This window comes from Tauraco erythrolophus, chromosome 7, assembly GCF_009769465.1.
Source record: "Tauraco erythrolophus isolate bTauEry1 chromosome 7, bTauEry1.pri, whole genome shotgun sequence".
In the NCBI taxonomy this organism is placed as follows: domain Eukaryota; kingdom Metazoa; phylum Chordata; class Aves; order Musophagiformes; family Musophagidae; genus Tauraco; species Tauraco erythrolophus.
Window position 1 is genome coordinate 41470592 of NC_141471.1, and position 71849 is coordinate 41542440.

A 71849-nucleotide genomic window follows, 5' to 3' on the forward strand; every position below is an offset into this window, starting at 1 on the left:
GCCGGGGAGGAAAGTAGAAACCTAACCAGCATGAAAAAAATGCAAGCTAAGAGTTCTTAGGTGGCTGTTACCACACAGCGGCTATTTGTTATTTTAAAACATGATTCAGTCACTTAAAAAAAAAAAAAAAAAAATCATTCTCTCTTCAATTGAAGAGAAACAGGATTACTTCCCCGCTCCCCACCCCCCTCCCCCCCCCCCCCCCCCTTTTAATTTGCTGCAAAGCTCGGAGCAGCCACTACCAAGGGCACTGGTTTGTCCACCTTAACAGTCTGTCTTAAAGCACAGAGGATGGCAGCAGCCATCTTACGGGTCGCTGTCACAGCTGCTGGGAAGCCCTAAACCAGCCCCAGCCTCCGCTGTGGGCTCCCCAGGGCGAGGGGACTCCGGCCCTGGGGAGCCCACTGCGGAAGCTGGGGGTCAGGTCCCGTTCCCCCTCCCCTCCTCCATCAACCCCCTGTCGATTTTAAAACCTCATCCCCCAAAAAACCCCAAACAAACCCAAACCTCCTTTTCCCTGAAAATACTAGAGTGTTTTATTCCATTCTTTTCTCCTATACTCGCCGTATAACCTTATGATTGAGCACATTCCCAAGAGCTGAGAAGGTGGAGGGAGACCACAAGGAAAGTATTTTCCCACACCACCACTCCAAATACTACTCCTAACTTTGCAGAAGTCTGAAATTATGTTTGCTTGTCCAACATAAGGTGCCAAGGCCCTATGTCTGCGGGAGCTCTTTATACGCCAGTTTCCCTTCCAAACTAATATTACTGCTTCAGGTTTATACATCAAAGAGCCGTAAGATCCCACGCAAACTCCCAACCTCAATCCCAACCTTTTAAACCGTGGTGCCGTACTATAGAATTGCCATTTGTGGTTTCTTGCAGCTCGACCACATTTTTTGCATACGCGCGGCGGAGCGTAACCGCCTCAAAATCGAAGCACTTGCTTCTGCGCGTAAAGCGGAGTTTCTGTGGTGGGACCATTTACTTGATTTTAGCTTTCGATTAAAAGGTAATCCCTTTAAGACGTAAGTTGACCTGCTGTCAACACTTCTTCCTGGCCAAAAAAATAAAAAGCCTCAAAACCATGATGCGAGGAACTGAGCAGAGAGTTTTTGAATTCTCCTCTATTTAAAACTGACTGTTATTTATACATGGAATTAGAAATCATCTGGGAAAAAAAATGAACCCCTTAAAAGCGGCTTCACAGTGCATCGTGCGGACCCGCAACGGTGAAGTCAAACAAAGTAGCGGCACCACCGAGGGGGAACCGAGGCTGCGGCGGTTCCGGAGCGCGGCCGCTCCGCGCGGCCCCCGCCGGCGGCCCGGGCTCCGCGCCGTGCGCGCAGCCGGCGATGCCGCCTCTTTGTCGGGCAACTTTCCCCGCCGCCCCCCGGCGGGCCGGGATAGCTCCGTAGCGGCTTCCCGCACGCAGCGGGCGCCGCCGCCATCCTTTCCGCGGAGGCGCAGGGCACCGCCCGCCCCCGCGCAGGGACGCGGGCGCTCCCCCCCCGGCGCGCAGCGGCGGGAGGCGGGTGCCGGCCCCCCCGCCCGGCGGGGCAGGAGCCGCCCGCGGAGCGGCGGGTCCCTCCTCCCGCCCCCCCCGGGGAGCAGCCGGCGGCGGCGCGGCGAAGGGGAGGGTCTAGGGCCGGGCGCACCGCACCGCACCGCGCCGGCCGGCCGGACGGGCGGCTGCCGCCGCGCCGCGGGCATGGCGGAGCCTGGCGGCGCCGGGGCCGGGGCGGCGGGCGGCGGCGGGCCGCAGCAGGGCTCCCCGGCCGCCGGGGGGGTGGCCGCCGGGGGCCCGGCCCGCAGCGCCGCCGAGAGCCCCGGGGGGCCCGGCTCGGCGCGCACCGCGGGGAAGAAGGCGCAGCTGCGCGCCGCGCCGCGGGCCAAGAAGCTGGAGAAGCTGGGCGTCTACTCCGCTTGCAAGGTACCCGGCCGCCCGGCCGCGGGCGCCCACCCGCCCACGGAGGGTGGAGATTGACGGGAGGGAGGGAGGGGAAGAGGAGGGAGGCGGTGGGGAAGGGCCGTGCCGGGAAGGGGGAGGCGGCCCGGCTGCAGCCCGGCGCTCCCCGCGGAAGTGGCGGCTGCGGCCGTGTCGGTGGATCCTGCTCCTCCCGGAGCTTTCCGGCCGGCGGTCGCAAAAATAAACGCCAAACGCGCCGAAGACGGGATCAGCGGCGGCGGCGCCGTCCTCCTGCCCGAGCCGGGCGGCAGCGGAGGTGCCCGGCCCCGGCGTCCGTCTGTCCGTCCCTCCGCGGGAGGCGGCGGGCGGGGCGGCTCCTGGTGCCGGCCGTAGGTGCTGGGTTCACAGCGCTGCCGCAGCTGTCTGTCCGCCGCGTAAACAGCCCGGCGGGGAGCGGGGACCTCCGCCTGGCCGGGGGGGCGCGGCCTCCCCGGCCCCGCTCCGGGAGAGCGCACCCCCGGCCCGGAGCGGGGGCTGCCTCGCCGCGCAGAGCTGTTGACATCGCAAAAGCCGCTGCCCCGAGCTGGCACCGTCGCCAGCCTCTTTGGCAGAGAGGCGGAGGGGCGCGGCCGGCCTCCGGCCTGGCGAAAGTTGTGTCCCGTACCGCCGTCCCGGTGTCCGGTGCCCCGGCCGGCAGCGGGCACCGCCTGCCTGCACCCTGCCCCAGCGGCGATCTCTTCCCCAGCGCCTGCCCGGCGCTCGCCTCTCCTATGCCGTAGAGCTGCCCTGGATTTCCCTCCACAAGCGCTTTCCCTCCACCTGCAGTTTTCTTCGTGGTGGGAGAAGCGGGACGTGCCCGTTTGTCGGAGGGAGCCCGGTCAGAGCTTTGGGAGGTCCGTGGCATCGGCATCATCACCTCGGCCTGTGCCCGTGCGGCGCGCAGAGAGCCCAGGTGCCCGGAGCGCCGGCCTCTGGCTGCGCCGCTGCTGTCAGGGCCGTTCCTGGATGGGTCTGACAAGTTCAGATGGGCAGGGCTGATGTCAGACCCTCTAGTCATGCTTTTGGCGTTGAAAATAGCTATTTGTGAGAAACATGCATCTTCTTCTCTCTGTTCCCTTACTCTGGAGCCTCAAAAGGGCAAACGTTAAGTGAAAGGCCAATCTACATTGTAATGTATGTGAGGAAAACTCATAGTATGACTTCCTAGTCCTGTCCGGTGGTGTGAGGAGGTGTGTGTGCTGAAGGCATGGTGCAATGCCGTCATGTGAGGGCAAATTAAGGAAGCTCCACACAGTTCAATTTCTTAGCTGTTTCCAAACACACAGGCACATCCGCTTCGGCTTTGGCGCCTACGTGGGGCATTGCACGATTGCACTGATGTTAGTGAGTTAAAAGAGCTGCTGGTGTCCTCGAAACTTGCAGCCCTCACTGCCGGCTGGAGGACATGGTTTGAAGCTTTCCCAGTGGTGAGTCGCCTTTGCGCCCCCATGTTTTAATGTTACCAGAACTTGCTAGGAAATGAAGCTGCTTGTGGGGTGGGTAAGAGTTTCACGGGCCGTTAGGAGCACGCATGTGTGTGAATTGCTTTTTTCTTCCATGGTCAGTTTCTTCCTGTGATGTACCTCCAGATGATCTAAGTGAGGGCAGAAGCCTTCTCCTGAGGTGCTTTGCCTCACAGAGGTAGCAGTGCTGTGAAGAAGTGCGGGCAGCCTTGTCTCCTCCCAAACCCTTTGCTTTTTTCAGGGACTTGCCAGCCCCTCACGTGCACTGCCACGGGTGCTTTGTCGGAAGGAAGACGAGTGCTGTTTGGGAGGGGAGGAGGGCCAGCTGCAGCCTGCGGCCAGCCCTTCTTTCCCTCTCACAGGGCTCCGGTGGTCGGTACAGTGCGGTGACAGCTTGTGCTGCTGGTGCTGTGCTGGGGTGTCCTTGCTGGCCTTCTTCTCTGAGAAGTCCTGGGTGCGTGCCCCACTGGTGCTCCAGTGATGGATGGAGTGGGACCCATGGCCAGGGGCACCCCAGAGCCTCTTCCTCCAAGCAGGATCTAGGCACAGCCACAGCACTAAGTGCTGCTCTGCAGTAATTCACTGGCAGGCAGCTTTCCTTCAGGCCTCAAAACAGAAGCAAGCAGGCAGACGGGAAACTCCTTGTAAACTAATCAAGCGACTTCTGTATGGGATAGAGGGGAAGGATGGAGCGGGGTGGAAGAGCGTGGTGCTTTCCTTCCTGAACACCTGGCAAGTGCTCCAAAACTACACTGCTTGGCTCATAAGAGTGGTTGGCAAGAAGCTGTAGCACTGCAGAATATAACTTTGAACTTTCTCTCACTTTGGGTTGCAGCTTCTGTTCCATTTATTTTGCATTTCTGTGCATAAGTGAGAGAAGGCAAATGCCATCTCCGAAGGGGACGTCTACGTTCATTCAAGTAGTGGCCATACATGAATCTTCTGTAAATGTAGATAGAGCTGTGCAAGCTGGAGTGCAGAAAAATCTGTGATGGCGTCCTTAGCATCAGTCACCTTCTCCCATGTAAAATTCGTCACAAAATACTGCTGCTTCAGCATGCAGAATTTATCAGGAGCTTAACCTCGGTGATGCTGGGAGTAGCAAAGGCAGGGAGCATGTGTTTGGCAGGGATGAAGAGCAGCAACATGAGAAGACGGAGAGGTCAGTGGCTGTGTAGAGGATGAGTCTCACTGGTGACAGCAGAAATGCCAAGCAGAGAAGGCTGGAAGGCTCCGCTCTGAGGTGGGCTGCTCGTTCCCCAAGAGGGACCTCCCGGTCCTTCTTCAGCCATCCCTTTGCTTCATGGGAAACATAAACAAAGACTGCTGGCAAAGACATCTCCAGTGGGCATATATTCTGAGCAGAACAACACGAAGGAGCTGCTGCCCAGGCTAGAGAAACTTGGGGTTTATTTCTTTTTCCTGTTAAAGGGTTGGGACAGGAGAGTTGTAGCTGTTGAGCTGCTTTGCTTGACTTTTTCCTCTGTGAGGAGAGGTCGGGGTGGAAGGGAGAGTACAGGCTCTTCTGTGTTAAAAAAAGACCACCTTCTTAAATGCACGAGTTTGGAGGGGGGTGGGGAGGGGAAGAAAGCACGTTCTGAAGAATAAGATATATATTAGGAGTTGGCACAGTTTTCGCGACTTTGGGAGTGCACAGTAGTGCTGTTTGCTGTGCGGGGTTTTGTATTTGGCACTTGCTATATCTATCTGTGCACGTATGAATGGCTGCATACATCGTTTTGGTTTTGTCCAGTGTGAAATTGAGCATTAGGTATGCGAGCTTGCAGTGCTTTTATATAAAAGCAGCACTGTGTGACTTACATAAATATATTTAATGAAGATGTAGGAGGAAGTCTCCTTGGCTTTTTCTTCCCTACTGATTTATAGTATGTGAAAATACAACTCTCTCCAGTCCCACTGGGAGTTTTTCTTATAAACAAGTGGAAATATGCACTATTTCAGTACACTAAGTTTTCTGTAAAATTGGTTATTCCTCATTATATATATCTTACCGTAATGCCTGGGTGCGTATAAATATAATTACAGCCTGGTAGCCTAAGGCGTTTGCACGAGTAGAAGGGAATAATAGGTCCTTGAAGAAAGACCTTGTGCTTTAGATAAAGAAAATAGAGAGTGAGAAGAGTTAGGACGAGGTGACTTGGCCGAGGCCCTGCAGCAGATGAGTGAGTGGCAGAGGTTGAAGTAAAATCTGAGTCCCAGGCTTCAGACCAGGTGCTGATCCTTGGTAGAGGCACTTCTTCCCACTCCTCATCCTAGAATGACCTCTATGGCGTTTTCCTGCTCCTAAGCATAAAAAAGAGTTCATAGGGTAAATGTGTACCACCGTTTCCATAATTAAGTATTTTTTTCCCTGACTTTTATGAAGCATATTAAGATGAGGCAGACTTGGCCAAATTTCTGCTGGACTCTGTATAGTGCGAGTACAGCTCCTTGAAGCTCAACTGGAAATGTATTAAAGTTGTTTTCTGCAGAAGTGTATAGGAGACATATAAGGCATCTAAAGCTTTCTGGTGATCATCTTCATAGTGGAGTGAATCTGTTTTACAATGTCTTACAGGCCCAGTTAAAGCATCTTCCTTTAAATTAAATTGAATATCTACCATTGGCTTTACAAGGTGGGAATTGGGCCCCTATTATTAATAAAAGCATCATATGGTAACCTATATCTCTTCTGTAAATGAAACTGGAAAAATCAGGGAATAAAATACTTGGATTTATCATAAATGAAGAATATCTCCATAGACCTCAAGATTGAACTGATTATTTTGTATTGTTAAAGATAAATGGGTCAGCTAATTTCCTAGTACGTATGAGTCGCTCTCCAAGCAGTGTGTAACCCTGTGGTTGCTGGGTACTGGACATCTGAGTAGGGAAAATATGTCTTGTAAATTCATCAATGTATTTGCTATGGTTTGTATGATGTTCTTTGTTAAAAGCATCAGTTTGAGAGTATGACTTGCAGGAAAAAAACTTACAGGGTATTTTACACGGCTTTTGTGTTGGGAGGAAGAATATTTTTTCTAGAGTAATTATACTTGCCGGAAATAGAAAGATCTTTAATGTTGTGTATATATAATCTGTTGAGTCTGCTTTGCGTCTCAGTTACCAGGCAGGGCAACCTGTGTGATTTTGAGTTGGAAATAGCGGTTGTGAAACTCGATTTTAAGACTGTTGGGGTCTTTTACTTTGTAGTTAAGTTACCTTGAAGTTTGCACATTCCTATGGTCATTTCACTATCCGAAAAGGGGAGGGTGTTTTACTCCATAAGTTACTGAAACATTCTTCGTTTATGCATTATTATTTAGACACTTGAAACTCACTTTAGAAGGGCCAAGATGTGCAATGTTGTAGCTTTCAGGTTCTTCCTTTTTAAATAAAAATACTAACGACATGTGTTAAAGTATATTGCATTTTTCCACTGTCCGTTTTTGACCTGCTATCAGCATATTCAATATTCTAAAGGAAACAGTAAATTTAATTTGTCCAGAATTGTGGTTTTCACTGCCCAGAGCTAGCGGGCAGTTTGATTTCCCACATTATAATGGTTCACCTAACATGGAAGGGGCCAAAAAAAAAGATTGAAATTATATTGTACAGTGCAAAATGTACATAATTCCTGCACTGTTGTTTTTTTTAGTGTTTTTGGGGGAGGAGGATGGGGCAGACAGCAGCATGTATTTGTTGTTTTTTATGATACTGCACTTCTCTAATTTTATTAAAAGCCACCAATGAAGATGCAGTGCTCATAATCCCAGGGCCTGCAAACACGACAGTCATTACTTTGCAGGCTTCAGTAAGGCAGGAGTCCCCAGCTTTCTCCAGTGGCTTTATCGAAGCTCTGCAGATGTCCCAGAAAACAAGACTCTAAGGACTGGATGTACTAGTTCAAATGCTTCTTTTCCTTCCTCCCCTCAAAACTGTTTTGCTCTTAAATTAAGTTTTTGCGGAGGTGAAGTCATACTTCATTTTCTAATGAAAAGCAGATGAGTGACATTCTAAAAAAAAGGAGGAAAGAAAGGAAAAAGCTGAAGATAGTCAAAGAAAGGACTGAATGAACAAAACGCTGTGGAAGACTTAGAACAACTCAGCAATTTAAGCCACTGAGGAATGCACATTGCGTATTCACTGCAAAATACTTGCACTGTCAACATCTACAATGAAAGCTTAGTTTTAAAGAGGACCTTTTCGGGTTGTGTTTCCCCATGGTTAACAGAACACTGATACTGATTCTGGTGTTTTATAGAGAGATTAACGAAAAAAAACCACCGTAGCAGTTGTTTGAGAAAGGTCTCTGGAATAATTTGAACAATACAAATTAACATCTGCTTCAGAAAGATCTGGCGAGGAAATACTATGGAGGACAGAAAAAAATCTGCCGTTGAACACGCTGGTTTTATTCTTCTGTGGGCTGGTTGATATTTATTGTTGGCAGTTTAACTGGGCTGTTATCACGGCAAGTACATCTGTTTGTTTGCATTTTTGCTGTTAATTATTGTGTGACACTAAAGTTTGTGTAGTTACTCACTGTTTATAGTTTTTAGACTTGATAGTAAACATTGTGTGGTGAGCTTCTGCGAAATACCGCTTCCACTTGGAGAAAAAATTCTCAAAAAGCTTGTGCCTAGTGTGAGGGGATTTTTTGTACATGATTTATTGTGGTATCATTTAAGGCAATTAATAATAAGCATGATATTATGTCAGTAATTTACAGTGTTGAACGTTTGTCCGGACAGGTGCATGGGAAGGATCAAATCTTACTTCCCTAAAACAATATTAAATAAATTTTTGTTTAAGAACTTCTTTACGATTGTCTCTTGAGTTTTCTTTGGCAGTAATCTCATTTTCTGACAGTGTTTTCTGTGACAGTTTCTCCATCCTTGTCTTAAGTGCAAAAAATTTCATGGCAATGTTGCCTCTTCCACGGAGTGAATGTAGATAGCTTTTTTGGCATTGGTTTTGTCTAGCCTGAGATGCTAACAGAAAGTGTGGTTTTACGTTATCTCATGGATTTCCAAAGTCCCCACACCAGGGCAATCATTGGTTCGCCAGTGTCACTCAATCACCAATCTCTCTTTCTAGCCATTAAACTTTAAGAGATCCTGTAGGTCCTAATAACAAACAAAGTAAAACTGGCTCAGTGTCTGTGGCACTGTAAGAGGCGGTTTCTGCTGTAAAATAGCATCACACCTTCTTTACTTCTCTGCCAATCATATTAGTCATAGAAAACAGAATAGAAAATAACATAAAATTCACTGTAAATCCATCCAGATTGCATTTTATGAGACTTTACAGAAAAATAAATGGATTTATTCTTTCCTGCATTTCATACTGAAACCTCCTGATACCATCTTGTAAATACATGAGGTCCAGGCAGTCCGCACCCGTGCAGTGAGTTTGGAGAGTCCGGGAGCTCAGGTGACACAGGTTGTTGCCTTTCCTACGTGGACGTGGTTTTACTGGGTGCTTGCAGGTGGATTTCTGAGTCATCCTGGTGGCTCCGGCTGCTGGGAACGCCACTCACAGCCCATGCTACCTGCCAGACTGCCCTGGGCGCCAGCAGCGGCCGTGGCACACGGGGCTGGGAGCCCAGCTGGATAAAGACTTTAGCTTTAGAGATGGTAAAAACATTGTGTGGTGCTCAGAAAAACACAGGCCGCGGTTTTCTTGGTGCTCAGGTTGCTGAATATTGAAATTAGATTGGAAGAGCAATTTACTGTCCATCTACAAAGCTGTCAGTTTTAGGAGCTGTCATGCTGTGATCCTTTCTGCTTCTCCTGGGTGCTTCTTCCCTAGGTAAGATGGGATTTGGAAACATAAAAGGAAAATGAAATAGATTCCTGAAATAGAATGCATTAAATAGATCCAGAATCGGTTTTGAAAAATGACACGTTAGTGCTGGATATATTAACATCGCCGTTTTTCCTACTAAGGTTGTTTCAGTCGTAAATATTATGCAGCAGTTGGCGTACTTTCCTCACTGAGGTCTTGGCACTACAAATTCATAAGTATCTTGTTACAACTCAGGGCACAGATACCTCTGAACAGTAGGAAAAACACACTTTTCTTCTAATTAGATCTTCAAATAGGAGTATGAGTGGTATGAGAAGTACTTTCCCTTCAAAAAAACTAGTATCTTTTAGAGATGCAGAAGAAAATCCCCTCCTATAAAGCTACTCTTTGGCTAACTAGAATCAGTACTTTGAACTTCTGAATGATTTGAAACACGATTACCCAAGTTACAACACCATCTCTCCCCCCATGGGCATCTGTTTTAGCTGCAGTCTGTTGGTGGTGGTTCGCAGTCAGTGAACGTAAATAAACTTTCCGAAGTAAGCCACAGGTTTCATCCGTAGCATCACTGTCTTTGGCATCCGTTGCTTTTGATGACGTGGCCAAGCCTTGCTTTGGACAGCTTTCTCCAATACTGCAGTTACTGCTTGCTTATTTCAGTAGTTCGTTAACCCTGCTTGGGTTGTCATGGACTTGTTTTTAGTTGCATGATTTCTCATATAGCTGATAAGGCACTGGAACACGTTGCCCAGAGAAGTTGTTGATGCCCCATCCTTGGAAGTGTTCAAGGCCAGGTTGGATGAGGCTTTGAGCAACCTGGTGTAGTGGAGGGTGTCCCGGCCCATGGCAGGGGGGTTGGAACTAGATGATCTTTGAGATCTCTTCCAACCCTGACCATTCTATGATTCTATGGTTAACGTGTCCCCTTTTAGAGAACCTGTTTGTGTTTAAATCATTGAAACTGCCTCAGTGACAGGATCTGTACATGTTGATATACCAGTAAATGTTTGAATACTTCTTTCATACGGGAGCTAGAACGAGGGCTTTCTGTAAAGGAATTAGCCAGGGTTTGTGTATGTACTTTTCTGAGCACAATTTGCTTACCAGAACAATGCTAATCTCTCTTTGAGGTACTATTCTATTTCTGATTATAGAAAATAAAGTCCAGTTGTGTGGTAGATAAAAAAATCAAAACCAAACAAAGCAACAGCAACAAAACACCCTGAAATTCCCCCCCAAACATCAAAACAACAAAAAAACCAACTTGAAATTAATAATGTTACTTTTTATTGCTTTTGAAATAACACCATTTTGGCAAGTTCCTGTGTGTTTTTACGCTATTGACTGATACTTTGATTTCAGGCTGAGGAGTCCTGTAAATGCAATGGCTGGAAGAACCCCAACCCGCCTCCCACGCCGCCACGGGCAGAGCTGCAGCAGGCGGTTGTCAGCCTCGCCGAGCCCTGCCGCAGCTGCAGCCACGCGCTGGGTAAGCTTTTGTCTTTCTCCTGCGATCCGCGGGCTTATACCCAGAAGTCTCCACTCTTGGGAGACGAAAGTCGAGATACCATGCCAAGACCTAGAAATGGGAGTTACAATTGGACATGAATATCAATTAACTTAGATTAAAATACGTTGGAAATAGCCTACAATGTGTTTTGAAGAAATTGACCTAAGGTACAACTTCTAACAACCCGGATATCTTAAGCGGTTGTCCTGGTTTTCCTGGGATAAGATCATAGAATCAATTTTTCTGTTGAGAAAAGCAACATTTCTAAAGTAAGCTGCATTTTTGAGAAGACTGCAGCACCCTAATAGGTGAGAACAAAGTTGGTAAGACACTTTGTTTTAGTTTGTAGCCAGCCATGGTGTGCAGGTATCCGTAGGGATCAAGGGGTCTGCAGTTTGTATTTGCTAACGGCTCAGATGCACAGGAACTTGAGGGGAGCAAGGCCGGGGCAACTGACACCTGAATTGGCAAATGGGTATTCCATACCGTGTAAACAGCATGTTCACTCTAAATTGGACAGTTGCTTGGGGATGTGCTCTCTTCCTCGATGGTCACTGTCCCTGGAGGGTCTCGCCCCTCATTCTGCTCTCGAGACCTACTCTCTGTCTGCTGAGATTGCAGTTTTGGGATGTTCCTGCTCTGGGATCACTAGCTGGGAACGGGCTATATACTGGTCAAGGGGTGGTGAGCCATTGCACCATAGATCGCTTGTCTGTATATATTATTATTATTATTATTATTGTTAATATTTTCCATTTGATTTTATTTCAATTATTAAATAGTTGTTATTTCAATGCATGGGTCCTCCTTTTTCCCGATTCCGTTCCCCTCCTTGAGTGGGGAGGGGTCATGGGGTAGAACAGCTGGCTGTTGTTTATCTCCAGATATAGGCTATATGTAGACAGTTGTTAAAATGCAAAAGCACTGTTAAGCTACCTGTACAATTTTAATACTTTGTGTAACATGTGCATTAACTTCATGTTGTTTTATCTACCATCTGCCTTAGACACAGGCAAGTGAATGACTCTCTCCTGTAGGCTGTATTACGTTTTCTTACTGTAGAATAAACTATAAAATGTTCTTGAACAATGCTAAAGCAGGTACTCTTATCTACAAAAAGAACTGTGCCTTTTCCATGTCACAGAAAATAATACTGGGGTTGTGCATGTTAGCATTTTCTAAGTTATTGTGCAGACAGCTTGCATATTGTGGGAGCAACTGCTCAAATCCATTGTTGAATACTGTTGAGGGGTTTGGTTTTGTTTTGTTTTGTTTTCAGGCTAATAGTAAATAATGATTTGTTATGCACATAGCCTGAAAAAGAGTGGTGAATCACTGTATTATTTGTTTAAGAAATTGTGCTTATCCAAAATAAATTCCAAGGACTTTTTCTGTATACATTAGCAAACACTGAATAAAAATTGAGCTAAAATAAAATTCAGAACTAGTTGAAAAGAAGCAGTTACTATTTAATTTTTGTTGATGTCCAAAACTTAGGACAGTGAAATAGTAAAAGGGAAATCTAAAACCTTCACAATGGATCATTTATTTTTTTACTTTTGAAAAATAACATTATACTTTGTGTGGAATGCTTTTTTATTTTTTTTAATTGGGATTTATTTCTATTTCTACTCTCTTTTCTTTTTATGCTCTCACTACATTTGATCCATTTCTGGCCTTTTCAGCAGATAAATGATTCTATGATAAATGATTTCGCAATATCCCAAATCTCTGGTTTTGCTTGCAAGAGAAGTTTAACAAATGCGCACAGTATCACAGAAAGTTCAATTGCTTAGCCAAGTTATTTTCAACCTTTCATCATGCAGCTTCTCTGTTGCTTTTGGTTATGCAGTTAGCTTCTGTTACCCATCCCTTTCATTGTGGCCTTTGAAGAAAGAGGTATTTACTTTTTAATTTTTTTCTTTTTTTAAATCTTACGAGATGTTGTGTCTGCCAGTTCCCTGTTCATCAGCAGAATTTATTTATGTATGCTATGTATTTTGTAGAAAAACTCAACTCTTCTAAAGGCTGAGACTGTTTATCGTCTATTGAAAAATCTGGAATCACTCATTAACTAGGCAACTAGGGAAACCCAGTATTGTAAAACCAGTGCCAGTGAAACGTACCTTATGAAACAAACTGTGGTTTTAGTTATTGCTGTTTTTAGGAAAGGTAAGTTTTTTAGATTCTACTGAGTGGAGTTAATGAGGATGATGTTTCATTTGAAATAACTGAAATGAGTTGCTGTCTGCTTCATCATACTACTGGCAAAAATGTGTATTTCAGCAGTGTTTGCCAAGATAATTTTCCTGTTCATCTCCTCTAAATTACCGTATTCCTGCCGAATGCCTTTAAAACCAGACTGACCACAGGTGTGCAGGCTTCAGATTTTCATCTACGTTGCCTTTTCTCTTCCTCAGAGAGACGCTGAAATAGCGATGAAGAAATTCCTGTACTGGTTAAAACAATACCTGATGTAAAATGTAGCATGTTCAGAGGGTTTTTTTTCCTTTTTTTTTTTTAATTGATTATTTTTTTCCAAAGGTAATCTTAGGCATTATTCTTGCTTGAGACATCTCTTTTTGAGGGTATGATTCGATCTTCAAGGCAGTGCGGTTTTTGGTGTATAAGTCTTTTTGCTGGTGCATATTAGCTTACCCAGCCTATTTCTGTTGACTTACCTACAAATTCTATTATTTTTTATATTCTTTTTCTTGTATTCTGTTTACTTACCTACAACTTGTATTTTTCCATTTGTGGCTCAACCCACAGCTTGGATCTATACTGGGGTTTTTAATGAATATTTCTTTTATTTGGGTGACGTATTGTGTCGCTACCATAACACTGTGAAGTGGTGACTGAATTGGGTACCTGGATAATTCACTATTCTCCAGCCTCAAGATCAGGTGTTACATAGTCAGAGGCTCTTTTCTCTTTTGTATTTGATTAGTTTCTCCTGTGTTACAGGGTGCGTTTTCCTGTTGGTAAACATTCTCCGTCTTGGGTCACTTTTAAAACTAGTTAATTAATGTGTTAGTATGCTATGTATACATTCAATTTCTCTTTTTGTCCCAGCACTGTCTTCATTTCGTGCTATGCACCTTCACGTAGAGTACTTGGGTGTTTCTTGATTTGCCTTTCCTATATACATTACTAATGTTCTTATGTACACACTGGTTTTGAGATAGACTGTGGACACATTCTTCATTAATCTGTTTTCTCGCTGCTCCTAATTCATACACTCAAGTACTGTCTTATTGAAATGGCACAACTGAAATAATTCACTTGCTGTTTTTCAGATCTTCATATGCATTGCATCGACGTTGCTCTTTCTGCTTGCTTTCTCCTGCATGCTGTAGCAACCTATACGTGTGATTTTTTTCACTTTTATTTTTTATTATTTTTTGCAAGCATAACAGCAGCTGAGGAAGGGTGTACTGGTTGGGCAATGCAGATGAATGGGTCCGTGTAACTCTAGTCAAGAGTAACGCGGTATTTGATGTCAGTGTACTAAGCTTTGATTTTAATAAAGATTTACTAATGGCCGCAAGAGTTTGGGAATGGGCTGTGAACATCTGAAGAAAGATAGTTTGTTGGGCTAATGTACAAATGTTGGTGACTCTACAGTAAATGGTAACCAATAATAAATATATTTTGGTAATATACTCATGTTACTTTTAGACTCGCCATATGGGTAATAATTCTCTAGTTTAATTAAATATTTAAATACAGCCACTAAATAGTCAAGGTAACTTTAAGTATTGTTATGGAAACTGTGTGGAAATGGCTTCTTATACTGATATTTTATTCATTTGTTAGTTGCGTGCAAGATTTCTTTAGTATTTTATCAATTTCTAATGCAATGCTCATCTTGAAGGGTATTTATTACTTTTACAAGATCAGAGCAGACAACTGAGAATATTAAACCTTCATATCTGGTTCAAGGACAGAAATGAAATAGTTTTATTCTGCCCAGAATGCTGAATATTTGTCCTTAAAGAGAGCTCATGATGGCCATCCCCCTTTCAGTTCTGAGGATATGCTCAGAACTTAAGACGCTATGTTATAACGTTCATTTAAGTGGAAACAATTGCTGGCATCTTTTTAATGTTCTGAGCTATGGGTTCTTTTTACTTGAAGCTGCACAGATTTATTGAATTTAAACGTTTGGCAGGTGTCATACCAAACTTCCCAAAACAAACCATCTTTGCTAGGTGGCCAATAAATATGATCATTTCAAGTCAATTGTTATTCCTCCTCACTTCCTCCCCAACTAAGGAATCAGATTTCTATTGAAAATTTCTTACCAGTCCCAATCACATTGGCATATATAAGATAATATCATAATTATCTAAGAAGAAAATATTGATAAAAGGTATTAAAATAGAAAAAAACCTAATATGCCCAACCTTTTAAATAATTTTCCTTTTCTTTTAAAGGATATTTTCTGTCCTTTCAGAGGAAAGCATATGCATACCATGTACATTGTCCTGGAGTCAGTGAAAGTCGTTGTTTTTGTAATGCAAATATCTCTTTCTGGGAATTGACTTTTTGTTTTCAATTTCCTTCTCTCTTCCTGGGGCTAGTTGTTCAAACTAGCTTGAAATGAATGTCCCACTTTCTGTGTACAAACCGAAAGCTTTTGAAAATTACAGATATGGAACTGTATTTACCTTTGGAGATGATAAAAGGGAGTTTGTCACTTGGAAATGATGATACCTTGCAAGATGCTGTTTTGTAAACTTCTGAACAAATAAGCATGTACAATCTGCAAAAGCTTTGCTAATATAGCGCACAAAGCATGGTTTGACCTTACGTGATATGAAAGTAAAAGACTTAGCCAATAATGTCTAGTTTAAACAAAAAGCCTATTTATGTAGCTGATTATTTGTTTTTTTTTACTCTTCAGAGAATAAGGTGCATCAACACCTTATGGTTTGATGGGAATTTGAACTTATTTTCTTTAGTCAAAAAACCTTGTTCAGAAGCATAGCTCTTGGACAAAATGTTTGTAGTTGTTTATATATTGCAACATATGAATACAGACTGGACTTGTGTGGTCTGTTTTAAGTGTTAACAGATGCTGGGATTCCAACAGCTGTCATTCCTCTGCTGTGGTAATTAGCACCTTCGCCTACCTTTACACGTTGCTTCGATGTGACACGTATTTCAGTTTACCTCTGATAAGACGTTCTGTTATAAATAGGTTGTTACGCATCAGTGCCCTCACTATTATGGCTTAGTTGAGCTATCCTGGGAATACTTGTGCTGTTGGTTCTCTCAGTAGGCTTTTTACAGGTTTGGATTTTTATTTTGTTCAGCTGCTCATGTTCTCACCTGGAGAATGTGTCTGAAGAAGAAATGAATAGGCTCCTGGGGATTGTATTGGATGTGGAGTATCTGTTCACCTGCGTCCACAAAGAAGAAGATGCAGACACCAAGCAAGTTTATTTCTACCTGTTCAAAGTAAGCTGAACTTGTGTAGTATCTTCTCAGTTTTTCACTCTCTCACACATAAGCCAATTTCACTGCCCCTCATGCATGTATTGACTTTGTCTGATGAGACTTTTTTTTCTCTAGTGGGTAACTATGGGCTAGATGTTCTGGTACTTGCCATGTACCATATCTTACTCCAAATGTCATCCCGATGATTGAGGAGCGGACCCTGCGTCCTGTCTATAGACTGCACAACCTGCAAGCCTTTCACTCTTCTCTTACACACTGGGAAAAGTCAGTTAACGTAAATGCTAACTTATCTGCTTATGTTTGCTTGGAGAAGCCTCCTGTTCACATTTCAGAGAAGGTGAATTCATGGTGAAGTTACATAACTATTAATTTGACTGACTAAACAAGCAGATCTATAGCCAGGAGATTTTCAACACTGCTTGCAGTATGTTGTGCACCTGTGAATTCCATTGACCCTATGTATGCAGATATGCTTAATTTTTAAAAATTTGTGTGTTTGTAACAGCTTTTGAGGAAGTGCATTTTACAGATGGTAAAACCTGTAGTAGAAGGATCTCTGGAAAGTCCCCCATTTGAGAAACCTAGCATTGAACAGGTAAACATTCAAAACGTGGGTTTGGTTGATGTGGGGTTTTTTTGATTCGATTTTTTTTTTTTCAGTTTTGTTTGGGTTTTTTTTTTTTCTTTTTTTTTTTTGTAAACTAGGCACTGGTTTTGAAAACATGGCCTAGTTTTAAGCAGTTTGTGGGTGTTTCTGTGTATTACTTAGGAGAAAGAAGGGGACTGTAGGAGACTTATGCTGCTGCTTCTCCTTTAGTGTTGCTACAATAGTTACATTATTTGACTTCTCTCATCATTCATCTTATGCTTTAATGAAACTGACTTTTTTGTGGTTTTAGAGAATGAACTTAAAATACTTCTTTTATGTGTGGCAGTTCTAATCTTTGTTTCAAGTGATGAAAAATGTTGTTGAAGTTTTGAAATCCAATATTAAAATGACACTTGTCTTCTGTAAATCAATGAAATGTTACAATCCAATTCAGTGAGATCATAGCCTTCTCTTTCAAAGGGTACACACAAAACACAAAGCCGAAACCAAAGACTAACTGAGGCTTTTGTAACTCTCAGTGGATAAGGAACATATGACAAATTCAGATTTTGGTTAAGCAAGCTGCTGAGAATGCACTTTTGGCACACAAGTGGGCCCATGAGCTCCAGTGAGACTGTGCAGAGGCTCACATACCTTGCCGAAACAGGAGCTCAATGTTTTCCCATCGGTGGATGAATGGATGCTCTATTGTTAAACAGGATATTTTAATTTGAAGACTGTTATGTGTAGTAATTATTTCCTTGCAATTCTCACTGCTTATAATTTAGAAAAATCAAAACACTTTATTGCTGAATTTCTGGGAAGTCTTCACCTTAAGTTCTCCTTTAGCTTGAACATAAAGAGGGATTAAGTGTATGTAATCTCCGTACACTCCTAGTCCTTAAAATATAGGGTTAAAAAGGTTTTGTACAACATAATTTTTTGTCACATTCTTCACACTGTTCAATTTGCTTAAGAAAATAAAGTGTAGAGATGAAAGGGTAATTCTTCTTACCGTTATTTTGAAATAATTTTCCCTTAAATTGACTGATATTTTCAATTCTGTTTTTCGCAGTTCAGCAACTCACTCACACAAAAGTATTTGCTAAGCAGCAGAATTGTAACTGATTTATAACACATATGTATTGCAGCCCTTTTAGTCACACATTTTAACTATCTTCAGTAGTTTTTTTTTTAAAGTGGACAGTATACAAAGTGCAATGAGGCAACATACTTGTGAAATATTGGCACTTCTTGAAGAAATAATATGATGTGTAGACACAAACTTAACTAGAAGTCCCTAAGCCTTAAACTACTATTGAAAAGTAGCTGTAGAGGTTTATAGATTATACTTTATTTACAGAGGTAATAAATCATGCAGCATAGTTATCAGCAAAATTGTGTATATGTGAACATATAGAAGAAAGCCTACTGGATCTTTCTCTGTTCCCTGACAAAGTTTTATACTTTAAGAAGCAATGAAAAATAAAGCATTTTCCTTCTCTCCCTTTAAGTCAGCTGCTGGAGGTGGGTAGAATAAAAACATCTAGATGTACCTATTGCTGTGTACAAGGGAACTGGCTTGTGGCAGCTACACGAGTAGCTGAGCACGGAGTTCATGGTCATCAGTATTTATTTTCTTTCCCATGTAATGCAAATTCAGGGTTAATAAACATAAAGCGAGGAATGTCTGCGGAAACTCCTGCAAAAATTATGACTAATAATTAAACATAATTTTCTTCTGTTTTAAGGGTGTGAATAATTTTGTGCAGTACAAATTTAGCCACTTACCCTCAAAGGAAAGGCAAACGATAGTGGAACTGGCTAAAATGTTTCTGAACCGCATTAACTACTGGCACCTGGAGACACCTTCTCAGCGAAGACTAAGATCACCCAATGATGATAATGCAGGGTATAAAGTGAATTATACCAGGTAACACTGCTTTTGCACCTTGTCAATTTTTGCAGTCATGGAGTTCATTTGAAAACATTACGATTTCTATATCAGAGTTTCTCACAGATCCATGTGTTTTGAGAGGTGTGCTTTATCAGCCAAGACATAGAGCAGAGGTCTGTGAACATCTGTATCTGACAACTCCTTTTCAACTCCTGTGTTTGCAAAGTAGCTCTCAGTCTGATTAAGATACAAGCGTCATGGAAGGTTCTTATTTCATGTACTAAAAATTCAGTCAAGTTGTTATTCAACTTGAAAAGAAAAAAGAAAGAGGATAACATTAAGCATTGCAAAATATCTATCACAGCTTGAAACCAAATCATAGAATCATAGAATCATAGAATCATAGAATCATAGAATCGTTAGGGCTGGAAGGGACCTTCAAAGGTCATCTAGTCCAACCCCCCTGCAAGGAACAGGGATATCTCCAACTAGATCAGGTTGCTCAGGGCCTCGTCCAACCTGGCCTTGAACGTCTCCAGGGATGGAGCATCCACCACCTCTCTGGGCAACCTGTTCCAGTGTTCTACAACTCTCATGGTAAAAAATTTTTTCCTAATATCCAACCTGAATCTACCTCCCTCTATTTTAAAACCATTACCCCTTGTCCTATCACAGCTGGCCCTCCTGAACAGCCTCTCCCCATCTTTCTTGTAGGCCCCCTTGAGGTACTGGAAGACCGCTATAAGGTCACCTCGGAGCCTCCTCTTCTCCAGGCTGAAACCCCCAACTCTTTCAGCCTGTCCTCATAGGAACAGGTGCTCCAGCCCTCTTATCATCTTCGTGGCCCTCCTCTGGACCCTCTCCAACTGGTCCATGTCCTTCTTATGTTGGGGGCTCCAGAACTGGACGCAATACTCCAAGTGAGGTCTCACGAGGGCAGAGTAGAGGGGGAGAATCACCTCCCTCAACCTGCTGGCCACGCTCCTCTTGATGCAGCCCAGGACGCGGTTGGCCTTCTGGGCCGCAAGAGCACATTGCCGGCTCATATTGAGCTTCTCGTCCACCAGTACTCCCAAGTCCTTCTCCTCAGGGCTGCTCACGATCCATTCTCCACCCAGTCTGTAATTGTGCCTGGGATTGCCATGACCCAGATGTAGGACCTTGCACTTGGCCTGGTTAAACTTCATGAGGTTGGTACGGGCCCACCTCTCCAGCCTGTCGAGGTCCCTCTGGATGGCATCCCTCCCTTCCAGCGTGTCGACGGCACCACACAGCTTGGTGTCATCGGCGAACTTGCTGAGGGTGCACTCCATGCCACTGTCCACGTCACCGACAAAGATGTTGAAGAGGGCCGGGCCCAACACGGACCCCTGAGGGACGCCACTCGTGACCGGTCTCCACTTGGACATCGAGCCATTGACCACTACTCTCTGAGTACGGCCATTGAGCCAATTCCTTATCCACCGAGTGGTCCATCCATCAAACCCATGCCTCTCTAGTTTAGAGAGAAGAATGTCGTGCAGGACGGTGTCAAAAGCTTTGCACAAGTCCAGGTAGATGACATCCGTTGGTCGACCCTTGTCCACCGATGTTGTCACCCCATCATAAAAGGCCACCAAGTTGGTCAGGCACGATCTGCCTTTGGTGAAGCCATGTTGGCTGTCACCCACCACCTCCTTGCTCTCCATGTGCCTTAGCATGGTTCCCAGGAGAATCTGCTCCATGACCTTGCCAGGCACAGAGGTGAGGCTGACCGGCCTGTAGTTGCCCGGGTCCTCCTTGTTCCCCTTTTTAAAAATGGGGGTTATGTTCCCTCTCTTCCAGTCATCGGAGACCTCGCCAGACCGCCACGACTTCTCAAATACAATGGCCAGTGGCTTGGCAACTTCATCCGCCAGTTCCTTCAGGACCCGCGGATGGATCTCATCAGGTCCCATGGACTTGTGCACCTTCAAGTTCCTCAGATGTTCCCGAACCTGCTCTTCAAGTACAGTGGGCGGTGGTTCATCCTCACAGTCCCTGCTAGTTCTTTCCACAGCTTGGGTGGTAAGACAAGAGGCTTTATCAGTGAAGACTGAGGCAAAAAATTCATTGAGTACCTCAGCCTTCTCTATGTCCCGGGTGACCAGAGCACCAGTATCCTTCCGGAGGGGGCCTACGTTCTCCTTGGACTTCCTTTTGTCCCCTACATACCTATAGAAGCTTTTCTTATTGCTTTTTATATCCCTTGCCAAATTCAATTCCTTCAGGGCTTTAGCCTTCCTTACTTGATCCCTGGTCACTCGTACAGCTTCTCTGTATTCCTCCCAGGCTATCTGTCTCCGCTTCCACCCTCTGTAGGCTAACCTCTTCATTTTCAGTTGGTCCAGGAGCTCCTTGCTCATCCACGCAGGCCTCCTGGTCTTTTTGCCCGACTTGTTCTTCATCGGGATGCACCTCTGCTGAGCTTGGAGGAGGTGCTCCTTGAATGTGGACCAACTTTCCTGGGCCCCTCGTCCCTCCAGGGCCGCCTCCCACGGCACTTTGCCCATCAAGTCCTTGAAGAGGCCGAAGTCCGCCTTCTTGAAGTCTAGGGTACAGAGTTTGCTGAATGGTTTCCTTGCTGCCCCATGGATCTTGAACTCCCCCGTGTCGTGGTCACTGCAGCCAAGGCTGTCCTTAAGTTTCACATCACCCACCAGTCCCTCCCTGTTGGTGAGCACAAGGTCAAGCATGGCACCCCTCCTTGTCGGCTCCTCTATCACCTGCAGGAGGAAGTTGTCATCCACGCATTCCAGGAACCTCCTGGACTGCCTGTGCCCTGCCGTATTGTCTCTCCAACAGATGTCAGGGTGGTTGAAGTCCCCCATGAGGACCAGGGCTTGTGACCGCGAGGCTGCTCCTATCTGGCTATAAAGCGCCTCATCTGCTCTGTCCTCCTGGCCAGGTGGCCTGTAACAGACCCCTACCGTAACATCCCCTATCCGTCCCCGTCCTCTAATCTTGACCCATAAGCTCTCTGTCAGCTCGTCCTCCGACCCCAGGCGAAGCTCCACGCACTCCAGCCGGTTGCTGACGTAGAGAGCGACACCCCCTCCTCGTCTCCCCTTCCTGTCCTTTCTAAAAAGCTTATACCCCTCCGTGTTGACACTCCAGTCATAGGAGTCGTCCCACCACGTCTCCGTGATGCCAATAAGGTCGTAGCCCTGCTCATGTGCACGCATCTCCAGCTCATCCTGTTTATTTCCCATGCTGCGTGCGTTGGTGTACATACACTTCAGCTGGGCCTCCGACAAAGCCGACTCGCTGGCTGGAGCGACAGGGGTTCTCTTGGACGGCAGTGTAAGTTCGTTTGAACATACCTGCGATCCTTCCTCATCCTCTGGACCCTCGGTGCTGGCACTGGTGCCATGCTGACAGCGGTATGAATCTGACTTTTCATGGAACATTTGAAAAATTAAATAATTTTGTAAGTACTTGAATGCTAAATGGTGAATAGATACTATTAGGTTTCTTAAAATGGTGGTTCTTGTTATGACCTTTTAATTTGTTGTCAGAATCCGAAGGAATAAGTTAGTCACCGGGGGAAGAAGAGCTAGGATAAAAGGCCAGGTTCTTTTAGTTTTGCTTTTCTCATAGCAATAGTGCAATGCCTTTTCCAGTTGGCACAGCGACAGCAGTTCAGTTCCTTCCAGTGCCAGCCACAGTTAACAGCCCGTGAGCGCAGGCAGCAGTCACCTAACGATCTCTCTCAGCACAGTTGTGCCCAGGAAGGGCCAGGGATACTTTTTGTGGCTGAGGATAAGCAGTCTTCTGCCCGCTTTCCTGATGGCCTTTCCTCTGGCAAACCTCAGCTCCGTGAAGGAGAAAGCAAACCCTTGATTTGAGACTGTGGCTGGTGATACAGCAGACTGCGCTGCGTCTGTGTCCCACCGTGATGCTCTGAGGTGACCTGTCACCTCAAATAGCTACCTGGTGTGAAGGGCAGCTACTGATAATCTGTAGGGTTCCTAAGACCATGTTTGGTCAGTCTTTGACCTCTATTTGTTTGTGATACAGATGTCAGCTAGCCAGAGTTTGTTGGAGTCAACTTTTGTTAGGAATTGATAGCTAGCATTTGCTCTGGTTGGTGACTTTTGGTAATCATTTTGTCACTTGTGGTTTCTCAAGCCTTCCTGCCTGCAGTCCCTAAGGTTCTCTCTGACCCAAAGTGCCACCTCTTTCCAATCTGATCTAACCTGTCATTGTGAGCTTCTCCCCTCTGCGGTGTTGGAGGCACTGCCCGGGTTGCTGAGGAAGCCGCTGTGCCCCATGGGTGCCCCTCAGGAATTCTTGCAGGCACCAACTTCATTTGAAAACCTGATGATTTGAGTGAGACTATGTCAGTGTTTCACATGCATCCTTGTGTTTTGGGAGGTGTGCTTTATCAGCCAAGAGCCAGGAGTAGAGGTCTGCGAATAACTATATCTCACAGCTGTTCTTCAACTCTTGTGTTTGCAAAGATTAAGACACAAGAGTTTGGGAGAGCATTTTGAGACAGGCTGTACTTTGGGTCTGGACGAGAAAACCCGTGCAGGATCCAGCACAGTCTGTTTGCATCCAATTCTTAACATTTTCTTTTCATTGTTGGAGCTTTCATAATGGTTGTGGTCTGAATCTGCTAAAGCTACAGATATTAACTGTTCAATGACACAGGGATACCAAAATCTTGTTTACAAAATTAACAGATATCTTGACCTATATAATCAGTGTACTCCTGATTTATCTATTCATGATCCCTTTTCCAAGAAAAGTAGCACAACATACTATATTTTTATATGTACTTTTTAATGCAAAACTCATTACGGAGGGAGATACTGTTAAATGAAAGAGTATCGAGTCAGGGTGTAATGGGAAGAAGCCAGCTGGTGGGAGATGAGGGTGGGAGTCCATTTGAGTGGAATAGAGCTGGTTAAAACTGTCACCCCTTTCTTGTCTATGTGGGGAAACGTAGAAGTTTAAAAAGGGGAAAATGGGCCAGGCTAAGGGTCTTCGGAGTTGCAGGCAGGAGACACGGGAGGCTAAATGAATGAGCTGTGGAGAGAATCCCTGACATCAACCCAAATTTTATGTGAACTACGATTATTATCTGGCACGAGAGTGCTTTGTGGAAACTAGACTGCAGAGAAAAAGAATATATGGAGACTTAAAAGTACTTGACTGTCATTTCTTTAAAGAACTGAGCAATATAAATACTGCTGAACTCTGTCCAGGCTTGATGTGGAACTGATTTATAAGGTCATAGAGCTCTCAGCTGCATTATAAATGATGTGGGTAATGGTTTTATTGCGCTAATTCATATGTTAGATGATTATAATTATCCAACTTTTTCCCCCTTTACAGGTGGCTTTGTTATTGCAATGTCCCTCAGTTCTGTGACAGTCTACCTCGGTATGAAACCACCCAGGTTTTCGGTAGGACATTGCTTCGCTCTGTTTTTACTGTAATGAGACGGCAATTGCTGGAACAGGCCAGACAAGAAAAAGACAAGCTTCCTCAAGAGAAACGAACACTAATCCTCACCCATTTTCCAAAGTAAGGAGTTGCAATGTACTTGCTTTCAAGGTTAGCCAGTAGCATGCAACTTTGGCATGGAAATGGAAGAATTACCTGCAGCTTAAAATAGTTTCTCCTTTTATTCAGTAACAAGTAGATACTGCAGCTTTCTTTTCTCCCATAGCTTGAACTTGTGTATTTATGGACACAACTGCTTGTTTTGCTTTGTCCTAGGAAATTACTTTATAAAAAGGATTATTCGTCTTGCTGGGGGATTGTGGGTATTGCCTATTAGCAGATATTGTTGGTCACTTGTTTTCTTTTTCTGTAGTCCTTGGAAGCAACATAGGTCTGGATTGCCAAAAACTTATGCTTACTTCTGCTTTTGTGGTGGAAAAAAGTGAAAAAGGGAGTATTGTACTGCAATTTATATACACCTAAGAATTTAGTTTTTATTCAACACTGTAATAGGGAACAATGTAGTCACCCCAGCCCCAGAAGGGATACGTTAATTTGACAAAGAAGAGAGTAGTCAGTATAAAGCCGCGTTAGTGAATCCTAAACTCATGGATTTCCTATGGACTACTTGTTCCAGTACTGGAATATCGATGATGATCTCTCACAATTGAACAACAATAATTCATATTGAGGTGTGTGGAAGAATGACTTGTCTCGGAACACGTTCAACTTTGACAGTCCTTAATTTCAAATATTTTACTGGTGGTTAAGGGTGATGGTGGTGACAGGATCATTCATTGTATGCGTCCCGTTAAAACAGTGTATCACTTCAAAAGTATCCTTATTTTGTGAGTGCCACTTGGCTCTCTAGACCATATTTTAAAAGACTGTCCCTCCTAACAAGAAAGGAACTGAACCCAGAGGAAAGCTGGTGACACTGATGCTATGCAAGCTACTAGCTGGGGATAGGGTTGGGTTATTGCTTAGGGGAATGAAAAACAGCATGAGGTTTCCAAAGCTGTATAGAGCCAGGATTTGTTGCTTCTCCTATTATTAGTAGTGCCTTTACCACTTGGAAGAACATAAACTGTCTCTGGGGTAGACTGTTATGGATACAGGAATGTTTGTGTATAACTGGGAATAGGATCCTGAAGTAGATATAAAAAAGGATATAACACCTCATTGATACAAGGAACGGATTTGCGGAGGAAGGAGGTGTGCATCATACGCCCCTATGTTTCTCTGCCTTTTACAGCCTAGATAAGTAGTTGAAAAGTGTTATTATTCACTGCAGTTCCTTTTAATATTCTGGGGAAAAAAAGAAAGACAGGCACTGTTTGCTGGTGATCTGTGGGAAATACGAATAACATTTTAAATCTTTTATGGGCTGTACTTGTCTGAAGCATTTGTCTCCCTGCTGACATTACGCAGAGTGAACCCTGCGGAGGAGCTGGGCTCAGAGCATGGAGCCGGTGCCTGGCTTCAGTGCAGGGCACCCGGCTGCCCCAACGCTCCTTCCTGGGCTAAGGGAGCACCCACAGGTTATGGCTGTGTGTACCTAGGAAATAGTCGCCAAGGGGTCAGAACGCAGAGCCTCTGTGCTGCCTGTAAACGTAGCCTCGTCTAAAGTTTAAGTTGTGCTTCTGCTCTGTCACAGATGGTCACGGAGCTGTCAGAAACTTTTTAGCTATTATCAGCTGTATAGATAGCAGGAAACACCATACACTGCTCTGCTTGGGTATAAATGTCCTATATATAAAATAGGAGAGTAGGACTTGATCCTGAAAATCCTTATCCTGTTCAAGAAAGTCTTACTCAACAGTCCTGTTGGTTTCAGCTAGACAGTTTCTATACATATAGATGACTGGAGAGAGTAAAAATGTGCCATGTCATCTTCTGGTCTGAAAACCATATTAAGCTATCCTGTTTCTGAAAGGGACTTGATGTATTAGCCCTGTGAAGGCAAGCATGCTGGATAGTCTGATCTGTGCAATTTCTCTCACTTACAATTCTGAGAGAGGTTTAAAGTCACGCTGTTTCTGTAAGTGTACTAAAGTAAGATTAAAAATACTGCTATGCAAATACAAACATGCAATTAAATATTACGGTAACACACGTAAAGGAAAGAAAATATATTCTAAGAACATTGTTAATAACTAACACTGAGATTTTATAAATCTGTTAAGAGGCAAAAAGCAAGTGCCTCTGCAAAACACCGGTTTATCAAAATAGACCTATTTTGTCATCACTGTGTAACATAAGTACCTTAACATCTGTCAACTCATAGCTTTCTTATTAGTGCACAGTTTTGTTCTGTAAGAGTAGTTTGGAACTATTTCTTTCTGTGTTTGCAAATTAGGTCAATATTGCTTATAATCAAAGATAAATTTTCATAGGTGAAAGCACTCTACTGAATTAAGAAACTTAAAGTCTACTCTGGCTTGTGATTTTGTGTGTGTGTGTGTGTGTGTTTTTTTGAAAAAGGAATTGGCCAACAGCATTTTCTTACTGAATCATTAAGTGTTTTTAAATTTTAAAAAGTGGCAAATGCTTATTCGGAAAAAGAACCTGTTTTGAATGATCCTATTAAGTTAATATTTCACCTGGTTTTGTGCCTAGGTTTCTGTCAATGCTGGAAGAAGAAGTGTACAGCCAGAATTCTCCCATTTGGGATCAGGATTTCATGGTGTCTAGTTCCCGAACTGGCCAGCTGGGAATCCAGACAGGTAATTGCATTTAGTTATGGGTAAAGGAGCACCTGACTTGAAGATAAACCTGTACAAGTGATGAATTATAAGTAACGAGACTTAGATATGCAGCTTTATAAATAGCAGGCTATAGTGAAATCATTCTGCCTGAGGAAGCACAGGTGTCTGGCTTTCTGGTGCTTCCTCACCTAAAGATCCCATTTTGACAATGAAATCCAGCTAATTAAAGGTGCTAGTGGAGCAGGCTGGCTGCTGAGGCAAATCATCTGAGTATTCAAGTGGCACAAGTGTGCTCAATGTGGACAAGTGAGAATGGTCAGTGGGTAAATGGCTGTGGTGGGTGACCTGCTGGGCAGTGTTTCCCTCGCGTGAGGACCTACGCCAGCCCTCTGCCTCCCTGGCAGTAGGGATCTCGGGACCTAGCAGCAGGGAAGTAGGGATCTTCTACATCAGATGTCCCATTGCCATTGCACACATGCCTTTGATTGTCTTGGATTTTTTTATAGCTTTTCCTTGCTTTGTTTCTTATTCATGTGCCTCATCAGCTATTCTGCAGCTTTATTCACTTTTTCTCAGTTAGAGTACTGAGGTGTAAGTCATCCCTAAGATTGCAGGGAGACATTGATGATTGCTTTCTTTCATTTTCCCCTTCTCCTCTTCCTTCCTGCTCAAAAGTATTTAAAATCCATTGATGTAGCTCAGGACTTGACTTCAATTTTCAGTTATTTAATTCAATATATTCTAACAATTCAGTATTTTGAAACAATTGTTGATTATCAGTTGACAAAACCATCATGTCAGCACTTCATGTGATAGTGAATTTCCTAGAGCAGTAGGGAAATTCCACTGTGACAGATACAGGCTTTTGTGTGAGAAATTCCTGGTCTGCACCATGAACTGCTGAATTATGCCCTAGGCACAAGTTCATTGCAATTCTAAAATCACGTTGCTCTCAGAGTTCATTCTATTATGTACGTATTTGCAGTGCTTCATTTTAATGTGCACCTCTTAAGCACGTTCTTGGCATGAACATGGCACAAAAGAGCTGGTGCTGGTGATGACACCAGGATAAAGGCAAGCAAAGGGAAAGACTGCAGGTGTCCAGACTACGAGCTGTCATCTCAATCCCTCGCCCGCCTGCCGAAAGTCCTGACACAAATGAAAACTGGATGATTTGGCATGAGTGTTATTTAAAAAAAAATATTAGAGATGTTAGTCTGTGGCTTTTCAAAATAATAGTTTCATCCTCTTAACCGGTGCAACAACTTCTCCCTTTATTGAGTTTGATTTGTCTAACCAGTCTTTGAACACTGTTAAAGTGGACAGCTGAAGCTGAATGATGAGATTTTGCTTTTCAATAGACCCTTACAAAAAGCCTTTTCATGAGGCTGAACTCCAGCAGGCTTGGCAGGTATGTGAAGGAAGTTTGTTTTCTTAGCTTGTGCTCAGCACAGCAGAATAATAAAGCCTGATATTTGCAATGAAGTAAAGCTAACTCTGTCGTCCAGCAGTAATGCAGTCCCTTGTTAGGCAGAAGTTTAGAAAAATATGTTGAGATAAAGCTCTAATGTCTCTGCTTGCGAACTGGTGGCATTGCTCTGTTGCGCAACGTTAGCTGTTACTTGGCAGGTGGTGGGTGTGAAGTAGGTCCCTCGTTGTGACAGTCCTTCAGTCAGCACCGTAATGAGTTCCATGTCCTGATTTTTTTGTGTTTGTCTTTTATGCCATTGCAGTTATCAGTCCTCCTCCTGTCGCAAGATCCGTTTCATACAGTGCAAGTCCTTCATCTCTGGAGCAACCCAACAGTGGGAACATGAGTCCTGCTTGCAAAGTTTCTTCTGCCCTTGACCCAAACCTAGGTAACAAAGACAGAGACTTGCTTTTGGGCTTCTGTCAATGTTATCAGTAGTTGCAGTATGTGGTGACTATTGCCTTCACTCTGCAATAGCAACCTTGAGGTGTTTTTGCTAAAAGACATGCACAAACATGTTTTTTTTTCCACTATGGTAACATTTAACTAGCAGAAATTGCAACTGTATTTGAAAAAAAAAAATGGTTTGTTTAAATTTAGTTAAAATGGGGAAATGTCTGCTGGCATCAGAGGTTGAAAAACACTTTCTAGGAGTACATGTATTAGGAACCTTGAAAAAAGGTTTTGTTTAAATAAAGACAGAGTAGAAGGGGCCATTGCATGTGTATTTTTTAATCTTTCAAGGTACTGAAATCGCATACATTTGAGCAATAAAGAAAAGCACAAACACACCAACTAGGTTAAATTTAAAACTTGAATGAGGTCAGATTAAAAAAAAAAGGATTTTGGAGAAAAAAGTAGTTGAATGCATAAACTCTGCTAATAAATCCTTTTCCAAACATCTCGGGATTAATGAGCCTGTCAAGAGAGTTTGTAGGTCAGAGAGATGATTGTGAGCTCATGTAAAGTAAGTCCTCAAGGAAGCAGAAAAAGCTAAATGAATTCTTAGCCTCGATATTCATGACAGAGGAACTTCGGGTGACTCCTAAACTGCAGCTTTCTTTGAGGAACAAGTTGGGAAATGTTCTTAAAAGTGGGAATGGTGTAGAAGATTTTTTTTTTTTTAATACAGGTCAGCAAAAGGAGTGCTAAGTAGTCACTGGAAGAAGTATATTTTTTTGAGACTATGAAAAGAAATATGGAATTGACAAACTATTAAGTTGTGCAGCTGAGCTGTCATTGCAATTGCCCTCAGCACTACAGAATTGAAACATAGAGATGCAAAACTAGTTTTCAAAGGGGTTCTGAGAGAATTCAGGAAACTGTCAATTGTAAGTCTCCTATTTCAGGCAATTAGAAGGAACAATAATAAACTGATTAAGAATGGGATGAATAAATGTGTGAGTAATGTGATGTGTGGAAATTCAGTGTGCCTTTTCTAGAATTTACGAATTGTACGTATCTGTGAAGGAAGTGGTGAGCATTTGAAAAAAGTTTTGTGTACTTGGATTTCCAAAAACCTTTTGACAAATCGCTTCATAAAATTCTATTTTAAAACAAGAAATTAATCCCTTGGGAAATAAGAAGTAAGGTCAGTTCACTTATGAATAACTGTTTAAAAACTAAAAAATAATAGGAGTAAACCGTTTCCACAATGAAGGGAGGTTAAATAAAATTCTGTTGTTAAGAAAACAATTGTACTGCTTGAAAGTCTTTCCTTAGTGAGGCAAAAAAACCCAAGAGAGCAAACCAACTTATCTCACTTCTAAGTGCTGATCACAAAGGCAAAATTCTGCATCCTCATTCTGACAATGACCAGTAACAGATCTTTAGGGAAAGAATACAGGAACAAGGTAACCATGGAGTGATATTCCTGTTTGTATGCTTTCCTTGTATTTGGCAATTTGCTGCTTGGATAAATCCCGAGCTAGCAGCTGGCTCTATCAGTATTATTGTACCCACTAGTCTTTGATGGACTTTTCTTTCATGAATTTGTTTAACTAGTTGCTTTTGCTATATTACAGGTTGGTCTGCAGTTAGTAGGGCAGTTAATGATTAACATGGTATATCTTGATTTGGAAACTTCATATGGATTTTCGAAGTCAAATGTGTATGACGTGTCAGACTGTAGGTGCTGCTTGGTGTACGAAAAGGGTGAAAGAAATCTATAATGAATACTTAATTCCAGTGAATCCCAAAATGAGATTTCGTGTTACCCAAAAGTATGTACTAGAATTTGTGTATTAAGCACTGACCTACCAAGACAGCAGCACAGAGGTTCGCTGCAGAGGATGCTGAAGCAAAAAGAAAAGCAAATAGTTTCAATGTGAATTTACAGAGGTATAGGAGGAGGAGAGGTATATTCATCCTGCTTCATGCTAATATCTCAATGCAAAGACAAAATTGCAGCAGTGATAAGTATTGTTTGGATTGCATTTCTTTCTCTTTCTCCCTTTCTATAAAAAATAAAAAAAAATAATCTCAAACATGGCGTACAAATTAAAGGATATATCAGAAGTGCTAGACTTCACAGTGGTAGTCTGTGACAGTTCGGTTGTGCTAATTTGTCCTGTTTTTTTTTTTTAGGTGAAAAGAGAAAAAATAATGAACCCTATTCTCTGGAGGATTCAAAAAGACCAAGGGTTGTAGGAGATATTCCTATCGAGTTAATCAATGAAGTAATGTCGACAATTACAGATCCTGCAGCAATGCTTGGGCCAGAGGTGAGAAATATATAGACCTGGTCTGTTTGCAAATGGTCTGTTTTCAATAAATGTTCCACATGGATAGAGTTTGAAAAGCTAAAGAGTCCACAAAGCTTACCGTGCTGCCAGTAAGAAAAATAGAGACTTTCAGAGAGTATGATTAGGAGAGCAAAAATATTGATGAAATACATCATTACCATGAAGAATAGTTTTGCAATTTTTTTAATGCATTGTGTACTGTTTGCGTAGAGACCTGGAAACTAGTGATAGTAAAAAAACAGATTCCAGGTTATTTTGCAAGGTACTTTTGTTACAGGGTAACAAAAGTTCAGAGTCAGAGTTCAGAGTATGCTTTTTATTGTTAATCATAGGTGTAGCTCGTAAGAGAAGGTAAATGGGAGAATTTGCAGCAGAATGAAAAATCCAAAGTTAAAACCTCTGTCTAGTGCAGGAGGGCTGATCTAAACAGTTATTTGCGCTGTCTTCCACAGTTGCTCTTTTTTCTGCTGGAAGAGAAAACCAAACAGAATTGCAGAATTGTGCATGTACAGAATTGCACACTTTTTTTTTTTTTTTGGCTGGCCTTTCCTCCTTCTGTTCCCTTCGCCAGGCTATGTTTTGCCAGCAGCTCTTGTTTGCCAAGGTTTAGCTAGAGACTGCTGAAGATTTGGAACCACCTACATTTCTTACTCAAAGTATATACTGTGACTGATGGCTCTGCATGTTACAAATGCTGTGCCAGGCTTGGCTGTTGAGGCTGGCAGTGGCTAGAAATGCAGCAGCCAGACTTTGCTCTAAAAAGTAAACAGTATGTGCATGCAGAGATGTTTTGGCATTGTAAATGATCTTGAAAAAAAAGATAAATAAATTGTCTGTATGAATTTCATCTCCATTCAAATATATGGATGCAATTGCTAGACACGTCACAGCAAAATCAGTAGGAGTTAAAATGTTCTTTGTGGACTCTTACAATAGTGGCATAGATAGTGGAAAGCACTATTAAAATGAAAAAATATGACTTTGCCCGCACTATTAAAATATGTGATTTGCAGTATGCGTAGGCGAAGCCACTACTTTTGTCCAGACTGGCTAGACTAAAGAAAATATGAAGACTTGGTGTCATAGGCTTCAATGGGATGATCGCTGTCCCTTGAGAGATTTTGGAACTTGTGGAGTCATAACCATTGCTGTTGTCACCTGGTCTTTACCAAAATAAGTTTGAATAAGCCTTTGTACACTGTGGCGTAGACTTATATCCAGCTTATTTGATGGTGTCACTTCTGCTAATAAAGGTAATCATTGGCAGCTCTATTTTTGTAAAAAGTTGGCCTGGAAAAAAGAGGGAGTTTCATGTGTTTGTTCGTTAAGGATGTTCTGTCACATGATATGAAATCTCCAAAATGTGATTTTTGTTCCTATTTTGTGCGGTACAGACCAACTTCCTCTCGGCACACTCGGCCCGGGACGAAGCGGCAAGGCTGGAGGAGCGCAGAGGGGTGATCGAATTCCATGTGGTCGGCAACTCTTTGAACCAGAAGCCCAACAAGAAGATCATGATGTGGCTGGTTGGTTTGCAGAACGTGTTCTCCCATCAGCTGCCTCGAATGCCGAAGGAGTACATCACACGCTTGGTCTTTGATCCGTGAGTACCGTTGGAGAAGGGTTTGGCAGGGAAGACAAAGAGAGCCTGGTGCTGGTTGCAGGCAGCGGTATAGGAAGGGGCCAGCCGGGGTGATGTGGAGGGCAGCACTGCCCATGTTACCCTTTTCCTGTCTTTTCAGGCCCCCATAACTCCTGGGCAGTTTATTTGAATTGTACCCAAATACTATCTCAGTGGCTGTATTAATGACAACTGGCTTCTTGTTGTGGGACTGTGGTGGGTTGACCCTGGCTGGATGCCTGGTGCCCACAAAGCCGCTCTATCACTCTCCTTCTCAGCTGGACAGAGGAGAGAAATTCTAATGAAAGGCTGGTGGGTCGAGATAAGGACAGAGAGATCACTCGCCGTTACTGTCACGGACAAAACAGACTCAATTTATGGAAATTAATTTAATTTATTCCCAATTAAATCAAAGTAGAGTAATGAGAAAATAAAACCTACATCTTAAAACACCTTCCCCTCACCCTTCCCTTCTTCCTGGGCTTCTCTGCCTCCTCCCTGCCAGTGGCACAGGGGAATGGGGAATGGGAGTTGGAGTCAGTTCATCACACGTCGTCCTCTGCTGCTCCTTCCTCCTCAGGGGAAGGACTCCTCACACTCTTTCCCTGCTCCAGCATGGGTCCTCCGTGAAATTCTCCAATATGAGTCCTTCCCACAGGCTGCAGTTCTTCATGAACTGCTCCAGTGTGGGTTCCTCCCACAGGGTGCAGAACTTCAGGAGCAAACCGCTCCAGCGTGAGTGCCCCACAGGGCCACAAGTCCTGCCAGCAAACATGCTCTTGTGTGGGCTTCTCTCTCCAGGGTTCCACAGGTCCTGCAGGAGCCTGCTCCAGAGCAGGCTTCCCATGGCGTCACAGCCTCCTTTGGGTGTCTCCACCTGCTCTGGTGTGGGGGTCCCTTCATGGGCCGCAGGTGGATATCTGCTCCACCATTAACCTCCATGGGTTGCAGAGTCATAGCCTGCCTCACCATTGTCTTCACCACAGGATGAAGGGAATCTCTGCTCCAGTGCCTGGAGCACCTCCTCTCTCTCCTTCTTCACTGACCTTGGTGTCTGCAGACTTGTTCTCTCAGATATCTCACTCCTCTCTTTGGCTGCAGTTGTGCAACAACTTTTTCCCCTTCTTAAATGTGTTATCCCAGAGGTGCCACCACTGTCGCTGATGGGCTCAGCCTTGGCCAGCAGTGAGTCCATCTTGGAGCCAGCTGGCATTGGCTCTATCGAACATAGGGGAAGCTTCTAGCAGCTGCTCACAGAAGTCACCTCTGTAGCCCCCTCCGCTACCAAAACTTTCCCATGCAATCCCCACACAGGGACATGGGCCTGTGGGAAAGGCTCTTACCTATCTTGTACTTGCGAATATTAAAACTGAAAGTCAGAAAGTAATTGTTAGTGCTTATTAGTGGTTTACAGGCACATACTAACTTGCAGGCTGCTCTATCCTCTGTCTGTGGAGATTGTGAACCAAATGGCAGCAGAGGATGAAGTTTTTCAATGAGAACAATTTGTGGGATTTATGAAGAACAGCAGCATTTAAGTCAGCATGGGAGAAATCACTTCTCACCCAAGCACGTTGCTTTTTTCTGTATCGGTGCAAGTTTGCTGTCTTGCTTTGGGTGCAGTTCTACTCTGTAGGCACTTGAAAAAAGACGTATTGGCTGTAGCAGCATCCACAGTTGCACATGGTCCTCCACCTACCCTCAGCTGCTCAAAACATGAAGGGAGGTTCTCCTCACAAGTGTCTGCTTTTCCACCGTTGTGTTTCCTGCAGTCAACCGGTATGTTCTCCCAAAATTTCTGCCTCTGAATGATCCATGCCCAATGACAGCCTAGGGATTTGCTGTATTGACTGTAGCGCTTCGTGGTGGAGGATGCCTGTGGACTTGCTGTGTGTCAGCAGAGACCTCGAGGATCTCTGACTGAGCTGATCACAGCCAACTATGCAGCCTGGTTTGTGGAAGAGCCTTTCTCCACCACTGGTGGTATTAGCCTCTGTCTTTGTGCCCAGTATTATAGCTGCAGCAGTTACAAAAACATTTCTGGAAGTGTTTCCTCTGCCATGAGGCTTGCTAGCATTCCCCTCAGCAACGCTCTCGTGGTGCCAGCAAATACTGCTGCTGCGGGCCAGTGCCATCCCTGAAGCACAAACAGCCCAGTACTGGGGGCTGCTGGACAGGACTTCAGACTCCTGGCACAGGAGACTGGTCTTGGGACCTTCTGCTAGGTTCTTCAGAGGGGAACAGCACTTGTGTCATGAGGGCCAGCAGCAGTCCAGACGTTTACCTCTCCTAAAGTGGGAGTAAGCACCGCTCAGTTGGGAGAGAGAGGCAGCACCGCGATCTTGTCTGAGTTTGGGAGCCTTAGCAGCACTGTGATCCTCAAGCAGAGGCTACTGGTTGAAGAAGCCAGGTTCCCTTATCACACGACCATCAAAGCAAAATTCTGACGTAGTGGTCTCGAGTGATGGCCTTGTCCCATATTTCTTACTGGGAAAGACTCTGCTTTTAGGCTGAGAGGAACTGCTGGTAGTTTAAGTGCTCTTCAGTATAGATGTCCATCTGGGGAGTGGACTGTGTTTAAGAAGGAGGTGCGGATATTGCTACAGCAAGAAAATGCCTTCCTTTATGTGCCTGAAGCAAACAGTTGACCCAAAGGAAGTGAAGCCCATCTCCTGGACAGCTCAGAGTACCCTGGCATCTGCTGTGAGTCTCCAGGTCACACACTGGAGACCTATGCTGAGTAGTGGGTGCACACAAACCTACATCAAGTGCGAGATGCTGAAGTCCAACAGTTTCTTCCCAATTTCTTTCAGCTATTACCTTACTTATTGTCAGCTTTGTTGTTCTTATTTCTGGAATGGCCATCCTTACTGAATCTTATGTTTAAACAACTCAAACATGAGTAAACAAAATTAAAAGATCAAGCTACTACATTACTGCTGTCATTCCACAAATAAAAAGCACCAAAATAAGTACAAGAAAAAGGATATGTAAATGTATAAAATCTTCTTCAACAGTGGCACATAAAATGTAACTACTCTTCAGACTACATTTTTTTTGGCAGGAGCTCACTTTGGCAGCAACCTTTCCCCTGAAAAAGATATCTTCTGTAAATTTACTGTATTGTTATACAATTTATATGATACCGTGTATTGAATAATCTAGAGAACAGGTGCAGTGTAAATCCTTCCAGACCTTAAGTATTACACTAAATTCTGAATACTTGACACAAGACTTCAGATTGTGCCTCATCGTGTCTTTCCTGGCAGTCAATGTAAGTGCAACAGAAATGGATATTTATTCTGGTCTTGATTCTGCTAGGAGTCGGTGATTAGAATGAAGAAATATAATTTCTTGCTTCATCAGCTGCATTTGAAACTGATAGCTTAGCTATAGAGAGTCCGTGCAAGGAAACAGGAATCCCTTAGAAAGGACTTGCTGTCCTGTAACTCCATTAATTTCTAATTTAGTCAGGGTAAAATCATCCTGAGAACCACTCAATGGCGTAACTGTCAGCAATAGATTCAATGCAAGCAATACAACTCTCATTTATTGGGCATTACCCTGGTATGTAGAAGTACTTGATAAGGCCAGGACCTTGCTGCATGAATGATGAATTTTATGGTAAATTCAAAGCATGATGTTAAAATAGCTACTCTTCTGTAGATACAAGCAGCTAACTTAGCAGAGGCATATAGAATTGCATTAGCATCATGGAAAGAAGTGAATCAAGTTTCTGAAAAAAGGAAGATAATGGCACTTTATGTACTATGTACATGAATTAAAGTGACTGTTATTTTTATCTACTCAGGAAACACAAGACCCTTGCATTAATAAAAGATGGTCGTGTTATTGGTGGTATCTGCTTCCGGATGTTCCCCTCCCAAGGATTTACGGAGATTGTTTTCTGTGCTGTGACTTCCAATGAGCAAGTCAAGGTAAAAATAATTCTCTGCTAGAGTTTATTAAATATCTTTGAGTCCTGCATATCCAGGGCTACTACATATGCTCCTAATTTTGTTAATCACCTCGAATATATTGCTGAGTTACCAAACAGAAATAAAGTTTGAAAGATAAGAGTGATTCTGAATATAATGCACAAAAACTAAACAAATGTGCAGATTTAGAATCATGAGTTTCTCAGCACAGCAGCAGTGGCCAGTAGTCTCCCATTCTTGGACTGTTCACTCCTGTGTCCCCAGCAATTGCCTGTCTGTGTAGTGTTACATCTCATGGTTGACTGAAATAATTATTGCTTGTGTGTGACAGTAACTTGTATTCAATCACTTTGTGGCATTACGTGGCTTCAATCAAATGAGATATCAAAAAAATTAGGTATAGTTTTTATCTCAAAATAAGCACATGGTCTGTACACTCTTTTTGAGTTAGTATCACAAAATTTTCTCTGAGTGTTGAGGATTAGCAGCTGTGTATACAGGAGATTCCTCACATTTTCCCAGGGACTACAGCTAGATCTAACTATGACTATTTGATTCAGGATTTGCCTTTAGATGGTGCTGTAGCTTTATGTTTTTCAGTTGAAACTGTTAGAGCTGAGATGTGGGTTAATTCAGAGCTGTGGCAGTTGAACATGCAGAAATTGTGTGCCCTGTTTTGAGGTGAAGAGCTCTGGGTGTGGAAGGGTAATACAGTGGGATGAAAGCCTGTCACAACTTGGCTTATATTTGATTTTATTCGACTCTGGTGTTAGAGAGGTCATTCCTCTGCACTTAGCAGTGACCTGTCACAAAAGTATCCAAAGTGTTTTATCAAATGCAAACAATAACAGAATATGCTTAAGTGATGTCTATTCTAAGCTCGACTAATTCGTAAAGGATATTTTCATTCTACTAGAACAACCCACTGCACTACACAAGTTAGGCTGCCAAAGGTGTGTTGTGATTCTTCAGGAATAACCTCTCAGAATATAATAGAGCAAATAAATCTTGACCCATCAGAGTGTCTCCTAGGGTTGCATATGCATACATAATGCACTATTTCTTCTGTTACCTTCTGGGTGCCTCACTGTATCAGTTGACTATTTCTGAAAATTTGTCTTCCCACATTCCTATCTGAGTAAGGTGACCCCTACCAGCAGGTAACTGAGAAGAACTAGATGTTCACACATGGGTGAACTGCCTACTCTTGGGAAAAGTAAATTCCTATTTTAATTCAGTTTGAGACTGGAGTAAGAAATATAGATATTGTTTTCCTTTACATGTGATATTCAAAAGTTGTATTGTTTTTGAGATAGTTTGATCCCACTTTACAAAATTATTTTAAATTTTACTGTACATGGCTTAGTTTCCTTTTAGGATTGTTAGACTTTGGCAAGTGTTTGTGAGAATAAATAAATCCCGTGAAGGTTATAAAAATAATGGCTTTAAGAGCTTCCTCAAATTAAGAAGTACTTATTTTTACACATATGAGGTCTTAATTTCGAATATGAGATCTGAATACCAGATACTCCAAACACTAGCTGGAAAGGAAGGACTAATACACAAATTTTGTACCTAGATTAGTAGAATTTTAAAGAAAATGCACCACTACTAAATTTTTTGTATTGAACTTCAGCACTTACCTAACTTGCTTTTATCTGGCTCTTTCCATGTTTGGGACTACGAAATTGTGAATTAGATCAGAAGTATATGTTTTCTAATTTATTTTTCTACCTTATGTACCTAAGTAAAAATTTCCCAGTTTTCAAGAACAGAGTATCCAAACTGATTCCGTGTGTATTTCTGTAACGCCCCCGTTAGTCTCCATGATGTTAAAATTGGAACGTATGCAGGAGGAACACATTCTTATGGCCTTTCCTGTCCATTTTACATTTCTTCATCTCACAGCAGAAGGGAAAGACTATAGTTTACTTGGAAATGTGAAAAAATGGAACCTTTGTTTACTTTGGGGTTGAATGAAAATGGAAGTTATTCCTGTGTGCAGTCAGAAGGCATAGCTATTTATTTGATTGTGGACTCAATAATTTTCTGCTGCTTATTATGGTAATAACTGTTTCATTATTCCCTTTTGTGCCCTATGATAAATTCAGATTATAAGTCCTTTGCAGCAGAGGCTGTTTCTGCTACAGGTGAACAGGATACAGTAAACCAGAGATCTCATCTCAGAATGGATTCCTCTAGAAGGAGTCGTTTCAATATTCCTACTGCTTTGCGGTTTTGAAATGATACAGCTAAGAAAGGATGCCCTATTATTACAATATAGGTAGTTTCTGTTATTGGTGAAATATGTGACTATTAATAGTTGATATCTAATTTAAAAGGAAAAAAATACTGTGTGCACCTTGAATTATAACTTCCAGGACAATGTACCTCTTTAGAGCTATGCTTTATGCCTGGAGAGAGTCTAGGTTTTGGTCTCTTTTAGATTAAAAGTGAATCAGACACTAGAAGCTGCAACATTTTGTGTTCCCTGTTGGGTCCCAAAGATACCCTTACAAGGCTGAAACAGTTTGATCTTGAGTATGCCTCGCCGAGTTAGTTATGGGAAAATCTTTAAAAGAGGCTCTAGAAGAAAGACCGTGTTTTAAAAACAGTCTGTAATAAGCCTCGCTCCACAGTTTCTAGTATGTGCAGTCCCCACAGGCTTTGTAATGGCTTTTTTCTCCTACATTTCACACAGGGTTATGGGACTCACCTGATGAACCATCTGAAGGAGTACCACATCAAACACAACATACTCAACTTTCTCACGTATGCAGATGAATACGCTATCGGCTACTTCAAGAAACAAGTAAGTCAATATAAGAAATTACCTGGTCAAAGAAGTTAACATCTTAGCAGTGATGAACTAAGCAACTAGGTGTGACAAAGTAGTTGGATAAAATGCATAGTGCAATTTTATGTGTATATATTTTATCTACAAAATGTGCTTTGATGGAATCATCTGAATATAGGTGTATGGTATAGCCTATAATTTGTCAAGTCTAAAAACCAGTCGAATATGGATTGGCTGCTTCTTCATTCATTCAGTTCCTTCACTGATTCTGTAAGAAGTGTAAAGAAGGACCAGACATAGCTACAGCAGACTAGAACTTACCTGACCTGTGTTCACAGCTCCTCCTAATTTGAAGCATAAGGTTCAAGTTCAGGAAGATTGCCATGTCTAATCTGTCAAATAGATTTGATAGATGAAACAGGTGACAACTATCTGGTCAGACGATACAGCGAAAATGGAGTCAGACTTCTCAGAAATGTACAGCAATAGGACTAGAGGCAGTGGACATCAGTTGGATCATGGGAAATCGCAACTAGATAGAAGGAAATACTATATTTTATTTCTCCCTGTCCTAATGGTGGTGAAATACTGGAAAATGTTGCCTAGAGAAGTTGTGGAATCTCTGTCCTTGGCAATCTTCAAGACTAGACATGGCCTTGAGCAACCAGATCTTGTGAGATCTGCTCTGAGCAGGAATGGGGCTAGATGACCTCCTTAACTCCCTTCCACCTCATCTGTTCTATAATTATGTATATAAAACTGATACAATTCGCTCTCACACATTCAAGATGAATAAAAGCTGGGCTTGTGATGTCAAATCTGTGCAGGCAGACCCTTTTCATGTCTGAAATATCCCTTTTCCGTGTAACTCTGAAACCTCTGATGGTAAATTGCAAGACAGGAATCCTGGTTGGGATTAAAAAATCCTGATTTTAATGAGGTTTCATAGATACCACTGTAAGAGAAGAATAAAATGCAGCCAAAGTGAGAGTCCTACACTGCTTTTTATTGTCTTGGTTAATTCTTTTGTGGGTTTATTTTTCAATTAACTTTCAAACTGTATGAAGACTAGTGTAACTTTGGAACTTTTAATAGGATTTGTTATTTTTTCTCTTGAAATACAAAAGTAAAAAAACCCAACATCGTTTTCCTGGCTATAAAATTACTGTCATCTCATTAACTTCAACAGCAACTTTCTTTGACTAATGACTACAGGACTGGCAGCCTTGAATGTTAAAATAGCATTTTTTTAAAAAAAATCCAGGAAATTTGTTCACAGTAAAAATCTTTTCCTCCATCTCTTTATCTCCCTATCTCCCTTCTTTTCCTATACATATAAGCAATTAACTATCCTGGTATCAGGTGACTCCCATGAGAAGGTGTTTGCAACACTGTAAACCATGGTCTGTGACTCTTTCTGTTGTATTGTCTGGATTTTAATAACACGATGAATTTGGTTCCAAATCATCATAGCATTTCAGTTAAAACAAATGGAAAAGGAAAATGACATCATGACAACTTGATTTTTTTTTCTTCTTCTTCAGGGTTTCTCCAAAGATATTAAAGTACCAAAAGCAAAATATGTTGGCTACATCAAGGATTATGAGGGTGCCACATTAATGGGATGTGAATTAAATCCAAGGATTCCCTACACAGAATTTTCCGTCATCATTAAAAAGCAAAAAGAGGTAAAGGCTGAAATGAAACACTAAACATTATAATCTATTCAGATGTTTATAAACAATTCCGTTAGTGCCAAGTTAGCTCTCTGCTTTGGTGCTTAAAACAAACATTGAAATGCATACTTTTATTAATTAGAATAATTCTTTCATTCAAGTCCCAGTGCCATAGTTTGCAGGTGAAGCATTAAATTCTACCTTACTAACTTTACGATAACAGGTGTGTTGAAAAGCGCTGATATTTTAAGGAGTATTTCATAGCTAAATTTTGTTGTAGATGACAACTAAGAAAAATCTTGTAAGGTTGAATTATTCTGCAGCTTTGTCAATTTTTTCCTCCCTCTTTCTGGCCCAATGACAGCAGTGTTTGTTTGAGTGACTTTTGAATGGAGTGTTTCTACTGCCTGTCCTCTATTTTACTTGAAAGAAAGGGAATTATTTTTTCTGCCATTGTTTAATATACAAATCAAGGGTGGACCGTCTTAAATTCCAGGCTGTCCCATTTTGGAATTTATATGTAATGTTCTTCATTTAGTCCATAGTAATATTCTGTATAATAAGGCAGTTTATTAGCAAGATAATTAAGTTGTTTCCAGTTGTGTTTAAATACTTTCCTTGGGTTTTAAAGAAATACAGTTTACAAGGATAATTTGTTTTTTCAAGGTTGGTCAAACCTCATGACTTTTTATTTTGTTAAAACGCTTCTTTATGGAACAATAATCTTCCATTCAATAGAACTGTTTGGCCCACGCTTGCAGAAAGGAAGGCAATGTCAGAGTGCTACACGTTTAGTTTACAACGTTTCTTAGTTTCACTTATTGGGAAATCTTTCATATGTCCATATGTTGTGGTTTAGCCCAGCTGGCAACTAAATGCCATGAAGCTACTCGCTCACCCTTGCCCACCCCTAAGGAATGTGGAAGAGAATTAGAGGCAAAAAGGGAAGGAGACTTGTGGGTTGAGAGAAGAACAATTTAATAATAATATAAAATTAAAATTAATAGTGATAATGATAATATATGAGTATACATATATGTATAATGATAATTATACATACAAACAAGTGATGCACAGTGTAATTGCTTATCACCTAGTGACTAATGGCTGTCCGGTCCCGGTAAATGATTCCAAAACAGATAAGTCCTGACACCTCAATCCTGAATGAGGGAAAGGGGGGGGGAGGGGAGAGAAAGCACTCTGAAAGACTGAGAGAGAGAGCAAGAAGAGAAGAGAAGAGCCCCAGAAGAGCAAGACCTCTTCTTCCCAGTCAGCCCTCATCTTTATACTGGGAATGACGTTGCATGACATGGAATACTTCATTGGCTAATTTGGCCCTCAATCTCAAGTCTAAGTTCAAATCGTGAGGGGAGTAGTGGGCCTTTTGTCCTGGCCATGCTCCCCCGCAGCCTGTTGTGCTTCTGCACACAGGCAAAAACCTGGAAGCCGAAAGGTCCTTGAGGTCCCAGTGCCAGCTATAAATATCAGTGCGCCATCAACGTTCTTCTCATAACAAATCCTGGACTAAAACCAAAACACAGAGCTCTTCTAGCTGCTAAAAAGAACTCTGTCCCAGCTGAAACCAGGACACCATACAACATAGATCATAATTTTTCCCTTTCATTTCTGCTTGGTTGGGTTACTCTTTAGATCCCATCTACTGCTGGACATGCCACTTTCCCCTCAGGGATGGGGTATTGTCAGGATGGACAGACAGTGGACGTGTCTCTTGTAGCCTATTGCATCTCTGGCATGCTTAACTGCAGTAATACAGCTCTAGGCCCAAACCATCAACATGTCACTTCCAGAAACTTAAGTTAATTTTTAAGATTTTGGCTCTGGGACTACTTTATTAGTATATGTTATTTTGCATTCTTCACTCTCTTATTTGGTGGGATGTCTATATTGTTCCAAAGCACTTGGAGACACTCCACTTGGAGAAAAGTGCCTTGGTCCTCCAGACATCCCATGTCTACCATGATTAGAAAGAAAGCTGTTGTTATACACCGATCTATGCTGTTGTATCTTCTCTGAGAATAAATATATACACCTTTGGAAGTGCATCTTAGGATTGCCAGTTTGACACATCAGGCTTCTTCCTGTTTCAAGAAAATTTAGTAGTAGCTCTCACAGTCTGCAGCTTTGTGAAGAGTGTTCGCTTGTCTGCTCAAAAGTGATGACGATGATACGTGGACATAAGTAGAATTTTGAGTGTTGACAGCATAGATTATGTACTGATGTACACTGCTGCTGGTATTGGCCAGTGCTGGACATCAGACTTTTCTAGTCCTGTCGTTTCAGAAGTAAAGCTTTTTATGGTCTAAGCTTTTGTTTAAAGAATTAGTGTATATGCCTGTGGCTGCTAAGACTGTGGCATCTGATACTGGGTGCCAGTCACAGACCACCATTTGTGAGTTTGCACTGCCTGATTTGTAGCTCATTTACAGTCATTCTGAAAAATATGATAAATTCCTTTCTGCAAAGCTTTACGACCTGCTGACTTGTGAGTAATCACTGTTACTGATTGAACAGCTTGATTTAATCAGGAAGAGCCACTAGTTCCTAAATTATAAGAAGAGTTTAAGGTGGATTTAACAATTGGTTTGAAAGTATTTGACGTTATGCTGGAATCTGGCCATGGTGCTGTGTATACTGTATTTCTCTTAACATTTATCACCTCTGTTGAAAGTTTCTTTTCCTTTACTTTGAGAGAAAATACTATATGTGGGGGAATGAAGGTCCTTAAAAATAAAAATATGTCCATCTTTATTATTTCCAAAGAAAATAGTCTCTCAGACTGTGGTGCTCTGAATGGCTGTGCGTTTGTTGACTCAAGGTCATGAAGTAAGCCATTTTCAAAGTGACATATTCAGGACACACACAGCTTACGTAAGCGTCTAAGTGTTTTTCAAAAAGCACCAAAGCACATTACTTAGAATTGAAGTAATGAGATTGCAAAGCAGAACAGAGTGTCCCCCAGCCTATTCTGGCATTTACAAGCAGAGTGGAATATCGGTTCCAAAGAGTGTCATCATTCCAACTTCCTCGAGAGACAATCTTTAGTAAGAGTATTTCTGACTGATATCTGAGCAACTCCTGCCATTATATGGAGACTTCGAAGTGAACAAGTATTTCTAAAATTTTGGAATATGAACATATATATGCATTGAAATATGTGTGTTCAGTATGTGCCTTGAAATTTCTGACCAGCTGTGCTGAAGCAGTTTAGAAGCACCAGCTGTTAGAATTACAGCCTGTTCTCCAACCTGCTTCCAGCAAATTTCCTTCCCTACCTCTGCTGCCACCTTCCCAGGAGCTCTGCAGCTTGTGATCAATACAGCCAGCAGTGACTACTTTTTGTCCAGATTTGTGCCTAAATAGGCAGCTGAGAGACTTGGGCTTACAATTACAGCATAAGCGTTCGGCCAGGTAGCTCACCAGCTTCAGGAGATCTGTGAGGACCATGAAATTATGAAGCGAGAGTGTTTGTTCATCACGGTTTTACATTAATCCTCTGGGTTACTTTTGAGCAAGTCAATTATTTTTTGTTTTCTCTGCTGATTTATTACAGATCATTAAAAAGCTCATAGAAAGGAAACAAGCTCAGATACGAAAAGTTTATCCTGGCCTTTCTTGCTTCAAAGATGGAGTACGGCAGATTCCTATAGAGAGCATTCCTGGAATTAGTATGTATCAACTTCTTTTAATGTAGAATAGAAGCAGAACAGCCCAAGAAAGGTCCAAGGCTAGAAATACTAATGTAGTCACATATTTCTTTTTGATTAAAATGTAATTTTTTTTGTCTGTTGATTTGATTTCTGAGAAGATTTGTTGTTGTGTTTCCAGTACGATCACTGCCTTCAAGACTTCCCTGAGGCATCCCAGGCTGATGCTCTTTTATGTGCTTGTGTATAATTCTATTTACATGCGATCCCTCTTTGATTCGTATCGCAGTGTAGTCAGCAGTTTCCCTTTGGCACCACTGTTATGCACTGCGCTCCTGTACAAGCGTTTGTTCTGTGCTAAACATGAACTTACAGGACAAAACAGAATTAGAACATGAAAGTGTCATCTTTTAGGGTATTTTTTTCAACTGTGCTTTTCTGCAATTTATTCTCTGTCCCTAGGGAATCAAATTGGATAACTTTGACATTGTTATTCTTTACGGAGGTAGTGATAAAATATGTATTGTATTATTGAAAAATATGTGTTTCATGTAGGAATATTTAAGAATCTTTTCAGCAGTCTAGAGGAAGAGATGTAGGAAATTGAGTGGGGCTGTAGGCTAGATGGTTGTGTTATATATTAGGAGTAGCTTTTATTAAAACAAACCCATTTTACTGCAGCAGTGCTGAAATGGCTAATCTTTTTAGAGTTGCAATAACTCAGTTAATGTTTTGACCTACTGTAGTTCCCATGTAATCTCTCATGTTGTTGGTGTACAGGAGAGACTGGCTGGAAACCAAGTGGAAAAGAAAGAAGGTAAGTGCTGCACAAAGTAAAATAGTGAAGTGGTTTGGAGATTCCTTTGAGAAAAATCTTTAAACAGTGTTATTTGATATTTCTTTCCATCCATTGGAAAACAAATAATCTGCAAGGGGTGAGTTCTTAAGTGGGTTTGGGGTGGGGTTTTTGGGAGGGGTGTGTTGTTTTGTTTGTTTTTTTTTATTTTATTTTATTTCTTCTATAAAATGCGTGAAACTTCGGAGTTGCTTTTGGGTAAGATGCATGTCGTAGGAATGAAGATAAGGGATTCACACTAATCTTTTTGTATTCATCTTTTCTTTCAAGTAAGGAGCCCAAGGATCCAGATCAACTTTACAGCACATTAAAAACCATCCTGCAGCAGGTCAAGGTGAGTGCTAGTTCTAGTTTACCTTCTTTAAAGATTTTTAAATTATTTCCAATATAGAGTTTCCATATTAGATACCTTACTTTTTCTTTACCAAAGAGCCATCAAAGCGCTTGGCCCTTCATGGAACCTGTGAAGAGAACAGAAGCTCCTGGATATTATGAAGTTATAAGGTTTCCCATGGGTAATGCCATTAACATTTTTAAGTATAGAGTTTAAAATCTTTATAGCTGGAAACATAGCAGATAAATCGTAATCTGATTAGTTTATATTAAAAGATATATATTACTTGCAGCTCAATAGCTTGCAAGTCTGAAGTGCCAAGAGTATGATGCTGTCATTTGAAATTTATGACTGCTTTGTGACCTTTGTGAAGCATCTGTAGTGTATACATGTGAAATCTTAGTATGCTCTAGAGAGCTCTAACAAGCTCTGAAACAGTGCAGTCAGTAGAAACTCTTGGGACTGAGCTGGTTTATATGAGTTGTAAGAATATGTTCTTATGTGTGGTAACTGGACATTGCGGGTCCTACTGGTATGTTAAAAAATCGAAAGGCAAACTCTTAGGAACACCTGAGCATTTGAATTGCTTTGAAAAACAAATTTAAAGTTTCTAAATCACATAGAAAAAACCTTTTCAAAAGTATGAGGGTTTTCTAATTAAGTCTTAACAGTTTGCTCCAATTTAAGTTTAGGAAAATGCTTAATGCAACTGATGGTAAGATAAGTTTTATCTTTGTTTTTTAGTTCTGCCAAAGTTGTTCAAGTTTTATTTTTCAAATTCATATTTTATTTTTAAATCATGCAGCTATTGTTTATGCAGCATTACTTGCAAAGGGAAGTACGCAACTGCTAATAATGTTTTTCTTTGCTTTTGACTGCTGGGTCATGTAATTTCAGGGATGATTCAGTGCTATTCTAAACAGATGCTTGTTTTGATTTGTATTGCAGCAGATTTAAAACTGAATCCTGCTCCTCCTTCATTTTTTATGCAATACTCACCTTCATCTTTCTGATTACAGTTTCTGTACCTTTTAAAGTTATTAGAGAATGAAATACAAGTTCATTGCAGGCTACTATTAATCAGTTTCTCAGAGAATTAAAGTGTTTGTTCATGTTGCTTTGCATAGGCTCCTTGCCTTTGTATGCCAATTTGGCTTAATGATTTTTTTATATTCAACTTATCATTTGCAAATAGCAAATATATATACTGTACAAAACAGCAGTCGTCTTCCTGTGTCCCTGACACAAGTGTATTTTCTAGCAATGAAGAAAAAGAATCTTGACACTGGTGGCAGAGTTTTCTCTATCTGCTTTTCTGAGCAGAGGCTAGATCTAGGTGGCTGTTTAATTTGCATAGTCATTACAAAGAACTTACTGCCTGGCTTGGCAAACCCAAAGTAGGAATGTTGTCTGTCCTTTCCTTGCTCAGATGCAGTCCACTGAAGGTGAGGGCAGCAGCTCTCATTTTAAGATTAAGCTTGAGGTCTTTGGTTTAGTTTTGCTTTGGTTTTTTTTCAGCTAAGGAACCTAACACAACTAGACCATGCTTTGATTCATGATCAACTTCTACTTGCTTTCTGCTCTCACTGCCAGCATGCTGATACTGTAAAAAAATCACTCAGACATAATTTCAGTTAAAAAGAATCAGCATTGTCTTTTCTTATGCTATCACATACAAGATAAAACATTTGTCTTTACATTTGCATGCAGACTAAATTGTACAATATTCGAGAGGTATGGCCATACATTGTTTGACTACCTCCTAAGGTCAGTTCTCATGTATAAACGCTTTTTCCTCCTGTATTAAGTCCTCTATCAGCTGCTTCTTTTAAAGAAATAGGTGTGGGTTTTGGTTTTTTTTTCCTTTTTATCTGCAGTACAAAAGCTGTATGGCTGAGTGACAGAGGGAGCTAAACCTTTGCTGTACTTAGAGGAGAACAGTTTAACTGCCCAGCCAGGCAATGTTTGCTTTAGGGTGAGCTGAACAGCCTTCTCAATTGGATATCATAATTAGACTATGAATATCTAGTTTAGATGTCGGCACCTAAATTTCAGGTGCCTGCTGAATGGGAGCTGAATGAGCGTTTACTTTGGAAAAATACTGTGCAACACTAGCAAATGACACGTTATATATCATTGGAAGAAGTATTTGAGAGCATTCATCAAACTTTTCTTAAATAATCCCCTCTTGTCAATTTGTCAGGGTTTTTTCTCTATTGCACTAAAGTCAAATCTCCCTTTAAAACAAAACAAAACAAAAACCAACCAAAAACTCAAAAGCAAAACAAAATACCTGCAACCATATTTTTAAATCTTAGGTTTTAAGTTTTAATTCCTTTGCATTGGAGGTCTTTGGTCTCTGCTTTCCTTGCAATACTTGCTGGTAGTAAGTCTTCTCCGTTGCAACTGTTTCTGTTACGGTTTCACAAAGGTGCTACTGAAGCCTGGCTCAAGCATTGCTAAAAAAATACTTGTTAGAACATCTGAGGTAAGAAAAGCCAAGGCATCCAGCACCCCTCCCATTACTTCTAATCCTGTACTCACTCCCAGAACACTTGTAATTTAGACAAAAGTTTTACATGCCTGATAAGAATTACAGGGAAGGCGACTGTGTGGAGAACACCGAGATGAATTATGTATTTTATGGATAATTGATTCTAGTATAAAGGAAAACACTTCTTAAAGAATGTTCTGTAAGTAAAGTTTTTGTATGATGTGTTGAAAGCAGGAGAGATCTGTGCTCACGTGACAGTTAAAAAAGGATACCTAACTGTAAACTTTCAAGATGTAATTGAAATATATCTGGGATGTGGAACATCTAATCTTTTTTCAAAGCTGCAAGTACTGCTTGTAGTATAGAGAGATGGCTCTTCTCTGCTGTGTTCACACAGAAGTAAGGATTTTAGGTTAACGTATGTGATTTGTGATGTTTGAGTTCTTTGCTTCTACACTCCTAAGGCCTCCTCCAACAGAACTGACAACACCTTTGCCTCACAGAGCAGTTAGAGGAAAGTTAGGGACACCTAACAGCCATGGAAAACTCAGCGAAATATGAGAACACGAAAGAATGATGCTTTAATCTTTTAAAGAAGAAAAAATAAACTCTACACAAAATCATTCTTAGGGTGAAATACTGCTTAGTTCCAGGGGCTGAATTGCTGTTGAAGCTAAAAAAGAGACCACACCTTAGATGAAGGCAATTAGGAATTCCAAATCCTAGCTTTGCCAGTTCGTCTTAAATGGCAAATCAGTCTAAAGGGATATTACGTACAAAAAGTATTTGAATCAAATGCTGTTAATCTATTTTTTTCCTGTACAGATCTCAAAACAATGAGTGAGCGACTCAAGAATAGGTACTACGTGTCTAAGAAATTATTCATGGCAGACTTGCAGCGAGTCTTTACAAATTGCAGAGAGTACAACCCCCCCGAGAGTGAATACTACAAATGTGCCAATATACTGGAGAAATTCTTCTACACAAAAATTAAAGAAGCTGGATTAATTGACAAGTGACATTCTTTTTTACAGCCGATCAGTGTGCCTACTTTGTGGGCAGGGGAAGCCGTTAAACATCCTAGTTGTGGGACTTTAAGGTTTCAAGAAACTTCTGTTTAATACTTAGCACTTTTAAAAACCCTTTCAGTTTTGCAAACATGTATTATACTGAAGTTACAAAAATTATTTTATTAAAATGCTTTATAATGTATTTAATTACGGAAAATTTCTTTTGTGTGCCCATTACCGTATATTCATAACAAGTTTATCAACTACAGCCTCAGAAAGCCCACAAAACGTGGGAAATTGCACATGTTTGGGAATATGAAGAAAATTCCCAGACAATAGATGTTATACCTTACCTAATGCAGTACCTATTTGATGAAGTGTTTTTTTTTTTTCCAGAAAAAAAGAAAACAGTAAGGGAAAACAACAGTTGGGGAGGGGGTTTCTGAAACACTTGTTTCTTTGTAGAATCTTTTTATAAGATATTATTTTTTAAAAGATACACTCAGCTGGTTGAGAAGCTGTGAGAAGAGCAGCCAGTTCTGAGAAAGGACTGCCTGTGATCTTTGATAGATGCAAGTTTTTCTATTCATTTTGGGTTTTGATAAATATTTTACCTGCAAATTGTAATCTCATAACCACTATTTAAAAAAAAATAAATATCTGGCTAGATGTGTAATGTGATAGTGACTTGGCTTATGCAGGACATAAGTACCTAAAAAAACTTTGGAGAATCTGATTCGCGTATACTAGACAATTTCGACTGGCTTAGTAGAGTTAAGGTTTTGATGCACTTCATGATCCACTCTATTTCCTACTCTTCACTGATAAATTCTTTAGGTTATTCAGCAGAAAAAAGACTGTTGTACACAAAAGAAGTCAACATATGACAGTTTCTAGCTTATATACTTGGCTCTGTGGTAAACTGGATTTTCTACCAAGCTTTATTGTGAATGCTTATTAACTGTGATTATTCAGACCCAGGAACATATTAACATTTTACAACTCATGTTAGGATATCTTCAAATTGAGCACTTATATATATTATATATATATATTTTGCTGCTTACACTACATTTCAGAGGTACACCTAACTTACTAATGGAGATCAGTACAGGCCAAAAAGTTGTCACTTGGCATTTTCTAATTAGATTTGTAACTGTAAATTATAATTGCTTTTGTGAAAAACAGATTTAACTTTCATTCTTGATGTTTTATATTTACAGATGTTACACTGGTAAAATTCAGTAGTTATAAAACTGAAAAAATACCCAATCCTGTGCTGTGTCAAAGAATATATTCCTGCAAAATGCCTGTGCAGTCTTAAATCACAAGTCGATTCAGCAAGTAGATGTCAGGAACTACCTGGAAGTAGTAAATGTGGTACACAAGGTGTTCAAAATGTTAACACTAGACTTGCCATAGTGTTTTGTATGAGATTAGTCTGACCTACATTTGGATCTATAACAAAGGTACAGTAAGTATTTTTTTTTTAATAGCCAGTACTGGATGCTATAATCCTGTTTTGTAGATTGGGCCTACAGATGCACCTGTTAAGCTTGGTATCCTGTGAAATTTTGTTATTTTCAGAGTAGATTTTCTTATCGTCTTTCAATCAGATTGTCTCTTCTATATTGAAACATTTGTTTTCTAATTTAAGAATTAATATTTTCATAGATACTGTGCAATAAAGTTACGGTAGGATATGTGGTTTTGCAAATGCTTTAACAGCTGATGAACTTTACATTTGTAAAATTAATATATTGTACTGGTACAGAATAGTTTTAAATTATATATGTACAAAACCCAACTTATTTTGGTCTCTTTTTTTCATTAATCATAGAATCATATAATGGTTTGTGTTGGAAGGGACCTTCAAGACCATCTAGTTCCAACCCCCCTGCCATGGGCAGGGACACCTTCCCCTAGACCAGGTTGCACAAAGCCCCATCCAACCTGGCCTTGAACACCACCAGGAATGGAGCAGCCACAGCTTCTCTGGGCAACTTGTTCCAGTGCCTCACCACTCTGAGTGAAGAATTTATTCATTAGATCTAATCAAAGTGTACCCTCTTTCAGTTTAAAGCCATTTCCCCTTGTCCTATCACTACATGCCCTTGTAAGAAGTCCCTCTCCAGCTTTCCTGTAGGCCCCCTTTAGGTACTGGAAAGCTGCTAGAAGGTCTCCTCTTCTGCTAGAAGATCTTCTCTTATCCAGGCTGAACAGCCCCAACTCTCAGCCTGTCTTCATAGGAGAGGAACTCCAGCCCTTGAATCATCTTTGTGGTCCTCCTCTGGACTCGCTTCAGGAGCTCCATGTCCTTCTCAAGTTGGGTGCCCCAGAGCTGAAGGCAGTATTCCAGGTGGAGTCTCACCAGAGCAGAGTAGAGGGGCAGAATCACCTCCCTCAACCTGCTGGCCACACTTCTTTTGTTGCAGGCCAGGATACGGTTGGGTTTCTGGGCTGCAGGCACACATTTCCAGCTCATGTTGAGCTTCTCATAAACCAATACCTCCAAGTCCTCCTCCTCAGGGCTACTCCTAATCCATTCTCTCCTCAGCCTGTATTTGTGCTTGGGATTGCCTGACCCATGTGCAGGACCTTGCACTTGCCCTTGTTGAACTTCATGAGGTTCACACAGGACCACCTCTCAAGCTTCTCAATGTCCCTCTAGATGGCCTCCCTTCCCTCTAGCGTGTTGGCCACACCACGCAGCTTGGTGCCATCAGCAAACTTGCTGAGGGTGCACTCGATCCCACTGTCCGTGTCACCAACAAAGATGTTAAACAGTTCTGGTTCCAGTACCAACCCCTGAGGAAAACCACTCGTCACTGTCTCCACTTGGACACTGAGCTGTTGACTGCAACTTCTTGAGTGCGACCATCCAGCCAATTCCTTATCCACTGAGTGGTCCATCTATCAAATCCATGTCTCTCCAATTTAGAAACGAGGATATTGTGCAGGACAGTGTCAAATGCTTTGCACAAGGTCTCGAACGGGATCTTCTACAGTGGGTGGTTCTTCATTCTCCCAGTCCCTGCCTTTGCCTTCTGTGACTTGGGCAGTGTGGCTAGAGTGTATTTATCAGTGAAGATCGAAGCAAAAAATTTATTGAGTACCTCAGCCTTTTCCGTATCCTGGGTAAGCAAGCAATCCTTGTGGCAAGGGGACACAGTGCTTCAGGTGTGGCACCACTAGTGCCAAGTAGAGGATCACCTTCCTCAACCTGCTGGCAAAACTCCTAATGGAGCCCAGGACACCATCAGTGTTCCTTGTGGCAAGGGCACATTGTTGGCTCCTGATCAACTTGGTGTCTACTAGGACCTCCAGGGCTTCTTCTGCAAAGCTGCTTGCCAAACAGGTAGCCCACCACATGTGCTGGTGCCTGGGGTTTTCCCTCCCCACCTGCAGGACTTTGTACTTCCCTTTGTTGAACTCCCTGGGGCTCCTGCCTTGGCAGGGTAGCCGAGGGTGACATAGAGAGCAGCACTGAGTTGTGACTCGGCACAGGAGGAGTGATTTGGGTGCTGCTGGCCCTAGAGACCCCCTGGCTGGAAACATCTGGCCTGGCAGCAGCTGCAGAGATGTTGGCCTTCATCTGGGCAGCACTTGCCTTCAGGCAGTGGTGTTTCTTTGATGCATCTGGGGCACTGAGAACCTGGAAACAGACTTGTGGGGCAGCATGTGCCCCAGCTCCTGGCCTGGCCCTCCTTTTGGCTGCTCCTGGGGCCTGGTTCTGCTTTTGCTGGTGGTGGCCTCTTGGGGGGCTGAGAAGAGTCACTGGAACTGCCAGCTCTCCTCTTTAGGGGTTGCTGCAGCCCCCCAAGGGAGCAGTCCCTTCCTGGACTGGGAACTGAGGGACTTGCCCTAGCCTCTCCCCGATTCCTGTGCAGCATTTCCTGCTCCCTGTGGGTGGAAACAGGGGTAGTGGTGGAGGTAGAGGGGTGCTCCCTCTTCATCAGTTGCAGCAGCACTGCTGGAGGGGGCTGGCCAATGGCAGGAGACCCCAGCTGGGAGGCAGCAGGAGGAGGGGCAGCTGTGGGGCTGGCCTCCCACTCCTGGGCAGCATGGCTGGAGCAACACTCCCTGCTGCAGTGTTGCACGGCAGCACTGATGAGCTGGTGCACAAACATCACCGCACCGTTCCAGAGGCTTGCCTGGAGCAGCCAGACCAGGACCTCTCTGTCCAGCCCAAAGAAACCTAGCACAGACAGGATGAGGTCTTTCCATCGCAGCTGCCATTGAAGGCATCTCTGCCAGGATCAGCCTCAGCTGCTGTTGCAGCCAGGGCAGAAAGCACTGGAGCAAAGCGGGGCACTCATGAAAAAGCCATGCCCAGGTGTCTGGCTAGAGGCCACCTGCTGGACTATGCTAGCTTGCAGTGTCCCTGCTGCCGTCATCGCCGCCCTTGAAGCAAATATGGTAGCTGTGCAAAAAGAACACCAATCAACTCCAAGGTGGTTTTGAACACTAAGATGTTTATTATGAGCTTCAATATGAAACTACAACCATTACATAAACAAGATCTGTACATTGTTATTAAAAAAACAACACAAAAACATTTGATCTTAAATGCCTAAAGTTCACCTTTGCCAACCACTGTGAGATCAAGCAGGGCGTAAGTCAAAGTTACATTCACCATCTTTTCCATCAGATATTTCTGATTACTCACAGATCCCTGATGTAGGGATGCCTCCTCTCAAAAGAATTTGAATGGAATCACTTTAGTTATGAAAGTAGTCATGTGTCTTCTATATTGTTAAAAACAAGTCACTGGATTAAAACTCCTTGATTTTATACCCTTAATATTGGACACAAAGAATTGCATATTTGTGTAAGACACACCGTGCAACAATAATTTTCTGGATGAAAGATTTCTTCATGGAGCAAGCATGGTTTTGCTATCATAACTGGAAATCTCAACGACAACCAACAAATTTCTCATTGTATTTTGACAGAGGTACTTTCTTAAGAGAATGGCGTTTAGAATCTTTTTTCTGCTTGAAAATTGGAGAATTAAGAAAATTTGTATCTGTAAATGGATCGCCTCTCCTGAGTTTCCTGTTAAAAACCAAAACAAAACACAGCTAAATTGAGTTTAGTTCCCCATGTCACTTAAAGCATTAACTTTCAGCTAGTAAATTCAATTTCACATTAACTATTTCGTATTACTAACGTCAGACCTCTCTCTGAATGTTTTGTTCAGAACTTATTTCCAATATTTAAATAATCCCCTTAAATCCTCTGTTTGATAGAATATCATGAACTTTATATCAAACTGCAAAGAGAGACACCTACCCTGCAATACTTGGTTCTTTATAGCTCACAGTAAGAGTACAGCTTCGCTTGCGTTTTGGAGATCGTGGTCCTTCACCTTCTGGGGTAATAGTCGCATTCCCAGTGCTGGGCAACAATGAAGTGGTATTGGTAACATCACAAAGACGACCACGAGATGGCTCAGAAGGCTGCCCTGGAAAGAAATTCAGCACACTTCAGATGCTTCAGACAAGATAACTTAAAAGAAAACATCAATGAACATACTAGATGTGAAGTAACACTTAGCTATAACTATTATCTTCATCTTTCCACTCAATCAACAAATATTCAGAATTTTAATTTGGAAAAATAAATTAAAACTAAGCAGTGCCAGGCAAAACATGATTTGTTATTCCACTTCTCTCTCAATTTATACTCTTGTTCTCCTCTTTTTCCTCAGCTTTAATACAACATGATACTGTATTTTAGATCTGTTTAAAGTAATTATTGACCAATTTATTAAACAAAACATATCTTTAACTCAAATTTTTGCTGAGGAAGGAAAAAAAATAAGCTAGACATAAGGATGAATCTAATGATTTTTCTAACACTATTCTGTTGGTATTTATTAAAAAAAACCCTGAAATAAAAAGCCTAAATCCCTTAAACAACGTTGTCTCTCAATGAAACAAAACCAATTACAGAACACTTTCTACACTTACTAATAGACTTGTCACTTGATTTATTGCTTTCAGTCTCTTTTTCATGATGGAGTTTCTGCTCACGCTGTGCCAAACATCTTTTAGACCTTGGCCTTACATGGACTGGCGATGCATCTTTGTCCACTGAACTTTTCCTTTTTTTCGATTTACTCTTGTAAGGCTCATAGAGGCTATCATTTGAATCTTCTTCAATATCACTCGAGTCAGTGGTATTAGTTTCAGATAAGTCGTCTTTGTCGTCCACAACAGTATCTGTGTCATTCACCTTATTTTGTCGAAAAGGTGTAAGATGGACACTCTCTTCAAGATTAAAGTCATAAGCATCACTGGAGCCACCCAAGAAATCCAACTTTTCTTTGGAAGCCTCTTTACTCTGTCTTTTTTTTGGTCTTTGTCTGGAAGTATTTTTAGGCAATTCCAGTTTTCCCTTCTGATGTTTCTCTTTCCTTAGTTGAGATTGTTCTCCGCTTTTACAATCACGTTGTTTAAGATCAGAATTATTGTTCAAGTTGAACTGTGCAGTTTCAGAATCTCTCCGCCTCAACACCAGCTCTGAACCTAACTTGTTTTCATTCAACTGAGAAACATCTGAATTTATGTTTTCTACAGTATACTCCTCTAGACTTTCCTCAAGTCTAGTTTCATCCCGTTTAGAAAGCTCTTTTGTTGAATCAGGTGCTTCTGAATGGTCCAAGGCACCAGTGCAAAGTTCATCATTATCTCTCATCTTTGAATAGCGACGCCTGGTGGACACACTTTTTGGTAACACATTACCAAATCCATACTCTCCACTTGAAGAAACGTTTTCCAGGCCTGGCCCTAGGATGTCCAGATGACAATCAGATGTTCGTCCTTGTAATTGAAAAGAAAAAGTAATATTAAAGCTAAATAGTGACAACCTGTTAAGGTTTTGTGCAAATTTTGAACCTGTCAAAAATTAAGACTATTCTTAGAATTTTATCCACAGATTTGCACAAACTAGTATTTCGCAATCAAGATAAGCTCTGTTTAATGCAGCTTCCAGGCAGAAAGCAGTTATGTATACTACAGTAGGATTTTCCTCTAAACTTCTGTTCAGGAAAGTTAGCTACAGGTTATTTTTCTGAGTATTTTGCTTTGTTAACAATTGTTGATTTCATACATGATAATGCATGACTAAAGAAAACTTTACGCTGTTGAACTGTTTGGTAGATAATGAAACTAGACTGCAGGTATATAGAAGACAAAGCATTTTCAAACTCCTCCCTCATTTTGCTAGGCATCTTCATTCAAAGAGTTCACCAGTTGCCAACATTAATATCTAACACCTTTATGATAAGTGGAAAATTACTTGACAGTTACTTCAAAAGCAGTAATTACGTTTTAAACTTATACTCAACACTTTTTTTTCCTCATTCAGAACAGAGCAGTGTCCGATATTTTTGTTTAGTTACCTCTGTCTGGAACTACTTTGATTAAGGAAATGGCATCATCAGATTTCTCATGCATCTCTGACAGAGAATGAGCTAGCTCATTTCTGTCACTATCAGCCTCCGTCCCACTTAGAAGTACTTGATTATCTCCATCAGCACACTGTAGAGGTCTTCTAGAGAAAATATCAAAGGTAGCATTTACTGAATAGCTATGTTTTATGACAACGAGCAACTTCTTTACATTGGATTTCTTCCCTTCTTCCAGTCAGAAAATTAAGCTTATTGTAACCAATATAAAATAGGTATTAACAAAAGATACTTACACTGAACATATTTGTCCTATGACACTGGAACTATGTTCAAGAACTGAAGAAAGCACTCTCCGTTTCTGTCAACAAAATAAATCTTACTGTGACTAAACAGCTGAAACAAGCTTGCACCATATACAAATTTTAGACAACAGCCAAGTTACCCACAGAAGAGCCAAAGAGGCCTTTGATTCTTTTTCTTTCTGGCTGGCTAACACAAAGCGCTATGAGATCTCACGTACTTGGCTCCTGCAAGTCAACACATTCATCACGAGCCCAATCATACAGGTAGTGGACAGGGGAAGAAGCTGTGAGCATGGTACAGGGAACAAGACACAATCGTAGAAAATCAGGACACTCCTACTGCCTTGTAGGAGAGCCTCAGTCTTACTGACAACCTACTGCACACCCCCCAAGTGTGGGGTCCCACATCATACTGGAAACTGTGGGACTAGTTGTACCTCCAAAACAAGGCTCAAATCTCAAAAGCTATGTGCATCTATGCTAGAAAGATAAAGGGGAAGACTTAACGGAAATCCCAGCCTTCAAGAGGAAAAGGTACTTACTACACCTATGGAGCACAAATTCTTTGCTGGGCCAAGGAGATCAATTGATTCCATTAAATTCTGAGAAACTTTTGAAATGATCTCATTCAAGGCTGACAGTCGATTCTAATGGTCAAAAGAAGGAAGATAACACTGTTACTGTCATACTCTCGTATCAACTACCAATGCAATAACTTCTTGTCAGTATTACGAGATTATTAAATTCTGAAGATACCTGTGTCAGGTACCTTCAACTATGATAAAAAAAATTCACAGATGATAGATTTTGATTAAAGAAGAAAGAGTGGCTAGAAAAAAAAAATATATTTAGTTAATGACCAGATTAGGTGAAAGTATGACACAATGTGGTTTATACATTGAGTTAATTTTTTATGAAACATTTAAGATTGTAAAAGTCTCAGTGGAGAAGCGCAGATTTTGATGTTCAGCTTCACTAAATCACAAAGTTATTATTAAAAAATACCTCAAGAAGTCCTTGTGCTTCCTTGAACCCCAGATGTCTTTGCAAGTCAAACATCTGAACCTTCAGATCTTGATACTCTTTCCTTAAATGAAGAATGGTAGCCTGGGCATCCTTCAGTTTGAGCTTTTCTTCTTGCAAAGCCTGAGCTAGAGCTTTGTTGTTTGCTTGGATGCTCTTCATATGCATGGAGCTACTAGCTGCAAGAGAACAGTAAGTATTTCAACTTGGTTTAAAAAAAAAAAAAATCATGAAAGCTATTAAGATATTTAACCATCTTACTTGCTATTTTGCACTTCTTGGTGGAGATCTGGCTAGTTTTACCCAACTTTATCCATTTTTGATTTCTTTTCTCTTTCATGCGTTCTTTTATATCATCCAGACTGTCTTTGAAGGGCTTTTTCAAGCGTTCAGCCATCTTCTACCTTTAGAAACATAAAGGGTGAAGAACTCATTAAGCCGGTGTTGCACGATGCTCCCCCAACGCCAAAAGAAAAGGAAGAGAGAAGCAATAATAAATTTTACGGTATTTTCAAGTTGCACGTACGCACATAGAAGAGGCTCACAAATACGAAAGGACACACAGCGACGGCTGTTTTCACAGGAGTTTTTGCAGCACGGCTGCAGTCACCGCTGCCGACTGCCCGAAGCGCAGAACGCGCGGTGCCGGCAGGGCAGGCCGGGCCGAGGCCTTTAAACACCCGCACCGGGGCGGTACGACGGACAGCGAGGGAAGGGGGGCGAGGGGTGTCCCCGAGGCGCCAGAAGCGGGTCTCTGGCTCCTCCAACGCTGAAGGAAGACCCTCACAACACCCACGCACCCACCGGACGTACCTCCTCGGACAGGCGCACAGACCGCCGGGCACTTCCCACGCACAGCCGCGGCTGCCCGAGCCCCAAGCGGAGGCGATTCCGCCCAGGCCGCCCGCCGGCTCACCAGCAGCACCCAGGCTCACCAGCCGCCGCCGACTCCCGCCCAGTGTCCCCCGCGGAGCTCCGGCCCAGCCCGACGACGGCGGCAGCAGCAGCAGCGACCGCTGCCGGCGCGCTCGGCCACGGGCGGCGGCCGGGCGGTTGGCGCCTCTCCCCGACGTTCAAAACTCACCGCCGCGACCTCCCATTGGCGGGACCGGCCGTGGCGTCACGGCGCGGCCGCCGCGCTCATCCGGGCCTCGCGCCTGGCCCCGCCTCTCGGAGCGGCACCGGCGGCCCCGCCCCCCGCGCGCCAGCCCGCCCCGCGGCAGCGCAGGCCGGAGGCGGCGGCGGACGCGGAGCCGGGTTGGGTCCTCGGGGGTCGTTGTGGCCGTTAGCGGCCCCACAGACCGTCACCCCCCCGCCCCCGGCGGATCCCATCCCCCGCCCCGAGCTCCGGCTGAAGCCGAGCTCGGAGCTGACGCCCCCGAGGGGCCCCGCCGCGCTTCGCCCCGGGCCCTGTGTTCATGTGCATCGCCTCGGCTGCCGTAGTGCGAACACACAGAGGCGGCGCAGCGGCTGCTTACTCAGCAGCAAAGCCGGGCGATAGCAGTCCTTAGTGTCCGACGCTTGGCTTACAGCGGTCGCTGGCCGCGGCAGCAGGAAGGGGAGCCTGCCCCGCTCCCCCGGGCTGCGCCTCGTGCGGAGCGCTGCTCGCTTCTGCTGTTGCAGCTTGAAATGAAAATACCATAAAAGCTGCGGAGTTAAACCGGTTTTCAGACTCTTATTTTATGGAAAAAAATGTTCCAAAATCCCATCGATGAGGTGATGGCAACTGGCGCTCTCTGAGGTCCGTGCATGGCCAGGCCGGGCCGTGCTGTGCAGAACAAGCACCGCTGAGGGTGGGCCCGCGGCCTGGCTGTGGGGGAAGCCGCCCTGGGGCAGGCCGGGCTGGAGGCTGCTGTTCACTCCCCTGCCACCCCACCAGCGTTTTGATTATGTCATGTTTGTAACAACTGTAACTGGTTAGCGTATGCTGATATCTGTGCGTATTGACCATGGATTGCTGAACTTCGATTAAACACTGCCTTACGATGGGAGAAGAAAAAAAAAATCAGCTAAGCGATACCTTATTAGCAGTAGAATAAATGGTATTCTTGTAGCTGAGAAACTGGCATTTCATAGCTACTACATTTTTTCTTTTCTAACAGCTACTCCTGCCTACTTGATTTTATTCATAGGAACTTGGAAGTGGTGTGGCAAGCTCATTTCAAACTTGGAAGATTCTCGTAGATCATGACAGAAAGTAATCCATGATATGTATGCGTTTATTCTTTCCCTCTCATGGGAAGATTATGTATTTTTTATTTCTCGAGCTCAGAATAGCTGGCCTCATCTATGCAATGTAAATAAATGTCATTTAACTTACTGTCTTACTGTCGTACTTACCCAGTATAAATACCAGTTTTCCGATATTGTACAGTTAACCTCACATCCACTTCCTACAGGCCTCTCGCTGTTTTAATAATTGGGCACACTCCTCCACTCAACAGCAGCAAACACCCTCATCTGGACCCTTGCAAAACCACTCTGTAAACATTAGATGAAATTGTCTCATTGAGTTCAGCTTCAGGGTGCTTAAGAGGTTGCTGGTTTTCTTTTTTTTTTTTTTTTTCAGCTAAGCACCAGCTTTTCTAACCCAAAGTAATACCTTTCCCTACAAACTTTGTCTTGAAGCTAGCAGGTGTTTTGCATTTGGCCAAGTAGCAACTGGTAGTTTCCAGCAATGCTGATCAGGTCTTTTAGTCAGTAGTCATTCATTCGCTTGACACGAATACACTGATTGTGATTAAACGAACCATGCTTTGACTGAAAAAGAATGCTTTCCTCATCGCTATCTATGTGCTACTCTGAGTTACTTTTCCCGGGTATACCTATACCAAGATCAAAAAACCTCTTTTCACCCTTTTTCTTTCTATTGTATTTAATTTCACCTGCCAATTTTGTTACAGTTCTTTCAGAAACACTTTGGGGTTTTTCTGCAGATTATCTTTTTGATTTTAATGTCAAATTGCTATAGCCTGACAATCTCACTTTCACTGTTACCAAGCTGTGCTCATTTCTGCATTATTGTCATCTCAAGACAGTTGTATTTCTATTAGGTTATTTGCAGGTTACACCCTCTGTATTATTTTTTTTATTTGTAGTGTGAGATTCCTAGTAGTGTATTTTTCTACCTCGACTGACTCTTTGGTGTAAGCAATTTCACATTTTCCTCTATGAGGATTGATGCTGTGATTGATGCCAGAGGTGCTCTAGACTATGAGTTTCTTTCTAGTGGACGTACTCATGTGGCAAAACAGCTGCTGCTGTGTCTGGAGTTGGTGGAGTATTAAAACATTTGCTCTCGTCTTAGATTTACTGGCTTTCATTACAAGGAAAGAGTTGCTTCATATAGTCACAGCAAATTGTAAGAGCCAGAGCTGTGATTCTGGGATCTTTCAAGATGCTTCTTGTCAGAGTTCAAGTCTGAGTGTGGTGTCACACACTGATGTCCAATGCATTCTGTTAGTGGTCTACGTGAAGGGCTCAAAGTCAGACAGTTGTTTCTCCCAACTAAACAAGCAATCAGATATGGAATATCCTATAGAATGTTAACTAGTTACTTTTATTGCTACCATGTCAAAGTCTTCAAATAAATGAAGTTATAATATTTTTAGTGGATGTTAATGAGAGGTATTAATAATCCGGTCCTTGCTGGAAAATGTTTTTAAAACTCTTATTGGTTTTAGTAACAGGATGAATTTGTGTGGCTCTATAAGGACAGATGATTAGACTCACTGCATCTACTTTTTCACTCGTTTTTGGTGATCACCAGTAGGGGAAAGAAGAGCAGCTATCATATGGTGACCAATGACAAGCTTTTATTGATGCAGGTGGCTGGATAGCCTCCAGATACTCAACTTAAATACCCCACCCATCTTTTCAGCTGCCCTGTGTCCAGCCCTACGTCAGACAACTGCAGTGATGTCATTTGTATCATCTGGTTTTAACCATCAGAGTAGCTCAGTTAGGTTAGGGTAGTAGATATGACTTTATTTCACTACCTCTGTCAAAGCAAAATGCAGAGATGGAAACTACAATATATGCAATGCAGTGCATACTGTGAGGACAAAAGAAAAAGTACATACAATACACTATTATGTGTAATACCAAATTAATTAATACTGCAAAGTGTTCTCTGTTAGAGGACGACCTTAGAAGTGGCTCTTACGCACTACCAGTATTTCCTTCCTTCAGCTGGAGAGCGAGACTGGTTAGTGGCACACAGGACTGTGTGCTTTCTCTTACCTGGGAATTGGGGAAGATCATTTACACTCCTATGGCTCACTGAGTCAGCTTCGTTCTCATTTCTTGTTATCTGCACACTCACGCTGCCTTGCAGTGCTTTTCCCCTTGACCATCAGGTGACTCGTTTGTGAACTGCCTTCAAACTGTTCAGTTTTGAGTAGGACGTGTGCAGCCATCATCAGCTTGGAAGTGTCGTTTCAGGAGTCTAAGAATGTTTGGTACATGAGAGCTGTGGGGACTGTAAGGTGCTGGTGCACCCACTGCTTCCCTGAAAACAGAAAAACTGGAAACATTTTTTAAAGAAGCTGGCACGGACTTACCTGAGCAAAAGGTTCTGTACTAACTTAACCAAGCTTGGCTTATAATCCTATAGAAATAATGAACTGAAAAGTTTTTTTACAGCCAGACAATTGATATTTGTCCTTCAACAAGGTTAAAAAGAATTGTGAGTGTCATCTAGGTGTCATTATTTTTTGTGTGTGTCCATAGATGCTATTTCTTTCACATTTCAGAAAGACTTACCAAATTAGACCCATAAACTGCTACAGTTCAGATCAATTCTATTTTGGAGTATGTTATTAGTAGTGTATTCTCAATTCTAAGTTATCCATAACCACTTTCTAATTACAATTTTTATATTTTTCTTTCTCAAAAATAACTGTTCTACTTACAGCTAAAACCACGTACATAAGAGGAAACAAGCATGAGTTAATTGAAGCATGAGACAACATGTGTCTCATTAAGCTAAAATTAATAAGCTATAATTCAGCATACCTTCATTAATTGTATCAGTGTCTTTTTGATGTACATATGTGTTCTGAAATGTTTTCAATTATTAATCAGTTTAATATAAGTAAGGAGGTGAAAGATTAATAAGCACCTTGATCTGTTCGTGAGAGAGATTCCACAGAGGAAAATATATGCAATGATTATTATATGAGTTAGATACAGCTGTCCCTTCCACTACACACATAATCTATTATAATTACTGTGACATATACTCATCTGAGCTGCCACAAAAGCTTTCCTTTCAGTGCAGGGAAAATCCCAAATCCTAGAAGTGTGTCTTAATCCCATGGCACTATTACAACAATGTACATATCCATCTGAAATCTTGAAACTGCATGGATATAATGAGCAAAGGAGGAATCATGAGTCAGTACTAAGTGTATATCAATGTTTAACATTTTTTCAATGTTTCCACGGAGTGTGTATCTTAATTTCATTATACCATCTGTCAGTTGACTAGAATCCTGACTTTCTCCATATGCAGCAGTACAGAGCATGCAATCAGAAGCAACCTCATCCCCCTCAAAGTTTCTACCCCCAAATCTCATACCAACCTCTGTCTCACATTACTGAAGTGAGGCTTATCACTGGTTCTGGGGTTCCAGATACTTTAAGTGAGTAAACTTTTTTTTTTTTTTTAAAGTTTAAAGTTTATTTAACTGTTGAATGGAATATTTACTGACAAAACTGTTTTTTTTTTTTTCTCCTTACAGTGCTTGTGTAAATATGTGGCTTTCCGCTAATTATTGCCCATTTTTTCCTGGAGAATATATAGCTCAGGGACACACTAGTACAATAGTGGCATAAAGAGACAAAGGCAAAAATATACTCTCTTATCTGCATAGTGAATCTTGATGATGATGATGATGGAGATACTATCTTACATAATGGAAAGAAGCTCGTTCATGGATACAATAACATATCTTAGTGTAGATTTTTTAATGCTAATACACCTGTCATAATCTGAGAGGTGAATATTAACCATCATCTAATGATACGTGTAGAAATTCTGCGTCCTGGTGGAGCAAAGCGCTACCAGCTTCCCGCTCTTACATACCTTCTCTCTATAGATACTGTGATGTCAGCAGAGAAGGTCTTGGCTTATATGGGCAAACCTGGGATTAGACTGATCTCTTTTTCTTTTACCTTTCTCATTATGCACAACTACTCTATATGTACACATTAAATACAAGTTTTTATTTGAGGCCTTATAGCAGTAGGTCCTTTACAATCCTTACTGGCTCCTAAAGTCACTGGTAAAACACAATGAACAACAGAAGATGGAAGAAATCATAGCAGCATTCTGTACGCGCATTGGCTAGAGCACACTGGCATTGGACTGTCTAAAAAATGTCTAGACAACCAGCTCTACTTCTAGATCAAAATATGCAGTTAAGGAGGATTTTTATGAAGTGTGGAAAAGCAATTTTCCTTCCTGCTGGGGTTGTATTGCTGCAGTCAGCTCCCAGAGTTTTGGGTCATGGGTGAATGACTTTCAAAGAGCTAATCATTGTTCTTAGGCAGAAGACATAGGTATAGATTGACGCTTTGTTCTCTCACAACAGGTCCTGCGCAAGCACTTTTTAATGACTTTGGTCCACCACAGAGAACAATGGAGAGAAGACAGGGTATAATTTATAACCTAGGATATACAAAGAAGCAAACATTTTTACCCAGAAGTAGTCCGTTTGGTTCTGCTGTAGGTATGCTGCCCATATTTAAATAAGCAGGGTCATTTTGTTACTTAAACACTTTGTGGGAAATGCTAGACAGAAAACAGAGGCAAAAAGAGCGGTCAGTGCTAAAACAAAACAATACACCCCAATGACCATTTGATGCCTCTGTTGATAATGTATCTCAGCTCATGCTGAGGCTGCTGTTTCTTTCTAAGAAGTGAGGGACTTGCAAGACTAGCACTCCTGAGGATCAACAAAAGTAGTAACTGTATGGCCAAAGTGACATCATAATGTTTGACGTTAAAATGGCTTATAAGGATTGGGGTTGTTTTGTTTCTATAGCTTAGCCTGCCACTAACATGCTGATGTTTATTTGAACAATTGAAACAAATCTGTCACCAGCAAAAGCTGTAAGTGGTGTGGCAGTGGTAAAGAGATATGGAAAGGCAACTGAACTGCTGCTGCTGTGAACTTCAAACATGACAAGATATTTGACTGACAGAAAAGCAAAACAGTGGCAGAATTCTCCAAGCTCTGGTATCTTTACACTATTCCTCTACTTCTGCTTCTCTGTATCTCGCTACCTTTTATCATTCTGTTATCTTTGCAACTGTGTTATAGTGTCCAGTGTTTCAGCTTTTTGTTCCCATGATTTCATCTGGTTTTCTGTCCTTTCAGAATAACTTCCCTCAATATTGTTGGAGAAATCAGAATAAAAAGATACCAATATTAGTATTTTATATTTATATGCAGATACAGTAGGTCTGGTAAGAACTAGAGATTGTATTAAGAAAGAGGAAGCACAGAAGCAGTATGTTGAAAAAGACAGTTTTAATGGGCGTTCCATGCTTTTTAGTTTATTTTGCGTGATTCAAGTATTTTAAAATTTAAGAACATTTGGAAAATGAGATTCTGTGACCAAATTTCCTTCAATCTTAATATTTAAATCAATAGAAATAGAACATAGTATTTGTCATGAGAAAATCATTGTGAAATGCTTGAATAGTAGTGAAAAAAGTAATGAAGCTATTATGTCGCAAATTTTAATGTAAGTGATATGTTACTAGAAAGTTTTTCACTGTAGTTAAGCCAACAATTTATGATGTAAACAGATTGGGAGAAGACCTAATAGAAAACTTTCAAAATGCTTTAGTACCAAGCAATTTTATAGAAATTTCAAGAGATCGATCAGATTGAAGTAATTGTTTGCCAAGAAATAAGCACAAATTTAAACAGAGTTGCTCAAATGACAGTTTTCTGTGCATTGCAATTGCAGACACTGAGCCCACTCAACATTCAGTCACCTTCCTACACATCTCTCCAACCACTTTTATTTTGAAAGAGTGGATGCAGAATGTCAGAGAAGAGTCTGTCTAGGTTCCTGTTACGTATGTTTAGATAAAACTGCTTATTTTTGGCTTTCCTAGTTTCATTCCTACAGACACTATCTCACCTCCATCAGGTATGCTGCTGCTGCCCCAATCAGGACAGGAAATAAAAAGACACACACGCACACTCTTGGTCAACTTAGGCCAGCTAAGAAATGATAGAATCATAGAATCATAGAATGGTTAGGGCTGGAAGGGACCTTCAAAGGTCATCTAGTCCAACCCCCCTGCAAGGAACAGGGATATCTCCAACTAGATCAGGTTGCTCAGGGCCTTGTCCAACCTGGCCTTGAACGTCTCCAGGGATGGAGCATCCACCACCTCTCTGGGCAACCTGTTCCAGTGTTCTACCACTCTCATAGTAAAAAATTTTTTCCTAATATCCAACCTGAACCTACCTCCCTCTATTTTAAAACCATTACCCCTTGTCCTATCATAACTGGCCCTCCTGAACAGCCTCTCCCCATCTTTCCTGTAGGCCCCCTTGAGGTACTGGAAGACCGCTATAAGGTCACCCCGGAGCCTCCTCTTCTCCAGGCTGAACAGCCCCAACTCTTTCAGCCTGTCCTCATAGGAAAGGTGCTCCAGCCCTCTTATCATCTTCGTGGCCCTCCTCTGGACCCTCTCCAACTGGTCCATGTCCTTCTTATGTTGGGGACTCCAGAACTGGACGCAGTACTCCAAGTGAGGTCTCACGAGGGCAGAGTAGAGGGGGAGAATCACCTCCCTCGACCTGCTGGCCACGCTCCTCTTGATGCAGCCCAGGACGCGGTTGGCCTTCTGGGCCGCAAGAGCACATTGCCGGCTCATATCGAGCTTCTCGTCCACCAGTACTCCCAAGTCCTTCTCCTCAGGGCTGCTCTCGATCCAATCACCACCCAGTCTGTATTTATGCCTGGGATTGCCACGACCCAGATGTAGGACCTTGCATTTGGCCTGGTTAAACTTCATGAGGTTGGTACGGGCCCACCTCTCCAGCCTGTCAAGGTCCCTCTGGATGGCATCCCTCCCTTCCAGCGTGTCGACGGCACCACACAGCTTGGTGTCATCGGCGAACTTGCTGAGGGTGCACTCCATGCCACTGTCCACGTCACCGACAAAGATGTTGAAGAGGGCCGGGCCCAACATGGACCCCTGAGGGACACCACTCGTGACCGGTCTCCACTTGGACATTGAGCCGTTGACCACTACTCTCTGAGTGCGGCCATTGAGCCAATTCCTTATCCACCGAGTGGTCCATCCATCAAACCCATGCCTCTCTAGTTTAGAGAGAAGAATGTTGTGCGGGACAGTGTCAAAAGCTTTGCACAAGTCCAGGTAGATGACATCCATTGGTCGACCCTTGTCCACCGATGCTGTCACCCCATCGTAAAAGGCCACCAAGTTGGTCAGGCACGATCTGCCTTTGGTGAAGCCATGTTGGCTGTCACCCACCACCTCCTTGCTCTCCATGTGCCTTAGCATGGTTCCCAGGAGAATCTGCTCCATGACCTTGCCAGGCACAGAGGTGAGGCTGACCGGTCTGTAGTTGCCCGGGTCCTCCTTGTTCCCCTTTTTAAAAATGGGGGTTATGTTCCCTCTCTTCCAGTCATCGGGGACCTCGCCAGACCGCCACGACTTCTCGAATACAATAGCCAGTGGCTTGGCAACTTCATCCGCCAGTTCCTTCAGGACCTGCGGATGGATCTCATCAGGTCCCATGGACTTGTGCACCCTCAAGTTCCTCAGATGTTCTCGAACCTGGTCTTCAAGTACAGTGGGCGGTGGTTCATCTTCACAGTCCCTGCTAGTTCTTTCCACAGCTTGGGTGGTAAGACAAGAGGCTTTACCATTGAAGACTGAGGCAAAAAATTCATTGAGTACCTCAGCCTTCTCTATGTCCCGGGTAACCAGAGCACCAGTATCCTTCCGGAGGGGGCCTACATTCTCTTTGGACTTCCTTTTGTCCCCTACATACCTATAGAAGCATTTCTTGTTGCTTTTTATATCCCTTGCCAAATTCAATTCCTTCAGGGCTTTAGCCTTCCTCACTTGATCCCTGGTCACTCTTACAGCTTCTCTGTATCCTCCCAGGCTATCTGTCTCCGCTTCCACCCTCTGTAGGCTAACCTCTTCATTTTCAGTTGGTCCAGGAGCTCCTTGCTCATCCACGCCGGCCTCCTGGTCTTTTTGCCCGACTTGTTCTTCGTCGGGATGCACCTCTGCTGAGCTTGGAGAAGGTGCTCCTTGAATGATAGCTAACCTGGGCTTTCTTTTTTTGTTAAAATAGATGTAGAAACATAGAGGACTTAGAAATAGGAGAAAGGTACTGCTACACATAAAACAGAAGCTCAATGTGCACATCATATTTTATCTGATTGCCTGTAGGCTGAACAATCACATCTTACCCAGTTGCCAACCCATTTTAATTCTGTTATTTTTATTTAATTTATCAGACTGTGCATTGTTTGGTGGTAAAAAGGCTCAGGTGTTAGTCCATGGTCTTCTGTAGTCAACCAGGAAGTACTTAGTAGTAAGCAAGTAGTGAGGAAGTCTGCATTTGCCATAATTGTTTTGCTGATGATGTTTTGATCTGTCTGCCTTGGTACTGGCTTATTGTAGCTTCTCTGTTGCCTCGTGAGAACTCACTTTGGCTTTTTTTTTTTCTCCTGAAATCTTGCACCAAAGTACAACTGCAATGCAAAATCACTAGCTCACTGCCCAAACATTTCAACTGAGTGTTTCTTTCCTTCAGTGCAGGCTTCAGCACAGATTTTACCAGGATCTACACTTTCTTCTTCATATTTGTATTGTATTCTACCTACTTTACCCTTCTTTTCTGCTCCCGATTAAGCTGCTATTTGCTGGACAGTCAGTTTACTGTTTGGGGAAAATATGATTTTAACCCCAGAGTGGGTGTCTTCTTATTAGGCAGTGGAATTTGGTGTTGCTAGTGTTTGTTAGAGACAATAACACTAACACTAATTGTTCAAGATTCTGTCGATTGCTTTTCCCACTAATTGACACTTAAGTCTAAACAGTTACAGAGGCTGTAACTGCAAAGGATTAAAGTCCCAGAATGCTAAATACAGAATCCTGGTCTAAATCTGGAAAAAAAAAAAAAACAAACACATTATTTTTTCCCTGATCTTCATCAAGGACAGTACAAATAATCTTTTTTGTTTGTTTGTTTATTTTATGTACAGTGACAGATTATCATAAGATGACAGAGAATCTAAGCAAAAATCTGGCTTTAAGAAGCACCTCAATATGTTCTTCAAAAGAAATCAGTTCAGATCCAAAGGTGATTTTCCCTGTTATTTATTCACAACCCCCTGCCCTTGCTCAGAATAACACCAGGATCTAGGACACTAGCAGTTTCTATTGGTCTACAAGGTTGTCTGTTCCCTCCTGTGACAAGATGCAGAGTAGAGTATGGCTTTGATGTGGAAATGCCTCAGACTTTCATCTTATAATGAGCTCCCCCAAAAGACCAAAAAAAATCTAAACTAAAAAGAAGCCACACTTAATTTAAATAAAAAATTGTGTTTCTACTTTTTTTTTTTAATGTAAGTAAAACTTATGACAACTTGAAGAGACAGAACAGAAATAAGATTCATGCACTGTTCTCTTCTTGCCCACCATCACTTTGCAAAGAGATCCTGGATTTCATCTGCTGAGTGCCCACAACTTCTATGTAGCCCTGTTTGGGAAGTTCTTTCCAGTCTTTCTGGAGCCAGGCTGTTCTTTGTTGAGAATCACCCGTCTGTTCCTTCTTGTGGTCCCTCTGTCTTTCTTTACCTTGAGCATGCTGAGTTATCTCCCATTGTCTTGAGCAGGCTTCCTCCTCATCCAGTCTTTTCAAAGTAGCATAACGTGAAACTGAGAACCCACAAGTAAAGCAAATCCTGCCTGTGTTGTTGTACAGCTCATATGCTCCTCCATAGCAAGGGACAATGGCAGAGAGAACTATGATGCCAAAGACATTAATTTATTTTCTAATAGTGTGTATGCTTCGTGTGTATGTGCACACGTGCATATCTGCATGCATGGGTTTATGATACTTTCCAACAACTGCTGACCCATTTTACTGGTGTCTCTGCTAAGAATTAATTGAAGTAGAGCTCTGAGCTAAAAAAGACAGCTTGCTCAACATTTCCATAGTCTTCCTCACCAAAAATAACAAAACTGCAAGTAATAATGATGAGATAGGAAATCCTACTGTTTATGGTAAAATTTACAGCTGACTAACAGTAGTGTTTAAATGTATCAACTGCCTCATGGTTATGTCAACTTTCAGCACATCTGCTTTTTCATGCCCCTGTGAGCTTGCAAAAGCTAAGCCCAGGATCTTTCAGTGGGTTCACAAAGCTGATGCAGGCAGCATCCAAAGCAATCTCAGTTTCACTATCTGTCTTTGCATGGTATCTCCCTGGCCTTCAGCCTCCTCAATCTGGAGTGCTTTGAAAAAGTTTCCTTTTAGAATATGCTGTCATTCAAAAATAGTATTGCAGAAAACATATTAGAATGGCCTTTCTTATGCCAGTGATTTTCACCCACTTTGTTTAGAGCATTCTGAAGCATGTTCTTTCAGATCTTATATTAAAAGCTCCATAGTATGTTCATTCACATACATTCCTCATATTCCAGGTGACTTTCTCTAGTTATCTACCTGCACAGCATCTGGAAGCTGTGGAATGAATTTGAGGGAAATAATTTGCTCTCCTGCTTCCTTTCTACTGTACTACAATTATTCTCATAGGTATTGTTGGAGTTACTAATAGTACGGGTACTTTGTAAGACAAAATTTCAGCATCATTCAGGAGAGGTGGGGCAAATAAGTTCCTTACAGTGCTTCAGTGTTTTCACTTACTATCTACACTACAACAAAATAATCTATTTAAGATGTGTGAGTTACTGAAGTTCAAAGCTCTCCAACAAAATCCCAATGTTTAATACTTAGTTTAATATTTAGCACCTATTTGTTACCTTTGGTCCAGGTGTAGACTTGCAATCACAGCAATCGTCACTTGGTGGAGCCAGATACTCTGCAAATTGAATGTACTTTACAAATAGCTTGCATAAAAGGCCTCAAAGGCAGGATTTATGAAGAGTAAGTTGGAGAAAGATAATAAAAAAATCGTGGGATTTCAATAAATCCTTGGAGGAAATAGAAGTTTTATAGCTTTGCTTTTAATTACTCTAGCACAGGAGAAGTAAAGGACTTGCTGGCTAAAGCAAAGGCTATCTTCTTTTGCTGGAATAAAATGGGAATACAGTGCAGATATATTTGGTAAAGTACATGCAAACATGCGAGGAGGCAGTGATAGCTGTCACTCTTGGTACAATTTAAATAAATCCAGTTTGTTAATGCTAAGCTTATTAACAGTTTACACACTGTATATTTTACTGCTAGTATTTTAAATGTGTGCCATTTTTGTATCTCTATTTTACATATTCTTCATAAAGTTCAGAAGTCCACCTAATTTATTTCTGGTGTAGAGAGTAGAGCATTCTTAGAAGAAAAAAAGGAGAGGATACTAAAATGTAAACACCTTCT

The 71849-nt window shown here is 42.1% G+C and overlaps 2 protein-coding genes across 2 annotated transcripts; one reads left to right on the forward strand and one right to left on the reverse strand.

Annotated features, from left to right (window-relative positions):
* Positions 1-1714: 1714 nt before the first annotated feature.
* KAT2B (lysine acetyltransferase 2B) lies at positions 1715-49761 on the forward strand. Its single transcript, XM_086614383.1, is given in 19 exon segments — positions 1715-1936; positions 10588-10714; positions 16057-16062; positions 16065-16201; positions 16707-16796; positions 18542-18723; positions 24049-24240; positions 26779-26885; positions 28601-28726; positions 30925-31061; positions 32477-32685; positions 36515-36641; positions 39343-39453; positions 40983-41126; positions 44686-44800; positions 45560-45596; positions 45906-45969; positions 46066-46150; positions 49289-49761. Coding segments are annotated over 19 exon segments (2412 nt in total). The 3' UTR covers positions 49483-49761.
* Positions 49762-54389: 4628 nt separating this feature from the next.
* On the reverse strand, positions 54390-58612 carry SGO1 (shugoshin 1). Its single transcript, XM_009991706.2, has 8 exons — positions 58477-58612; positions 58198-58394; positions 57735-57839; positions 57184-57248; positions 56882-57033; positions 55449-56300; positions 54769-54940; positions 54390-54531 (listed from the first exon to the last, which is right to left on the reverse strand). The coding sequence occupies exons 1-8, from the start codon at positions 58610-58612 to the stop codon at positions 54390-54392; spliced, it is 1821 nt and encodes a 606-aa protein (XP_009990008.2).
* Positions 58613-71849: the final 13237 nt, after the last annotated feature.

Bases quoted from the DNA above. Each gene is read 5' to 3' on its own strand.
- SGO1 (XM_009991706.2), bottom strand. From the start codon at position 58,612: ATGGCTGAACGCTTGAAAAAGCCCTTCAAAGACAGTCTGGATGATATA. The intron at 57,840-58,197 runs GTATTTTTTAAT...TTTGACCATTAG, and splicing joins AAGCACAAGGACTTCTTGAG to AATCGACTGTCAGCCTTGAA. The intron at 56,301-56,881 runs GTAACTAAACAA...TTCAATTACAAG, and splicing joins CAAAGTAGTTCCAGACAGAG to GACGAACATCTGATTGTCAT.